The sequence below is a fragment of the Coturnix japonica genome, chromosome 11 (genome assembly GCF_001577835.2).
Source record: "Coturnix japonica isolate 7356 chromosome 11, Coturnix japonica 2.1, whole genome shotgun sequence".
Classification (NCBI taxonomy): Eukaryota; Metazoa; Chordata; class Aves; order Galliformes; family Phasianidae; genus Coturnix; species Coturnix japonica.
In genome coordinates this window covers 11,609,929-11,682,017 of record NC_029526.1, presented here as the reverse complement: position 1 = coordinate 11,682,017, position 72,089 = coordinate 11,609,929, and the positions used below count along the sequence as shown (strand labels likewise).

The following is a 72,089-nucleotide window of genomic DNA, read 5'->3' as shown; positions in this document are numbered from 1 at the left end:
TTGAAAAATACAAACCATAATACAAATACACATGCTAAAATGTGCTCTACAAAAATTATAGCTGACTAATAGTCATCTGTAGAGCAGTGCAAGTAACTAACTATGTTATTTGCAGTCTGAAATAAAAAATGAAATTGGGTAAAACATTACAGCTTACTCCATTCTGAATACTCAACAATAAGAACTGAAGTACATTTTTAAACAAAACATTGTAAAGCTTATCATAAAGCATTTAAATAGTGAACAGTTCTTGAATATGAGAAATGTGTTGCAAGAACGAAGGTATGTTTTCTTGAATATGTTTTATACATTGACTATTTAACATGTGTAAAAGGTTTTAGTCTGTTTCAACTTGTGTTTGATTGAGTGGGCTGACTTTGGGTGGGTGGAAGAAAGATTGCATGCATTTGTTGCAGTAGGTCAACAAGATCTAAAGCTATCAAATATTATCAGAAGTCACAGCAATTACTTTAAACTAGGTGTACCAAACAGTAAGAACTGAGGAATGTACTACGTTTGGGAAACAGGTTTTCCCAGCAACTCAAATACTGTGTTCCGTTTTGGGCCCCTAGCTACAAGAAGGGCATCAAGGCCCTGGAGCGTGTTCAGATGAGGGGGTCTGGAGTACAAGTCTTATGAAGAACAGCTGAGGGAACTGAGATTGTTCAGTTTGGAGAAGAATAGGCTCAGGGGAGACCTTGTGGCTTTCTACAACTACCTGAAAGGCGGCTGTGACAAGAGTTGGGGTCAGCCTCTTTTCCCAAGTAACTAGCAGTAGGACTTGAGGGAATGGTCTCGTGTTGGGCCAGAGGAGATTCAGGTAGTACTTTAGGAAAAACTCTGAAAAAGTGGTCAGGCACTGGGACGAGCTGCCCAGGGAGTTGGTGGAGTCACCATCCCTGGAGGTGTTTGTGAAACATTTAGATACTGTACTGAGGGAAGTGGTTTAGTGGGGAAGTACTGGTGGTAGGTAGATGGTTCTACTAGAGTATCTTGGAGGTCTTTTCCTACCTTGGTGATTCTGTGATTCTTATGTCTTCTTTTATTTATATTTTCTAATACACACACATCATTAATGTCCATCTGTGCTATAGAATTTATTACATTAAGTAGTCTATAATAGTTGTAAGATCTAGGAATGATGTTGCATTACTCATTGCAGTCAGTTTGAGTTAACTGTTATGGCATTTTGAGTTATTCCTGCTTTTCCTCTCTCTCTCTCTTTTTTATTTTTTTTTAAATTCTGTCTCCTAGAAGTCCAGAAAGTGAAAACAAACAAGGAAAGCTCAATACCATTTTAACGAGGCCTTTGTTTTTCTTCACAGCATCACCATTTCCATATCTTGTACATGGTCATCCCTTAGAGAAGCCTGCATACAGACTGCATGCATTCTAAGTGTCAAACCGTGGCTTGTTACAAAAGTGCAGAATTTTCATTTACAGAAGCACGGCACTTTTTTCCTTTAGAAATGCCATACTGAAATAAAAAATATTCCTTAGAGAATTAGAAAATAATGAATGATTGGCATTTGGTGTACAATTTCTTATTCTTGTGAGGTTTTGGCACGCCATTCACTCAGAAATTCAGAATATTGAATGACATCCACATTTACCAGATGGACTGTCAAGGCACACTATGTTTCAACACCTTTGCAGAATATCACTTGAAGTCTAATTCAACTTATTTATAGGCATTTGATTTGGTGGTTCTGAATAAGGTATTGTATGCATTTTTCCTACTAAAAAACTGTTCAGGTTATGAAAGCCAAGGCTTGGTATTTTTACCCACGAAGTACATCTCTGTGGGAGAGCAGGAATTAGGGGAAACATATAGGCATACGTATGTACTGAGTAAGTGGCAGGGTATGTGTAATTCTATGAGGTTCTCTTTACGGTGAAGTAGTATGGATCTTATGACAACCAGTGACTAATGCAAGCTAGTCCAGAGTCCAGCTGGTGGCCAGTTACAAGTCTTGTTCTTCAGGCACTGATACTAATAAGAGACTACTGTTGTTTCATTGAGGACCTGTACAATGGAATGAAATCCTCAGCAGGCTGATGGATGGCAGCAAGTTGGGTAAAACAGTTGATGTTACTTAGCGGAAGAGGGTTACCGTTCACAAAGATGTGACAGGATAAAGAATGGGCTGACTGACACTTCAGTAAGGTTCAGTAAAGATAAAAGCAAAGTTCTGCACCTGGGATGTAACTCACAATTCTAAGATGTGATACAGGATAGACCAGTGAGTACTAGTGACCACTGACAGGTGTGTATTTGAGATACATAAACAACAACTCGCCTTTAATTGTACCAATAATTTCTAGCATGTTGAACTTCTGAAAAGAACAACAGTCAAGTGCAAATATGTTATTCCAGGTATGAAATCTCTTCTCTGTTCGTTTTACCTGATAAATCTCAAATGAACCAGTTCCAGCCCTCTACTGTTACGCTGCCTGTAAGTTTTGTTTGCTGTCTAAGCAATACCGTATTTGTTGCTGTGCAGTCCCTCTGCTTGTTGCCCTTTTCACCACAACCTAGAGAGCAGACTGAATTCTCTATTCAGTGTTTGTTTGTTTTTCTTTTTTTCCCCCCTCATCTCTGCTTCTCAGTCTCTGATCCTTTATTTTTTCCACTTTTGGATTCTCTCAAATTGGTTCACATCTCTCAAAGTGTGTTGCCCACAAGTGGACTTAGATTAACAGGAGCTGTGAGTGCTGAGCTGAGCTGAGAGATTTCTTTCTGTATCCTGCAGGTAGTATTTTGCTTATATTCCCGGTATGGCGTTTCCCTTTGTGTAGTATCTAAGTGGTGATTCATGTTCAGCTTGCAATCCACTGAAACTCCCAAATCTCTTTTTATGAAACTGCTACCCAACCACTTCATTGTGTGATGATTTATCAAAATTTCTGAATAATGTAGTGGAGTGGTGATCACAGCTGCCTGGAACAGGTTTCATTCTTGGCCACTGACCATCTACATAAATGTTTATAGAAGGTTGTACCAGCTGCTTGTTAAAGCAAATAGCCATAAGCCAGGCAAGTTCTGAGATCAAATCCTAATTAAACTGCTGACTTGCTGCATGACCTTGAGTGGGTTACTCTTTGTGTAGCCGTGAGCCCTGGATCAAAACCTCTTGGCTGATCTTCTCTTTGAAGACAGATTAAACAAATCTGCAGAGCAGAACCTATGTACATCACTGGCAGTAACATTTTGTTTGTGCTGAACTTCTTACCTGACCTCTAACAATGCAAAATACACCCCTACCTCCTCTTTTTTTTCACGTTCCTATTTGTCTGTATGGGCTTGTAGCTGCATTATGATTAACATGGATGCATATGCAGAGATGATTAGCTAAAGCAGATTTTGCAGATCTGATTGCATATTTTATCATGCAGAAATGTGGATTTTTCTTGTGATGCTTGTGTAAGACGACCGAGTTTGTGAGAAAGTGCAGTGTTCACTGTGCTCAGTGTACAAGCTTCAGCATATATGTTTCCTTAAGTTTTCTGCTGAATACTACACTAATAAACACTTAAGTCATGAACCTAAGTTATGCTTGGCTTAGACTGTATGCAGAAGGGTAATGAGGTGAGGGACAGTGGGGAAGAAAATGAGGATAAATGACCAAGGTATTAAATGCCAGTGAAACCTGAGCTGTAATAGAAAAACAAGGGGGAGGGCACAAAGTTAGAAATGTGAGAAAAATCAAAGTATGCATCTTTGTATATAGTGTGCCAGGCATCTTGTCTGGAATGTGTTTTAAATGCTAACAATTCATTCAAACAAAACTGTAGTATGTCAGTTTGCACAAGCACCAGTTGATGTACTCGGCAGCTGAACAGATAGCAAATCTCTGTGAAGTTTGCAGGATTCCCAGTCACAAGGGAGTACCAATTGGAGGCACATCTGCTTTCCTTTAACCTCATCCAAAAGAAGCCCTACAGTGTTACCCCGCTGATGACTGGCATGGTAGCACTGAACTCGACATGCCTGAAGGAGACATTTATTTGCTGTCATGTGGTTGGAGAGCTCAAAGAGGTGCCTCAAATGATAGTGAGCCAGTGTTTTATTGAAGGTCAGTTTTAGAAGTGAGACCATTTTCAAGAGCCAGATATTTAAAGATGTGGCAATATCTAATTGTGGATGCTTAGGAGCTACACATTTCCTCTGCAGAATATCCCCTTCCTTTTTTGTCCACTGATATCTTAAACACCTTTATTTGAATCAGTCACAATCATGACCTAAACCTGATCTATCATATTGTTTCTCTACAGTTAGAAGTTCTGCATGTGGGAGAGAGATGCTCAACCACACTTCTGTACATGAGGTACTACTGAAAAATGAAATGTCTCTCTGAAGAATAAGGCATATAATAACACTATATTACTTTCTATACTGGTTGTATAACATTCGTAGGGCTAGAAAAGTAGTAATTGCCTCTGTTTCGAATAGTGTCTGCCTTTGCTAGAGTTTCGTGACTGTTTTTTGAAGGAATGACTCCAAAAGTGATAGCTAAAGACAGCAGATAGTAGTAACTATTACTTATCCAATTCAATAATCTAATGCTGAATTTTCCATGAAATCCACCTGTGGTCAAAAAGTCACTGACACTGAATTTAATACTGAATTCAGTTTATGGTAGTAAAATCTGAGACAGTTGGTAACACTTTTGCTACTCCTGGAAAATTCTATCCTTCAAAAATATTACAACAAATCTGAAGAGTATCTAGAGGTATGACTTACAGCTATCATCCTTTTCAGTATAGTTTTCACTATGTAAGTTCCTTTATCAAGACAGGATTGAGGCCTCTTTGAAAACCCTAACTTCTAAAAATAAATGTAATATGAATCAAGATAAGAGCAAGTGATTATATATCTCTTAGGGACAGGTATCAACCAAAATACCTGAATGACACCTTAGAAGTATAGGGGTACCACGCAAATAATGCTGTGGCTCTAGGTAGCTAGGAGTTAAGCTTGCATTTGTACGAAATTTTCCATGCTAAACCCTCAAAGACAACCTATGTGCAAATGGAGCAAAATAAGAACAAGGCAGTTCTGATCAGTAAAGCTGACTCTTCCAGAAATTTGCTGATGAACACTCTTGTGGAATCCACTCTTTTCACTTTGCTTGCTTCCATTGTCAAGCCATACACATAGCTAAGAAATTACACCAAATCCATCAAAATAAAAGCATAGTTTGCAGAGCCAGTTTGCGTAGATGAGAACATCTAAACCGTCTGAGGGATAATAAAATGTTAAGAAAGTTGGAATTTGCCATTTTATTCTTCCTGAATCTCATCTTTTGTATATACCTAACAGTATGTTTTAGAACCTCATATTTATTCCAAACCCAGCGATAACTGTCGGCCTGGGCTTTTGGCCCTACCTTCTATTTTATTTAGTTAATTTTTTAGTACAAAGTTTCTTGGTTTTCAAACATCCAGGACTCTGTTTTTTGTCCTAGATGTACAAGACTTATAGGTAAAAATACATTGAATTTGCAGTCAAATTCTTTTTAGGTTTAAAGAAAGAAAAATGCTTTCCTGCTTATGTACACAGTAGGAACTATGTTATTCAAGGCAATTGCTTTCCCCTTGTTTAAAAAAAACTGGCAGTGAGGTTGATGTAAACAGTGTGTAGAGAGAACCGAATCTTAAATTGAGGCAGGTTTTGTAAAATGCCTGTTTAAGCCAGCGTGCATAGCAGTCACTCATCATCGCTTAGGATTTGACCCCTTATATGAACTGTAAAACTACAAAATGTACAATGCATGCACAAAAAAGGAGAAAACAGCAGGCCTTATATAAGGTGGAAAATGAACTGCGGTCTGCTAATAGGAATGAGGAGAAGAATGTGATTTCACTCTGGCTTATCTGTCTGAAATAGCTGTACACCCAATATTTTCACTGATTCATCTGAATAATATTAAATTCTGAACTCCAATGAATGCTTATTGCTCATTGTTTTCCCAAATAGCCACATATCGTTCTGTTTCATCCAGCCCAGATGATCACAGATGTATTTTGCTTCAGGTTTTCAAAACTGTTTATGTTGGCAGCAGTTGATAATGCTGAGTAAAATATGTCAAGTTGTTTTCAGGACCAACCACTTCACTCAAAACACAAAGGTGAATGTTTGAGTCTATTTACAGCTTGAAATTTTTCCCCCAAGTGCACAGCTGTTTTAAGTGTAATTAATTATATGTAGATTTACTGGCTCTGAGGAGTATCCTTCTTTCCCTACACTCTAAAGACTTGAAAGCTGACAACCAAACCTTCTACTTTGTATGCAGGTATTTTATGTACATCTGATGAAAGTCTGCACCATTAAAATAAACAGGGCATTGCCCTTTATAATGGAGTCAGGACTGTTTGAAAATTCTGTTGAAACAGTTTAGAGTAGCAGTTAGTAAACATCTCTCAGCTTTTGATTGAATAAGTACAAGAATATCACATGGGTCTATTTAGAGAATAAGTGGAGACTAAAGCCATATTTAAAATGCTATTTTATCTCTAGTCAGGGATACATAAATAGGGCTTATGTTGCCTAATTCAGAATTCCTTCTTAAAGATCTTTTTAGAAGTTGGTTTCATTCTGCCTTGAGAGTTTAGTCCGGTGAGATTAAATTGGGAGTTGAGCTAAGAAGGGAATTTTAAACAAGGTCAACAGTATAGATGGGCATTTTCTTTCATTCTCTTGAAGTGAGTAACTCAGCTCCAAAAACTTAGTAAATACTTGGAGGTAGGCACATGTATAAGGAGTAGTATTGTATCTTCAAGATTCTGTCCCTAAGAAAGAGCACTTTTTGACTCCTTATCGTCTTTTTCTCTTCTCCTGTTTTGATGGGCACTGAGTATTTCCAGTGAGACGTTGAGTACATTCAAATCAAAGTGAACTGAAGGATTCAATTATTTTGGTTTCTTATGAGTTTCAGTCTGAGTCTGGAGTGACTTGGTATTTCCTGAATGGCATTTTTGAGTGTGTTTGCCTTTTTAAGATAAATAATATCCATCTTACACATCTTAAATATGTATTTGCACAACAGACCGAAACCACTCCAGGAAGAACCATTACACTTTGGTGGTCTATAATATGGATTTTAAGAGATTTATAAATACGTGTTTAGCTATCAGACTAGAACGGTTCCTTCAGAGGCAATCAACACATAATGCACATTTGTAGAACTCTTATTTTAATGCATTATTTACCACTGGGAGACAGGAAATTGCTTCTTCATATAAATTCGTCTCTCAGGCAGATATTGTACATTCTGAGAAATGTACAAATATATCTTTTACTTTTAAAAGGACTGGTGAAGAGTTATGCATTTCTTCCTGAATTCCTCCATTTTTCCTCCTCCAGTTAAACTTCATCATGGTGATCTCCTCTGTTTAAATGTAAATGCAACATCAACATTATCTGCATGTTTCCTTTCAAAGAGAATAAGCTAATACGAAATATAGAAGAAAAAAAGTTATTAAAATGCCCACACATGACCAATTGTCAGTTACTGTTAGACTGATTCTCCTAGATGAATTTTTTTAGCCAAATGTAAGAGTAAAATCTTCTATTACATCTATGCACTTCAACATTTCACAGTTGACACTGCAAAATGATTTTCATGTTTCTGTGTGACTGCTGGTGTACCTGACACTGTCTCCTAACAAATGACTGAGTAACAAACAGAACTGATGAATATTTCTGATTTTTTTTAATCCTTTCTGATGCACAGTCCCCATCAAACAACTGCATTCTAGTACATTTCCCCAACTAAGCTAATACATAGGTTCATCAGTGAGGCCAGCCCTTCTGTAACAAGTATGAAGTTTGGTCCTTTTCATACAGGCAGTATAATCTGTCTTAAAACCACTGAAAACTTTCAGGAGTTGGACTGTGTTGATGTAATTGCTATAATGCTATTTACACTCATTGTCCATGAGTTACTTTTTGTTAATGTGTCATTATGCAGAGAGAGTCTATTTCAGAATTTGTTGAGAAACTGTTTTACATCAGGAAATATTGGCTTGTCAAAAACAGAGCTCTGCTGGAATGCACAAGGTTTGACAGAAACCTTTTTTGAATTGGAAAGGCATTTTCCAGATTTGAATTGCTGTGTGAAGATCAGAGCAGGAATTTGAGCTCTTTCAGGTTCCAGAGCAGTGCTGTGATAAGCAGAGTACAAGTGGACAGTTTTCATGAGGTTTTCTGGTCTTGTTCCTTTTTAATGGTTTCCTGCTCTTGATTTCCTAAGATTTCTGTTTCAGCGTAGCACGAGGATTTTGAAATCTCAGCGCTCTGTGGGACACTAAAATACATTTTCCATTTAAATCTGTTTCTAGTAATATTTCTTCCCTGAATCATCCCCTGAAATGCCTCAGATGTAAAACATTACAGCTCAGTTGAACTAAAAACGTGGCTCAGATCTTCTGGTCTTTTGAAAACGCCCACCATAGAGAGTGAGGGGTAAAAGCCTTGAATAAGGACTACAGAAAAGAAAGCTCTTTGACATAGAGCCATCCCCATCTTCTAGTAAAAGCCTAGCATGTTGCTTTCAGCCAATTTGTACTAATTAATGCTTAAGTATTTCCCTATGTGCAGCATCTCTTGTTTCAGTTGCCATATCTTTAGTTTTCATTTATTTTTGTTCTGCAGTCATAGTAAAGCTTAAGAGCCCAATGTGTGCATCACTAATCTTGAACAGATTTTGACATAACTAACAGCTGAATTTTCATTCTCCTTTGTTGGGTGGCACTATTGCAACCGAGTTCCTAAATTGGTCAATATATTCATTACAAATAACCTTTTTAAAAAATGAAGTTACTGCATAAGGTACTCACTTTTCATTTCAGTATGTTCCATCATCTGGAATGGTTATTGCAACTCTGAGGCATCTCTTCAGCAGCAGGAGCTTGTATGTCCTTTGGATACTTTCTAGTCATGGTATATTTTAAACACCCCACTTTGCCCTTTTTCTAGATTATGTTTTGTTTAATGAACTACAGCCAACCATACTCTGACTCCTTGCTTAATGGGCCTCAACCTGCTTTCAACTTTGTTTGGTCTTCCTATCATCTGCCTCTGCCTTACTTTGTTCCTTACTGACCTGCTCCATTTCTCTCTTATTCCTATCCACATCTTTGTCTCTTTTTTCATTTCATCTACTTCAGTTTTTCTGTTCTACAACCAGTTTGTCTCCTCTACATTTGGATGCAATACAGTGGCTTACAGAAAGGTGAAACACTGTCTCACTGTAGTTGCTATCTAGGAAGGTGGTGGATCTAATTTGTGGTGGACAGTTTGGTTTGATGGCAGTAACAATCTGTTTATTAATGTATAGTAACAATTTGATCAGCTCATAGTGGTTCAGACATGACTGTCATTTAGAAGTATATTAAAAACCTTTATTCCTTCAGGTAACTGAACTGAGAGTGTTTCGGCAGGGAGTTATAGAATATGGACAATAGCTCTGTATATTAACCTATTTGCTACTGTAGAAAATACCTCAGTGAGACAGCAGCAGTGTCACTAACACACAGGAATGCTTGAGAGCATATGAAGCAAGAGATTATCTTTAGATAATAGATAGGATTCATGCAGCTGACATAGATTTCAGTGTTTTTGTTAACTTTAGTCTTTGCTCAAATCTGCTTTCTTTGCAATCCAAATGTGGCATCTTATGATCAGAAAGATTTATGTTTCATGAGCATCTGAAGTAGTGTTAGCAATGTAAAAAAAGAATTTCTTACATAAATAAAGGGTTGTTTTACAACTGGTTTCTACAAGTTGAGCATTACATGTAGTGCAAATGCACAATCAAGAAACTTTTTAATGTGTTTCTATTAATATGGCTTTTTTCACCTAACAATCTATCAAAAGGAGAAAATCCTATCGGCATCGCTAAATCCTTCTTTAATGTTTCATCGATCTTAGCCTTAGAACAAGATTATAAGAACAGTGCTACACAGAGATAATGTCTGGAGGATTTCGGATAATCTCAGCACTTCATTTTAGATTAGATCTAGTCATTTTCAGACACAGAGCTATTCCTGTAGATAGCATACACCTAGTGGTGTTTACTTTTAATTAATATGCAATAATTATTTTGGGTTTCTTTGGTCATAAAGTGAGTAATGCTAAATATATTCAGAGACATTCAAGAAAAAATGTCTTGCAGTCACTGAATGTATGGCATACCAGGCTCACAGTCAGTTCTTCTCAGTAAAAACTTCTGCAGTGAATAACATAATCTTCATGCATCCAAATGTCTCAGACTGCGCTTAAGAATTCAGCTCACTTCTTTATTCTTTGGTTTCCATTCTGCAGAAACTTGTATATATAAAGATTATTCAAATAGCTTTTTGTCAGTGATTGGATTATTTTGGGAAGGACAGCACAGTAGAAAAATGTGGAAATTAGCTTAAAGGTGAAAAAGAAATCATTTTCACTGTATCAGTTCTCAAATGTGTCAGGCTGTAAATAGACTAAGTTAGTAATGCAAAGAGACTAGAATTTAGACTTCACCATTAAAATAATAATATAAGTAATATTCTATATTTCAGATATGTCATTCGAATGCTTAACTCTTTGTGGATTTTTAAGTTCATCAAATCTTCAGATTTCAGAGTCATATACGTATGAGCATTTATCAGAACATCTAAATCTTCCTTCTAAATGAAGTGGTATGCGGTGATATTTTGGGTATCTTTTTCTGATAAACATATAACATTACCCAATGCATTGCTCTCCAAGGGAAAACATAAGCCTTAGAAGATGTAACATTTGTTTACAGCTGGCTCTTTTTCTCTGTCAGAATCACAGATTCACAGATTTTATTTATTTATTTATTTTTACTTTATTAGTTAATAGCAAAAGAAAATAGAGAGCAAAATTGCTGCTGCATAAACAAACCTGTTACACAGCTGCATCCAGTATCCAACTGCCGATGCTGGAGATTGCATGATTTACTTTTTTAGCAGGATCATTTTTGAATAACATGGTAGTTGAGCTTACATGGTTTACTAACCTCACTAATGGCAGAATTATTTAGGGCTCTGTTCTTAAAGACATTACAGTTGATGATTAAGATCCCCTTGGTATAAGCATTTGCAGGCTAAGTCCTAGACTGTCAAAGAGATTTGTAGTGTAGAGGTAAAAAGCGGCTTTTTCAGCAACAAAAAAAGTGCTCTATTCCAGTAACAATTTCTGGCAGGAGACTAACAAAACATCTTCCTGAAAATGCTCTGAAGTACATCTTCCTAGTATGTCCCAACTTACAACAGGGCTTGAGACCAGTATGTACATTTTTCTTACGTGAATAAGATGGTATACGTATAACAAACATGGTATATTTTTAGTTGCTGTTTTTATGCTGTGTAATAATGACTTTTTTTTCTAAAACTTTATTAGTCCCTTATTTTAAGGCAATTGTTCTAACTAATGGTGTGTGGATGTTAGAAGGCAAAGACTGGATGGATTTTAGTCACTTCGCGTTAAACAATTAATTCACTTGAAGTTGCTCTGAGCCTTATAAATGTGCTGTACTTAAATCTCAAATCACTGTGATTTTCTTGCCTTTGCTTTAATGCCTTATGTCTTCTATTCCCTTTTATCCAGTGCAGCATGCCAATATCTTTACCTTTTTGGATCTGCTTCAGATCCAACACCCAAAGCTACGTATGGGCCCAAGGCCTATAAAAAATTCCTATTTTGCATAAATATGGCTGTTCATCATTCCTTTTGTTGCTTTTTATTTTTGTTTGCTTCTTTTGTTTTCTTAGATTTGGGACTGTACTTGATATTGTCTGTTACCTGTTTTTTTTCCAACAATACATTGTTCGTCTTCAGACTGAGTTGAGATAGCAGCCTTTCCTCCATTCCTGTAGCACTCATAAGCACCTCTGTACCCATTTTTTTCCATTTCACATTCCTATCCACTTATCTGAGATATTTAGGTATTTGAGTAACTTAATCACATTAATCCTTTTGTGGGAATGGCTTCATTCAGTTCACCTGAGGAACATAAAGATACCAATATTAAATAATCGGCTACTTTTAACAGATCATAAATTTTATAGTCAACTTATTGCTTAATTAGCCATGAAATATCCAATGTGTATTCTCCTAATCAAGCTTGTTATAGTCACTGGATTGTAGGGCAAGTTTGCAGTGTACTTAAGGCAATAGTGGTTATTGGTTTTGAAAAGTCTGAGCCTGAAGACCTTTCTGGTTTTTACACCTTGCTATTCCATGTATTTACTATGTGAGTTTGCCTAAATACTAAGTGCCTAAGTAGCTAGTGCCATAATAGCACTGCAGAAACTTGCAGAAGTGGCCCATATTCTGCAGATGCCAATAGCTACACTGTTGAGTGTTTCATCTGCTCCCCATCAGCTCCGTTTGACAGTCAGCGCCAAGCCTGAATATGTCAGCAAAAATCAGCATCCAGAAGTCAAGTCAGTACATGGTTAATTTCTACCTTTTTGTTGTTGTTGTTTTTTCTGTTGGAGTTTTCTGCAAATGTTCTTTTTTAATTTATTTGGGAAATACAATGTATTTACATGGCACTGCTGGTGTTTTCCAGCTCTGAAAGATGTACTGTATGTTACGCATACAGTGAGACTGAAGCTTTTGAGAAGTGTGTGACTTGGTGTCTGTGTTGTACAGCTGCTTGCTGCCCATGCAACCTGCTGCTTTTGGGACACAGTGCACTCATTATGCACTGCATGAGGTATAGCTCTTATGTCTGTACAGCTCTTTTTGCTTCTTGGAATTACTGGCTTAACTGTCCCTATACAAGCCAGCTATATCCAAGCCAGTTCTTAGACAAGCCAGAAGCACTGACTTACTTCACAGGCTTATATCAGCTGCATAATGCAAAGTTTCTTCCTGAAAGTAAAGAGGATCAGAGACTGAAATTCTTTATATTTAGAAATTTATTTGCTTTGTTGATATGCAGTAGCTCTGGACATAGCACTGCAAGTTGACATTTATCTTTAAGGTTAAAAAAAAAAATTGGAAATTAATATTAAAGTTTTCAAGAAGTAACCAGTCCTCTTCAAAGGGCAAGCTTATCATGTGCCTTGTTGTTTCTGTTGTAGCACATAAAATATATGATGAAATTGGACATAGAAGTTGTTATAAAATAGTGTTGCAGTTGTGAAGGAAACTAAAAATCAAGGCTTTTCAGCACTCCTAATTTACTGAAGTCATGATCAGGCACAGAAAGCTTTCAGTTTGTTGGAAAGCACCAAATGCTGGACCAGCTTCTAAATTTCCTTTTTCATCCAAAGATTTATATGCTTTCTCATTTGTACATGATTTATGGATATACAAGCAGCTGAAGACACAGGTAGCACAATATTCACACAGAGCTCCTCCTCTCTACTGGCTCTGCATTTGACACTGCTCTCTGTGTAGCTGTCAGCTGGTATCATCATGCCAGCCACCACGCAAAGGGGATGAAAATCAGGACACAAGTACTAGCCTTGTTTCTAGCAATACAGCTATGCTACTGAAATAACCACCAGAAGTGGCTCTTCAGGAGAAGGTGTCTAGGGCCTATCAGCGCTCATTGTGTTTGGAAAGGTTCAGAGGCTTGAATAGCGTAATGTGTATTGATGTTTGTTACACTCTGAACATTTATATATATATATTTTTTTGCACAGACTTAATTTCTTGTTGACAGTAACAGTCTCTGTTTATTTCATTGTGTAACCTTTGATTTCAAGTATGTCTGTAAAAACGCTGTTTTGGCAAACAAGTCATTAGCTCCTTCACAGGTAAAGACATCAGAGCTCTTTGAAAGGTTAAGTCTTTTGGAGAGCAAAGTGCCTCTTGAAAATGGAGGCCACTTTTTTCTTTCCTGTGAATAAAAATGTGGAGGGTCATAAACAAAATGATCAGGGTGGCATAACTAAGGCTTATTGAATTTGTGCTGAGGATCCCAAAAATAGCAGTTCCATTTGTTTCACACAGTTTTATCCCCTATTTCCTAATCACAATGCTGTCTTATTGTGCACAATGAAAAGACTAATTTGACTAAATCCATTCATAAATGACAAAATCAATAGCTCTTTTGAAAGTCACTCAGCATATAGAATATAAGAATTTATGGTTAGTTTTCTGCTGTCATGGATGGGTCTCCTCTCTGGTAGTAACTGCTAAAGCAGCTTTTGAAGTCAGACTGTCTCAATAAAGTACTTAAATCCTTCTTAACGTACCCCAGGGAAGCAAGTCTGAATTAACCTAGTACCTTAGTTTTGCAACAATAATAAGGTGAAAGGGAGTATGCAGCAGAAACTGATTATAATAAGTGATACAAAAGGAGACAGCAACAATGAGGCAGAAGTAGAATGGGAGCTGGGATTAAGGGATCTCTCACCCAGCCATGTGCAAAAATGTTGAAAATTAATGTTGTATTGTTTAGCTAACAGCTGTCAAGTCATTCAAGTCATTGTAATGTGGTGTGCTTGCTTTCCTTTTCTGTCTCGCAAAGAGCATATTAGAAATCATATTCTCTTTCTTCCGAAGAATGACAGAGTTAATCCTTCCTTGCATTGCTTTTAAGACAAACTCAAGGTTGTCTCTTAAATTTGTCAGTGAGAGTATTAACATAGTCTGAAACTTTGATGTTAAAGTGGCTTTTGATGAGTGGGGTTAAAAATCACTTAGGGCCAAATTTTTTTTTATCTGTTGCAGATGAGCATAGTAAAAACTGCAAAAGATGCAAATACACCCTTATATACTTGTAGTGTTGCTGGGATCAGAGGGAACCCCCTTATTCCTTACATTACCTAAAGGTGACACCTGAAGGAGGAAGGCAAGGAGGAACTTTAGGTTCTTTGTTTCATTAAAATAATACATTCCTCATTATGGTAATATGATATAAATGAAAAACTATGTATTTATTAAAAGCAGACTAGAAAAAACAGCATTACCAGGCATTCTTAAGATCAGGATATCCCTGCGTCTCTCTGTGCTGCAATTATTATCCTTTTGTGATGCCTTTCATCCAGTTTAGAGTGTTCTTCTTTTCATACACAAGTCATAGAATTAATGAATTACACTTGGAATTGAAAGAATTTGGTAAACTTAGTAAAATTTACCAAAAAGTGTGTTTTGAAGTAAATGTTAAAAAATTAAAGTTCATTTTTTAGCGGAGTTTTACCAAAAAACTTTGCCAATGTTAGAAGGGAATGGCAAATTCAGAAATGCTGGTTGGGATGTTTTTGTCTTGGGTAGAATCAAGCTTTGTTCAAAGAAGAGATAAGCTACAGATGATTCCTTTTAGCCCACGGGGTTCCAAGGGAGGTAGTGATAAAGACAGATGTTTTGGTTGTTTGCTTAACAGCAGAAAGCAATCATTTTCATTCTTACATGTCCTTTTTGCTCTTGGTGATATCCTTCAGTCTGTGAGATGAGCAAACTGACCCAAACATCATGGGAACTGTAGTCACTTTTTAAGGACATGGAACAAAGCTTTTCATGCATTTCTTTGATGCTTATCATCTCTTAGATGGTGCTTTTCCCTTTACTTTCATAGGCATCAACTGATTCTTCTGAAAAAGGAAATTGAGAATGTTGTGTTGTTCTGATGCTGAGTGGCCAAGAAGACCAAATGTTGAAATGTTGCAGTGACTCAGTGTCAATCACATACTGTTGGGGGGGGGGAGGAACAACCAAAACCAAAATACATCACTAACAGACTGTGGTAGTTTAAAGGTAGATGGAAAAACTATACTAATTTCATTCAAATCAGAATAATGCTAGCGCTAGTGACTGGTGCTAGAAATAGGACGTCCATGGAGCTTGCAACAACCAAGGATGGTTGTTCATGAACAAGACAATTGTTAGCAAATACATTTCTGAATCACTGCAAATAGATGCACGAGAAGTATTTAAGTGCTTTGAAATCAGCGTCTTCAAAACTTGCACCTTGTAATCTCTTAGTATTCTCACCACTACCACTCTTCTCTGTACTGTCATTTCAGATCCTCTGCACTCTGCACAATATTCTCAAAGTATCTTTTTATGATTCACTCTGGAAATTAGCACTACATTGTTACACATCACTTAGTTACATTCTCCCTGTACTCATTATGTCATCTCTTGTGGATAGTGTTGCAAAATATCCAAGATGCTTTAAACAAGACACAGGGGAACATAAAAATTCAATGAAGAAGGTAAAATGAAGTGAAAGAAAATGTTTCCATATCCAAGTATGATTGGCTCTTTACTGATCTATTTCCATCAAGAAAAATTATTTCTACAGCTCCTTGTGTTCTGTCATTTATTAGATGAGTTAAAATACTACTGTGCTGGGTTACAATGCATAAAGAGCTAGTGCTGTGGGTGCACTGCCTCTGAGCTGCAGGAACCTTTCCATCACTTCACACTGTGCCCCTGTAACACGGCTCTTGGAGGCCAGCTGTGAGCTGTGCCCCTGCTTTTCTTGGAGCTTTGCTGCTGCATAACATACTTATGGGGGATTGCTTCACAATTAGAGTGGAAAGAACACAGAACTGTTTGGTTACACCTTCAGTTTTCATGCTTTTCTAAATTAAGGATGTTCCTGGACCTTCGTGGTGGCAAAACAAAACACTTGGTGCATGATGAGGATGAACAAGCAATGGTCTCGAAGCCATATGTATTTACCTGCACTGGCACTGGTCACAGACTTCATGTCAGCTGCTAATCATGTCAGAGGCTAATCCACTGCAGTCTAGCTTTGATCCATTAGAGTGTTCTTTCTCCAGCCAAACTGTCTAGCACTAGAACAGCTTATGCTAGGCTGGTTGCATTTGTTTATAAACTGAAATCAATCCAGGCTTCCAACTCATTTCACAGCTCTCCTGTTTTACACTTTAGATCTGTTAAAAATGTTTCTCTAATAATTGCAAAGGAAGAATCAGTTCCATGCAGACAGCAGAAGTACATGAGATGCAGATTTTGTAATCAAATGATATTTTCTCTACTAAGCCATTATCTCATCAATCTTTATTTTGTCGTTCTGTCTTTTGGCTGAACTGGGGTTGTTCCTGTTGTATTGCTAGCTGTAAACTTTTAAGGTGGTCATCATCACATAGCAGTAATATGTGAAGCATTGTTTTCATCAGGGCACCTTCACCATTGTCAGACAATTTTATTTCCTTATCATCTTCTCCCATATACTGTGCTCACAGCTGGTAGTTGAAGGGCCAAATACCGAAGTCCGCATCTTCTATTCAGTTTTATGGGAGCAAATGTACAGGAGCACAGTTTTGTGGATACAAATTGTGACCGCCCTTTTTTTGTGTGGATACAAATTGAAATCCCTTTCTTTTTTTTTTTTTCTGTTTCCCAAAGCTTTCTTGGCTGATCTCTTCAGCTGGCAGTTTAGGTTGACAGATTTGTTAGCAGACGGCAGAACAGGAGAAAGCCAGGCTGATGATGGGCCTGGAAGGTGTGCACAAACAGCCTACAAAGCTGGTATAGCCAGTGAATGAAAAATGAACACTAGTGATACTAAGATAAGTGTGGGTGCCAAAAAGACTTTTTATTTTTCATTTTAAAGCAACTGCTCATTTCAAAGACTGAAAGAGGTTGCTATCAGCCACTAGGCATGGGAAAGCAATCATGACACAGCAAAAGTCCATGTTGATTGTTTTAGTGTTCACGACAGAAGTGCAGAAAGGAGCTATTTGGATAAGGACCCAGATACAGAAAAATAACAACAATAATCTGAGAATAAATAGCACAGAGAATGCAAATGCAAGCACTGCAAGTATGCCAGATTTTCCAGTGATAACAAACAGAAGAAAGCTTTTGCCACTGTAGTTCCCAGAGCTCTGTTTTCATTGACCAATATTTCAAAAAATAAATAAAGGTTTTCACACACTTCAGGCTGTGGTCCACAGGATGCAAGATGGATAGATGTGAGAGTTGCATGTACATTGATTTCTCAACTAGCTTTTTAATTTGAAACCTCATTAAAAAATGCTTTTCAAAATGTACACAGCCTTTCTAAGACATCACGCAAATGCTGTAAATTTTTTCAATAGTGCCTGTTGGACACTCAAAATTGAGGCTTACTGAAAAGGTTTGTTTATAAATGCAGAGAAACAATGCTACTTACTATGGAAAAGCATGGAGAGAGTATGAGAGCATGAATGCTGACTGTGCTACCTTAGGTAAGGTAACTAGAAGGAGGGGGATTATGGTCTCAGAATTGAAAATAATAAATATTTGCAAATAATTCATGCTTTTCAGTGATCTCATGTACACATATGAGCCAAATCTGACCTCCCTCATCATTCAGAGCTTCATGTAGCAGGGTCTCAGTCTGCACCCATAGCAATTATGAACAAGTGTTTTATTTCTGAGGCCAAATTCATCCAACTTACGAATGACCGAGATTATTTTTTGAAAGGTGTGCTGTTTTAGTTTATCAGTGTAAATGTGCTGACAGCAAGCACATTTTAAAACCTTACGGCACAATACATCAGGTTACCTAATATTAATTTACTTTTTATAGTTTATTTAATACAGTATTGATTGCATTAGCATTTGAATTAATGACCTTTTAAATGTTCAGAGACTAAAGCAGTTGTCTGGTGAGATGAGAAGACAGTCATGAGGCTGAAATAGTTGGCCAATCGGCTTTTAAAAATAAATTAAAGATTGTGTAAACCAAAGCAATGTTGAGAATTAGGGCTTTCTAATGAGATCATCAGTTCTAAATCAATACCAACAGGGTACAGACTTTTGTTTGATGTTCCCTCTGTACTTGGGAGAATTTCAGTAATCAATCACTGGTGTTCTGAATTGCCAATGCAAAGAAGTCCACCTCGGTGAAACTCTTAAGACTGTAAAGTAAAACCAAATACAGAGAGTATGAATTGAACTGTTTCCAAAATGGAATAACTAAACTTTCATAATCATATGTGAAACGAATACAGCAGATTAAATTTGAAGCTGATCCTTTGTAAAAATAAGAGGATACATAATTTGCCTAATCTAAGCCTACACAGGAGAATGATCTCAGCTGCCATTTTCTCTGCTGAGCTTGGTATAATTTACAGGGATAAAAATAAAAGGAGTCATGATAATGACAGAGAACTCAGGACAAAACAAACCATAAAGCTGCTCCCACTCTAAGAATGAAATCTGATTCTACTCGTACCATCTTAAATGGCATTTGTTATATCTGTATCTCCATTGCTTTTCATGGTTACTTCTCTATTTCTTCCTTTCCAATTCCTCTCTACCATTCTCTTCTGTTTTCCATTTCACTCTCCCTGTCGTTGTTCAGAGTTCTAAGTACTGATTTACAAAAACCTGTGAGCAATCAGGAATATTAAGTATACTATAGGATAACCACTGCCCTTTATTATTCCGCATTTATTTTCCAGTATGCTGAATAACAGTTGCACATGTCTTTATTAAACACGTTATGTTTTTATATCATACAAGGATTAAAATGCATTCTGAATTCCTGGAAAAATGTGTAACTTCATCAGTGAGAAGGTCCAATTGTGACTGCTGGATTGTCTGATTGTAAGAAAGTAATGGGTTTCCATCTCCCCTAGAAAAGTGAGGGAACAGTCTATTATGGCTCTGTAATGCAATGTAAATCCAATCAGTGCAATCTTTGAGGTTTCCCTTTAGCTTTCTTCAAACAAGATTCATATTCCTCTATTCTCTGTTGGACATCCTGAGCAGCATTTCTAGTGGAGTTACTATCAACTGACAAAACCACAACTGTAATTTGTCCAAAGCACAAGAATTTGCAGAAAGTTATTTCTCCATTCTCCTAAGCATTGTAAGTGGAAGGGAGTTGTGTGCTGTGCCTGCACCTGATAGAACACTGCATAGAGGACAAGGGAGCTTTGAGGTTGACCTTTATGCTGTTAATTTCTGAGTGTGTGCTCCTATAAAGCTTGAGCAACTACAGAGATTATTTTCTTAAACCAAATGCAATAAGGGCATAGATAAATGCTGTCTTCAGCTGATTAACTGTTCCCTTATGAAGTTTCTGCTGTGTTGGGGAAATTATGGGAAACAGCCTTTTGCTAAAACACCATTAATTTTTAAGTATTGTTTCCAATATGAAATATTTTTATTTTGGCTATTCATTTTTAATGACTGCATAATGCAACTCAGCAAAACTATACAAAGCAAATGAAGGAAAAAAGCTAGTAACATCACATATTTGCATATGAGCCATAAAATATCAAAGAGAAGACTTTATAGGTAGCTGGCAGTTCATGCACTGAAGATAAAATACACAGAAGCTACCATTAAAACATTAATTTGTCAGAACAAACTTAAGATGCTACATTTACTCTGTCCCCTTCTGGCAGAAAATGTATTCTTACTTTTAGTTTGGGCATACAATAATTGAGGTTATTACTAATTTACTGTCTTGGAGCCATGTGAATCAGTGTTCCTGTTTTGAATTCTGTAGATAATCATACCTGATATCCTATAGCATTCTTCTGCCAGGAGCTATGGATGACAGCATTCAGAATGAGCTGGCTGTCCTACAAAACCCATCAGCTTTAAGCTGCTGAAAGCAAATCTATGCTTTTATCTTAGCCAGAAAATTCTCTACCTTCAGAGACTTTTACTTTTGCCTACCCATAAAACTTAGAAATGACCAATTTTACTTTATAACTCACAGGCTGTCAGCTAGTAAACAGCAGGAAAACTTAAAATAACGTGTTTATCTGTACTGTATGTACATCAAGGTGAATGCTTGATTTACTGCAACATCTCTGGGAGGTGGATTGTTGAGTCAAAGATACACAGATAGAGTCCAAAAAGTCATGAAAGGGCCGAATGTCTTCAGTTGAAGTCTGAAAAGAAGTTCTTTATCAAGGTTGATGTTGTGCTGTATTGTTTTGGGATACAGTTTTTAAGGAGTTTCCAGCATTTGGTGGGGATGAAGCATTTTAAACTATTTTTTAAAAACATTTGAGATGTCAACAGTTTCCTCAGGCACCAGGAGTCAGTAAGGAGAGGAAAACATCACACAGTGTTGTTAGGAAGGAGTCATAATTATTAACCCAGCTAATCCAGGACAGTAGGAAAGTTATGTGTGTGTGAATCATATACATATGCACATAAGTGGCATTTGAAGTTGTTTTTAATAGAAAATTGCATTTAACTATATGAAAGTGCAAATGTGCCAACAGTTATTCTCTTCTTAGGCATGCTGTTTGACAATTGTTCTGGATGCACTGAAGAGTCTTATAACCTAAGCAAAGGCAGTGCTGCAAAGTAAAGTCTGCTCCTAAGCTGCAGAATGAGTAATGTACTCCTAAATGAGCTTCAGCTGTCTCAGACCTCTGAATGAACTCTTAAAGTTTCACGTTATTTGATGACACTGCTCAAAATCAACTCAACATTTCACATGGAATATACCATTAGAGAATATATTCATTATGCCAGGGCCAGAGTTGATTATGTTCATATTCTTCTGATCGTTATAGTTAACTAATGCAGAAAATAAGTACAGCATAAGGATTTTTTACATATATATAATACTGTAGTTGTTTTATTTAAAGAGTCAGACTTGGAGGAAGAAGGTGTATGTGCACTGATTCACAAGCAAAAATTGTGTGTGTGTGTGTGCGTGTGGTGTATGTGGATAGTGGCTGGTTGTTAGCTATTTAAGGGTCTGTGCATAATGGTCAAACTTGAGTACTTATCCTTGATCTCATTTTCCCCTCATTGACACCGAGTGCAAAGCTCTCATTGCCTTCAGTGGGGCTTACGATAGGCTAATCTTAAAGGTTTGTGAAATACAGACTTCCTAATGATTCAAATGGGACTCTGTGCACTAATTAACATTTTACCTTATGGCAGCCCTTTCTTCTGTCCTGTCTGTTTGCTCCCTTAGTGGAGTGAACAGATGCAGTCACACATCTCTTATGCTTGGCAGAAGATGGATATCACTCTTTAGAATAAATGCACTTAGTCAACACCAGCATCTGTCTCTATGGCTGCATTCCATGGATGGGGTAGTATGATGTTGTCCTGAGAGAATTCTGAATTAGTTGCAGGACTTCACTTCTGTGTTGTCCAGGCAACGACTTTTTTTCTACCTTTTCTTTGATCTTCATATTCTACATTGAAATTTGAAATGTGTAAAATGGTTCAGCTTCCAGCTGCAAAGAAAACCTCACTATACTGTAGGATCACTCTATGAGGCAATACTACCAGAAGCTAAAATTTGCCTTATTACAATAATTGAATTTTCCGATTTGTAAAACTTGGTTACTTGAAAAAAGACTCAATATTTTGCCTTCAACATCTTAACCTTTGATGGTGTTATCTTCCTTAATTAGAGAAGGCCAGAGTTGCTACATTCACTTCTAAGTGACATGAGAAGGCACTGTGCGCTTCTCATGATAACTGAGTTTTATCACTAGAGATACATATTCAGGAATATAACATGGGTTCTGTGACTCAAGTACCTAACTCTCTTTCTTCTCAGAAGCTTCAGATGTATTTGCTGAAGCTTTCACATTATTACTTCAGAACATTATGCATTAGTATTGAGTCTCAGTCATTACCTGGCTTTCTTTTTTTCCTAACATTTTCAGAGAGGAAACCCTTTTCATAGCCCTACAACCTGGGATACACATATTTTTCTCTTGTATATTTAACTTTTTTCAGCAGTTTTCTACAAACTCTCCTATGTAATCCATGCTGTCTCTGTCAGAGTTCTCATTTTTTAAGCGTCATATCTGTATCCACGTGCATGCCAACACATCTCTCTAATTTCTGATTCTCATCTTAACCTCTGCAGTGAACTGAGGTGACTTTTTTACAAGAATTGAGACTAAGATCGTTTGGTTTCTCCATAGAACAAGTTTAATAGGTGTTATTGCAAATTAAAACTCACACAGTAGTGTTTCCCTGATGTGCCTCAGGGAGCAGTCCCTGTAGGGCCACGAGTTGCATTCAGTTTCTGTGCCTGTTAAATCTTTATTACTTGATATATCTGTCAGCATGTATGTGAAAAATGACAGCTCTGCCAGCATCTGGCACCTAAACACTGGGAAATAAAGTGGGACCATCAACATATTTAAAGTAGTCCACAAAGTAACTTCCAGAATAGTAGAATTTTAACTAGCAGTCATGCAAAAGAAAGACAGTAATGAGATTTCACATGAGATCAGGGCCTGTACCTGCCTATTTAGATTGTTAAATTGCCTTTTCCACCTGCTTTTTGGAAAGAAACTAATTAATACTCTTTTCTTGCATGTCTTCAGACTGGTATGAAGAAGCTGAACAATTTCCATTGATGACTAAAATTGAATAATCAGTCTCTCGTAAAAAAAGAGTATGATTAATTAATAAACTTTAAAGAAAATAATTCATTTTTGCTTTCAGAAAGCATTTTAATGGTAGATATTTTGAAGGCAAAGGATTTGATAGTCTGTGTTATAAAATACTGTTAAATTCCACTTCCTCATTTATCTTTTCCCCTCTCTTTTGTTCTCTTTGTAGTGAATTCCTTTAAATTTATTTAATTTAAAGTTGGGAAAAGCTGCTAATTCAGTTCAGTGGGCTAGAGGGGCCTTCTTGTCTACTGTGAAATAAGAGTCAAAAGCTGGTGTAAGTTCTCACCACATAATTCAAGAAACAATTCAAAATGGCTTCTATCTGGAAGATGCACAACATGCATTTACACTTGGTTATACACACATGAGGATTTTATACATCATTTATACAATATACAGGGGTCTTTTCTCATATTTAAAATAGAGTCATGTTGTTAGACATGTATTGTTTTGCTTGTTAGCAAACCTAGCAGAAGAATTTGGCTTGACTTAGGAACAAGAAATACCATTTCCTTCCACACTAAAAATGTTCCTCTTGACTTTCAAATGCAGTAAGTAATGCTGCAGTGTTTTGAACCTATTCTGTCACTCAGTAACATTTAGGCCTGTCAGATGAGAACTAAATACAAATGCTAAATATGATGGATTTGTTTTTAAAAGTAAGGAAAAGGTAGAGTGTGCACTTAATGGATGCTTTCCTGTGAATTTTAACACACTCTGATGTAAACATATTACGCTCTCTGCCATTAATAGACTCAAGTTCTCAGTGTAGATTTTTTGCATTAAGTAATTAAATTTGAATTTTCACTAAAACTATAAAAGTAGATAAACGTTAAGGATGTCTGTTTTTAATACATTTTAATATTCAACTTTTGCCTTGTTAATCACTAGAGGACTTATTTTCAGGACTTCCACATTCCATCAACAGGTCAATATTCAATTCCATCTCGATCATGTATTTCTTGCAGCATCTCTAACACTTGAAATAATGTTTTTTTTAAAATCTAGATTATTACCTCAAATCATTGAACTGCTTCCACTGTTGTTTTAAAGACAGAAGAGCACTAAGCAAGTTGCAGAAAGGGTGTTGACACATTTGTATTGCTGCTTATAGTGTTTGAGCAACTTCTGGAGTTGCTCTGATGTTCAGTGTGCATGCAATTACTTTTGACACTTGAGGAAGAAACTGCCCCTATGAATTTTAATCCAGTAGCCTTTTGGATTCTCAGCCGCAGCTTTTTCCTGTCTGCTATTGTTAAAACAATGCAGACTTATTTGAGAAGTAGTTTTAACAATACATGAACGTACTGATGGAAAAGTTTACTGACAAAGTTAATTTCCATTTTGAAAGATAAAGAAAGAACAGTTAAATAACCACAGAAAGTAGTATGTGACAGAAGAAATGTCTCACTTCCTATGATAAGACTTACTGATCCACCACCGATTGAAGTGAAACTATTGTAATAATGATATTCAATATCACTATTCACTGAATAACTGTAAAACAGATTTTCAACATGTTTTATGTCATAGCTGAAGCCTTTGGCAGTAAAAAAGAGCCAATCATTGTGGGTAAAGTACAGCAGCTTATATGACTCTTCTTGTAGCCAAGCAATAAATACTTCATTATGTTATTATTAAATGTAGTAAGAAACACCTGTCCCTACCATTAATTCTATCATCTGATAGTAGCAGCTTCTACAATTCTTTAACTCTCTGTTCAGATCAGAAAGGGTTACTGAGAAATGCTCTAATCACCTGTGAAGGGAAATAGCCTGCTGTGAGGAAAGCACTAAGGTCGGTATACTGTGCATAAAATATGTGTTCAGATAGCCAGCACAATGGAAAATACTTTTATTTCAGGAAGCAGGGAAGAAAACTTTCAGAAAAGTACTTTGAAGTGTTCAGCAGTCCAGAGGACATCTTTTATTTATTGATATGTATGTTTGTTGCTGCATCACAATGAAGCTCACGATGTAAAATAAAAGCCTTTGATACAGTTGTTAATGTAAAGGTAGTTTGGTGAGCTTGCTATTCTTTTTCTTACCATTTCACCAGAAAACATTTTCCTGGGAGTTAGCGGTGTGTTTTATTTTCTGCAAAGCCTATCATAGCACTATTTCCTGTCTCTACAGGCAAGTGTACAAAGGTCTTGACTGCTCTTACAACTACTCCCTCACTTCTTCCTTCCAGAGAGGTATACATCTCATTGCTGGAAATTCATATTGATCCCATTGAGGTCTGACTGACTGTAATTCCAGTCTTTCTCCTTGCTTAGCATTGGAAGAGAATGCAATCACATAGCTTTCACCCCATGTTTAAGAGGCTTGTTAGCACATTTTGGAGGAGTCTCTGTTACATCTTGCTAGCCTACAGCTGAAATTCATCATCTGTTTCTTCAGTGAAAACACAGATACTGTGAGGCTGACATGTCATATGTGAGTTTATATAAATGCTGTAAAACACCTGGCTAACACCATCTTGACATTCCTGAAAGAAGCCCCAGGTTTTTCATGTGAATCTGGAAGTCTTTAATGTACGGCTTATAGTTAAAAGAAAGAACATCATGTTCAGTAAAGTTGTCGTGGGCAGTCTCATGAAAGTGCAGGATTTATCAAGAAGGCTCTTATTCCTTTCATTTCCTACTTTTTTCCCTTTGGTAATAGTTGCCAATCAAGTAGATTAGTATTATTCCAACTTATAAATAGACTGTTATGGTCAGCTAATGCCTGGCGCATCATTTGAAGATATGCTCTAAAAGTCTCTGCACATTTGGGTCCTAGTTCGATGCCTGATGTAATAAAGTTGAAAGCTAAACCCCATAAAGTTCATTAAACTTGTCCATAACAAGTTTAGCAGACATAATCCTCTTTTTGCATGTTTTAACAAGCTTGTTTTTCCTGCCCAAATTCAGGAACAAGCACCTGACTCCCACTGGTTTCAAAGCCATGGGAATTAAGCAGGTGCTTAAAGTTAATGAGGTACTTAATTGCTTTGTAGAACCAAGATGGACTGTGGCATTCCAGGTACAGTGAGAAATTGTCTTTTATTCTCTTTCTGAGAGAAGAACTTTTTAGGGATGGAGATCTTCATTGCAGTCCATCTTTTTTAGCATTTATGCATAATTTGGTGGTTGAAAATTGTAGCGTTCTGTTGCAATCTGTGTGAATTCAGTTGCAGTGTCATTAAAAACATTTTGGGCTACATCAAAAGATTTTATAAATGTTCTAAATAGTTTAGCTGAAACCCTATAGGACTGAATAATGTCTAACCACATGATACCACCTCTGCTTTAGCAAAAGACACTCAGTGCCCAGTGATGCAAACAAAAAAGCTGTAGCAGTGAGGGGCATGGGAACAGGCTTTTACCCTGACTTTTACCTCCTGGGGGAGGCAGGAGGCTATTAACATGTTGTGAGTATATTCTTATTTGAAGGAGTTGTTTTTATTACAGAAAATAACTACATTTGGAATGTTACACTAGATTTGAGGATATTTCTTGGTACTCAGCCTTGTGAGATTTGTGTTGGCCTGCCATCACCACTCATGAGGAGATTCGAGTGGTCCCAAGAGCTCTCTGGTAGAGCAGGGCAGTCAGGCACTATGCAGGGGGAGAACTGCTGCTTGTCAGAAAACAAAGTGGTTATAGTTGTGCTTGATCATTGTATAAACAGCACAGCACTGAGAAGCAGCACTAAATTCACCTTGAATCATTAATATTAAATTTATGCACTAAGTCTTACCCTAATGGAGCTCATTTACTATACACATATGCTCTTTAATTAGCATGGACAACATCTGTTACATTTTCCCCATCTTGAAAGCACCAAGTAATATTTGACTCTTGCATGCTAATGTTTGTTATGGCAACAAAGACTCCACTTCAAGAGGAAAGGCAATTTTTACATTTGTGCCTCAGAGTAACTTTAAATCGTTTATGGTATTTCTATTTAGAATAATTCCAGAGGTGTGTCTATTTATCTCTTGCATTAAAATTCAAGAAAAAGGTTTAGCTTTTGGCTTGCCTTGGGGGCTAAGCTGTGCAGCAGACATGCTTCTCTGAGATAATTTGTTTTCTAATTGCCATTCGTTTGCTGAAATACAATTAAAGTTATTGCTCTAATATTAACATCAACATCTTGATTGCCTTATCAGAATATGAATATGTATTTTTCTTACTCTGCTTAGAGACATCTTTCACTAACTTTCTCTGAACATGTAGCTCTTAATTAAAGAGAATTTTTAATTCATCTGTAGCAGCATTTTCCCATCAACTGTTACCAGTTTGCTGCAGGTTTGTACCTTACAGTTGTGTCCTGCATGGGTTCACATACCATCCTTACATCTGGGCATGTGTTAGTCTTGAATATTCTTGTATAACTCATTTGAGTTTTGTGTAATTGCTAAAATTAAGTTGGAAAGCAAGGAAATTAAGATTAAAGACAGATTTTGTTAAGAAGTGGAATACGGCAAATGGTTGTATGAAAGCTCTGCCCAGCCAGATTATCTAAAGTACACCAAGTGGAAAGAGGCACTAAACCCTCAAGATGAGGAAGGCATTAATTACTCAGTGTACTTAAAATAATGAGGACGAGGCATTACTAAGCAGTACAGCTTATTTTGTCTGTTTTTTAGAGAACCATTTATTTACTGCAGACAAATCAAATTAAAAAGAAAAAGAGTCTTATTTTTAGAAGTCTTTATAAACTTATTTACTTCATTTTTCTTTTTAACATTGCTTAACATAGATTTGTAATGAACAGTTTTCCTTCAGTCAGTAGAAGCAGAATGTTCTGAAATAGTTACAGAATTGAACAGGCCACTTGAGATGGCAAAAAACAGAGATACAGTGAAGAAGCAGTTCTACTCAGTGATGAAATTGTTCTTTTTACTGAAAAGGTCCTTTCAAAATCTCTTTTTTCTTTTTCTCATTTAGTGATTTTCCTTTTATGATAGTGTATCTATTTCCCATACCTCATTAGTTTTTGAGCACATATGAATATCCCACTGAGTTACATAGAAAATTATTTTGAGTAAGATAGAAATGCAAAATTGAATCTTAGTTTTGAAAAATAATAATGAAATTGACGTTTATCCACCAGTGAGGTGTTCTCCAAAATGAATTCAGTGTATAATAATCAGCAAAAATTAATCTGCAATTTATATAATTTGGGGGTGATTGTTATAAGTTATAGGGTTTCATATCTTCAAATTGAAACAGCAGCTCCTCAACTTGTGGGGAATCAAGTGTTCGTTTTCTCTGAAGGAAAACCTTTTATATCATAAAGTAGGATTTTGAAACATATTGAGATCTTTCAGTCCTTATGCGAGCACTAGTATATCAAGGGGTGTTCCACATTGCCTCCATTATACGATGATTAAGGGGAACCTGATCTTGTAGCTATGATCATTTCAATTTCCTTTGGGTATATTTCTATGAACTATCCATTAGCTATTATTGGGACAGACATTGATGTCAGAGATGAAGGTAGCTGTATGGTCATCGTTGGACAACACTTAGTAACCATAGATGGGAGAAGACTGCCATAGGCTGGCTGTGCTACCTGCAAATGGAAAAGTAGGAAGACAAAAGAGATTATTGAATTTCATTATATTAACTGTATGTCTGCAAAGAAGGATGAGTAACTGGCTAGGACCAGATTTTTTTTTCTACAGGTTGGAGTTTGCATGTTGATTTCAAACCTCTTTGCAGTTTTCACAGTGAATTTTATACATCATATAGCATTAATTCAAATCAGACCAGATCATGGTGCAGGTAAGAGTGTCTGGAAGTTCTTTATCTGTTTGTGAAATATACTACAACACTTTTTTAATGGTGCTTTACTTCGTGAATAGATAATCAACAGAATTATTAGAGGTGAGCTGTATCAGCAAAGTGGCTTCAAGTAACAGAACAATCAGCCTACAGAAGGTAATATGCTATTTGAAAAACCTGCTTCCAGACCATGCATTACCAGTTCTTACATTTCCAGTCTTTAAATTTTGAGACTTAAGATGAATAATACTGGCTTTACAACAGGCTTTGATTATGCTTCTATAAAAGCAGATCCACTCTGATGTAATTGTTGGCTTAGGAAAAAAAAAAATAAATGTTTTCACTGATAGTCCTTGGAGAAATTTTTCAATTTAAAAAATACCAAAACTGCCAGACATATTCTGCTGTGATGAAACTCTAAGGATCACTCCTTATTAGTGCAGCTATTGTGGAAGTTTTTCATATGAGTCCTGCTGGGATATAATACTTATTTAGAAGTTTACACAGAAGTAACTACGAGCCTCGTGGAGCTCACAAGCTCTTTCATGTTTCAAGAAACCAGTGTTTCCTATTGCTATGCTGTCTCATGTTTGGAATTGCCTAAAGTGCCTTTTTAGTATATAGATGATGCATAAAAATCAGCTTGCCTGATTGATTTCAGTGAGCAGTTCCAAGGTCAAATGTTATTCAGCTGTAAAATTACCTATTAATTTTTTTTACTAAAGGAAACCATCTGAGCATTGAAGGACAAGATAATAGTCCATTTACAGAATACATAAGAATGCATTTTGATTGTTCAGCATATCATAACAGTAGGGATGTACTTTGCTTCTCAACTTTTATATATAGCATTACAAATCTTAAGATGATCACCAGTTGTGAAAAACATATAGTTAGAAGGGCTATAGAAATGTAGATCTAGATATCTCACAAGTGAATATAGAATAATTAGACTTGAGAAAAGGGATAAGAGTGCAAGTGTTCTACAGATTTCCCTAAAACAAGAAGTGAAACCATTAAAAAAAAAAATAATAATAATGTGTGACAAAAAAGAAATCTTGGAAGTTGTTTTTAGAGCACAGTGTATGTGGATGGGAGAGAGCAAACTAAACTCCTGTGGTTCAAGCAAGAGATAACCAACATTTTCCAACAGTTTCACTTTTTCATGGAGATGAGCTGTTGTGTTCTTATTTTTGGAGATAGTTTTGAGCTTCTGTATTTTGCCTGGGAGTATAAAGAACAGACTTTTTTGTTTGTTTTTCAAAGTGTTTTAGCAAAAACCCAGTTTTGTTTGAGTTGGTAGTTTTAGTTTTATCTTGGAACTCTTTTACTATGAAATTTCAGTCAGTCTTGCAAACAAAACTATAGTAAAGCTCCCTTTTCAGACAGTAAAACCATAGGCAGTGCAAGGCTTTTTAAGCCATGTGCTAAGAGACTGTAAGCTGTTATGTTAATGTTCAGGAAAAGAGTAAATAATGTCCCTCTGCTCCTTCCTAGGCACCCCAGTAAGGCCACTTGGTTCAGAGAGTACAACTGTGAGAGCTGAACCTTCCCAAGCAGAGCAACGTGGAGCAGAGGAAGCATTACAAACTCTGTCAGGTATTTGGCTGTTCTGTACTACCTGCTTTTCCTGAAGCAAGGACTGCTACCTTGATTTTCACAAAAACAGCTCCTCTCTGGGTTTCTGCTTGCATTCCCTCATTCAGGGACACCTGGATTCCCTCAGTGCCTCTCATTACATCCCAGTCTTCATCAGAAGATTATGTTAATTTAGATTATGACTTTGAAAAACCTTACTGAATTTGAGGAGTCCTGGTTCTGCAATTAGTGTAATTGGGATCTAGAAGAGCACAGCCAACACAAGGATAATCGTGAACTGCTCCTACCTCCCTTTGTGCATACAGCAATGGTCAACATCAGCAATTTACCTAAATATCTAAGAATTTTCCTAGTGAAAACTTACAGTTTTACCTCAGACATGAACACATCTCCATTACTTCTTTCATTTAGCCAGTCAACAGATGATCTGCCAAAGAAATCTGATTGCAGTTACTAATATTCTGTGCACACACCATAATCTCTAACTCTGTGATAATGCTCTGAGATAACCATTTTCATGTGAGCAATTACTTTCTCACCTGGTGATTGTAAAAACATTTCCAAACAAATTGTAACATATTCCTTACTGTTACATGGATATTTCCCCTGAGACTGTGCAGATAACACAGATGTGTCAGGATAACTGGCATTCTTTTATAATGTAGTAAAACAAATTGTGTTTTTATAGGATGGCCTTAATGTACAGTAACACAGAACTCTTTAGAGAGGCATCAACAGTAAACTGAAGTCAGAAGGAAAATTTTACCGACAAGTTGCAAAGAGGTTGTTGAGATTTCGGTAACGATGAGGTGTGTGACTGAACTAACAATATGAGTTCAGGCAAATGAAAAGCTAACTATGAAGCATCTTAACAAAACTGAATGGTTTTCATGCCCTTATTTCTGTGATTAAGATTTTACATATTAACATAAAATTTGTCAGCCTAGACAAACATAACAGAATAATAGTTACAGCTCTGTATGTTCAGAATGATGGGAGAACGGATTATATCATTTATCTAGTACTTTCTTGACAATAGCTGAATATTTATTATAATGGTGTGCACTGGACTATTTCTACCTGACGTTAAAATTATGACTCGCAATTTTATTATAATTGTTCTTAACTATTTCTCTGAGAAGTAATCAGCTACTCAACTGCTGCAGAAGTGGGGTAGGGAGAGATACCTTCTAGCAGCTTATCTGATTTCTGGCAATAATAAACTTGTATGTTTTTTTCCTATATGTCTTTCAAGCAGTGTGGCCATAACTAACTGCAATTAGTAGTACAGCAATCTCTTGGACAGATAACCAGGCAGCTCCTGCACTGCTGTCCTCAGCATTTTCCTATTAGGTAGTCATAGTCAGTCGTGTGCTTTTTGTCAGAACACTGAGTGTCATTACAATCCTGTCTGAAAATTGGAATTTTAAAGGAACATGATCTAATATCTGTGTTCCCCGTTGCGGAGTGTTCTCTCTCTGTCTCTATATAATTTGAGTGCTTTTATGCATAGAAAATCTTAGGTAATTAAAAAGCAGAGTTATTTACAGAATTCTAGTGTAATAAAGATCTTAAGTAGGATTTTAATTTAGCTCTGTTATCTACTTTATTACATGCAATGTGTCACCTTAACCAGAGGAATACATTCTCAAATAGTCTGTGTACTGAAAAGCCAATTGGTAATTTTGCTCAGACTGCTAATTCAGAAGTATATTGAATTACAGTTTAACAAAGAGTGCATATCACCGGCTTCATTGAAAACCGGGATTCTGATTATGTTTATTTACAGATTTTTCTTACCTTCCTTCACAGTGTCTCTTTGGTGCTGCCCTCCTCTTGTCGTGGCATTTGCTGCTCACAGGTTTTCTATAGCTTTTGGACCAGCCAGGCAACCTGAGTGGATTGTAAGGTAGGGAGCAAGGCTCAAGGAAAATGTTCTGGTCATTTCTTTGCAGCATACCAGTTTCATAGGCTTACTGGGGAACAGTTAAGTATGTTTTAGTAACAAGTCTGTAAAATTCATGTTTGGATTACTCCCCTTTCTCATAGACCTTCTGTGTGTTTTTTGTTTGATTGATGCTTTTCTCCCTTTTGAAACCTTTGCAAGTAGTTTAGGCCTTTAGACAAAGAGCTGTCTTTCATAACTTTGAGTTAATGTATTTACTGTTCTCATTTGAAGAGATGAATGTTTTTACAGTTAAATCAATACGCCAGTAAGATCAGAGCATAGTGAGGACTCCAAATGGCTGCAAAGATTTGGAAGTGGTTTTAATGAACACTCAGCAGGCAAGAAAATATGCTTTTATGTTCACTCAAAACAAAAGTATACAAGCTGAGGAGAAAAAAGGCAGGCTATAGCCAACCTTATTAAATGAGAAGTGGCTATGAAATTATTTATTTCATCTAAACTAGATAAGGGCACTTATTGGCTTTCCATATGAAGCACAAGAGAAGTTTTCAGTGTGTTTATGAAACAATGACCTGGCTTTCTAAATAATTGCGTAAAGCCAAGTTTCAATTAAGTAAATCTTTAAAAAAAATATGTTTTTCCTCCTCAAGGGTAGACTGATTGCAAGCCATACCCATATCCTAGGGGGTCTGAGTTCCCACTTTATTTATATTGAGGTATATTTATTTCTAATGTGCTATACAAGGTTCTGTATCTTCTATTTATAATAGAATTCAATATTATACAAACTGTACTGTACTGCATTTATTGATAATACTTTGTTAACTCAGCTTTGTGAAGAGTCCAAAAAGGACAAGAAAACTGTCTCTGTAGCACTTCTGCTGAAATCCATTTATAGGAACCCAGTCTTTTTGCTAGAGTTCTTTCTGTGCACCCTTTAGGAGGCTGTTTGGCAGAGATGTGTGCATGGTGTGCTCTCCTGCATGTAGTGTTCCATGACATCCGGGGGCATTTAAATGATTCGGTTGGCCTCATGCCCAGAAGGAAATGAGTTGAGATATGTGATGGAGTCTGTGCAGATGGACAGATGGATGTGGAAAGGGGATACAGGGCTGGCTGGGTAAGGCAAGGACTGTGCAGTACATCAGACAGAGTTCAAGCCCTGTAATTTGAAAGGTGATTTCAAGTCCCTGCTCTGCTATACGCTGTGTGTGAACTTCGACAAATCACTTAGTCCCTGCGTGCTTCAGTTCTCTAACTGTACAATGGATATAATAGCATTTACCTACCCATGGGGTTATTGTGAGGACAGCTTCATTAAAGGTGTGAGCAACTTAGAAACCTTTCCACTAGATGCACATAAGAATAGCACAAAGCTGGGGTCACCTCTCAACTCAGCAAAACAACCACACAAGCATTTCATGTTAATTTTTATTTCCCCTAGCAAAGATCTGAAGATTTAGAACAGAAATGAACACAGAAACATAGAAAATAAGCTCTCAGAAAGATAATTTCCTGACCAGTTTGCAAATCCTGAGCAAGGACTGTCATGTGTTTCATCAGCTGTTAGGGGAGTTTGTCACTGGGCTCATGACTGTCTTTCACCGTCTTCCCAACCTCCCTTGGTGGTTTCAGAAGTCAGAACAAAACCAGGTAATCACCATTCTGGAAAAAGTGTATCTTTTACAATGAGGCTTTTCTGTAACTTAACTACAGGGCAAATAAAAAGGAAGTCACATTAGACTGTTTGAATGCTGGTTTCTGTCTCTGCTTAGTTAAAGGACAGTGGGGAAAGGATTAATTGCTACTTTTTCCTCTAAAAACAGTGCGAGTTTTTAGACTTGCTTTAACTACTGGTCAGTTATGATTAAAAAGAAAGAATGTTTGGTGGTAAAATCAAGCTGGTAGTTGGGAAATAAGCCAGAGCTATAAGGGGGATGAGTTCAAGCTAGTCTTCATGAAAGGAAGGTGCAAATCTTTTCTACCAGCATAGGTCTCTGGCAAAATGTATCAGGAGTAAAACCAAAAGGCTTTCTTTTCTTCTCTCTAGTACAACAAGGGTTAGAGAATTCAACTGACGTACTAAAAGTAATCACTCCTCTGCTTTAGAGGAAGGCACAAAAATGATCCAAGGGATGGAGTGCCTCCTCTGTGAGGTCATGCTGAGATCTGGGGCTGGTCAGGCTGGAGAAGAGAAGGCTCCAGGGAGACCAATGATCAGCCTTTTAGGGGGGCTGTAAAGGAAGAGGACAGACTCCTTAGCAGTATCTGTTGTGTTCGAACAAGAGAAATGGTTTCAAACTAAAAGAGCAGAATTTTAGATTGGACATAATGAAGTTTTTTACAGTGAGAGTGGTGAGTCACAGGCAAAGGTTGCCCAGAGTGATGGAAGCCCCCTCCTTGGAGACATTCAGTGTCAGGCAGGACCAGGCTCTGAGCAGCTTGATGGAGCTGTTGGTGTCCCTGTTCACTGCAAAGGAGTTGGAACAGATGACCTTTAACAGTCCCTTCCAACTCCAACAATTCTGTGAGTCTGTGATTTAGTAGCTTGGACTTTTCAATCTTTCATTGTTTTTGCTAATCTTAAGAGAAGTTGTTCTCTCATTGCAGAGGCTGTTCTATTCGAGATCCTTAATGAAATACAAATGCACCAGTAAGGAGGAGAGTGTATTCTAGGGTTCACTGCTCAATCAATGCCCATAACTGAACCCTTTGAAATGTGTTAAGTTTTCAGACCTTAGCAACCACAATTAATTAACAACCTGGACGCAGTTTCAAAAGGCTGGACCAAAGTACTGAAAAAGCTGTGATACATTGCTTTTCACCCCACAATAAAATATGTTAGTGTTTCCTTGTGTATTTCAGTCTCACTATATCGAATACTACTAATGTGAATTGTAAACTGCTTAATACCTTCTGAGCTTGGTGACAGGATAAAAAGAATTTCCTATAATGGTAAAAGAGAATCACAATCATTTGGAAGCTGCAGATTGTTCCTTTAGCAAAAGACAGGATGCCCAGTTTAATTGGTTGTGCTTCTCTAGGAAAAATAGCACACTCTTTAAAACATCAAAACTCTAAGTTCCAAGATATCTGTTTTTTTGAGTTACAGCATGGGTAGAATACGAGAGTTGATAATATTTCACCCTGATTATACTTTTGTAACCACCATATATAATTTCTAGGCAATCTGTGGGGGACAGGAAAGCTCTGCATATTATTGATTTACATTGTTGAGATCAATGTTATAAGCATATTCACATTTGTTAAATAGATGGAATGGCTTTATTCTTCTCCCTGAAGTCCTAAATCAATGTGGAGCTTGTTTTCTTCTTTGTTTTGTTCTTGCTTTTTATTACAAAAATTGAAAAACTCAAAATAAAATATTAAAATATGCATATAGCCTGGTCTGCCATTGCCTGAGCTGTACTGTGAGTAAGGAACACTATACAGGTATTTCATTTCAGCAATGTATTTGTAATTGTGTCCTCTGTAGGAAAATATCCCAGAGTGTTTTATGACAAATCATAAAATATTACAAAGACAATAACTGCAGTGGGGGAGGGAATGTTACTTAGGGAAGCAAAGACTTCACTTTGTTTTGCAGCGAATTAAATATCAGATGCAAGGGTTTCGTATGGCAGCTGCAATACCCCCAAGTGCTCTTGTGCACATGGCGACAAGTGCTTATATAGCATGGACACGAGCCAGACAGCCATGACTGTAATAAGCACGGAGAGCTTTTTTTACGCATTAATTTTTCCCTTTCTGAGTACAATCATTTTAATAATTGTGGACACCTTTGGTTTGTTCTCCCATCTTAAATTTTATTAGCAGCAACAAGAGCACATTCTTTGTGCACAGTACCATGTTGCACTTCAACTAGGAGATTTGTTTTGTCTTCAGAAGGTCCCACTCAGGCAGCTATGAGGGTGCAGATGTTCAAACCCTAGCTGGGTTTGGATAATCATGTTTTCTATGCATTGCACCATTGAACATTGTTCTCACATTAGATGGGTTGGCTTCCAAGTACTCGGCATTTTAGCAGGATTTTAAGATTTAATTGGAAGGTCTTCTGTGTAATTACAGATCTGGTTTCAAGGGATAGGACTCGAGAAGTTTTCTTGACTTTCTGTGTCCTCACTGCATTTTATGCTTCTAATGATAGGGTTTGTCATATTTGAGGAACTCCTAAGGCTATTCTGAATGTTTTGAAAATGGAGAGTAAGAAACTAGTGAGATGGCTTATCTGCACAGTTGTTTTATTTATTTTTCTCTTTTTTCCTCTCACCTCCTATGTTTTAGCATGCAACTGGATAGAAAACTGGTCTGAATATATGATATTAGTCTCATTACAACATGTTTGTAGGACAGGCAGTTATCAGACACATAGAGGGAGGGAGAGATTTATATATCTTTGGTCTTTCTTCATTTGCAACATTTTGAAAAGACTGTGGAGTTGTTCTCTCTCCTTTTCACTGAGGTTCCTCTGAAGAGTCCAGAGATTCAGAAGATTCTTTCTCCCTTTGACTGTAAGTTTACTTAGAACTCAGCAATAAATATCAGATGCTTAATTTATTCTTTCCAGTACTGAGTCACTGACTTTATCATCTTGTGTGGTGTGCCTTATACTTTGAGTAATAATCCTCCTCCCTGGAACTGTCTTCAAGGACAAAATTGTTGCACAACCTGAGATGTTCTGTTCTTATCTCCTCTCTTTCATCTTCTATACCAGTTGTTCTGAGTTTTATCATGACACTTTAGGAATTCTAATTGTTAAACTTGAATTCTTACATACTGCAAAGATTCTCCACACAGGAGGGAATTTCACTGGACTCCTTCGAATACAGGTGTTGTGTTTCCAAAGCAGTTTCATCTGTGCATCTTTCTGAGAGGCTTACCTGGTTGACTGTCATTTTATTTGGAATTCTGGGACAGCTCTCAGCTCACTTTAAAGCTGTGTCAATCTTCAGGTAGTGTTATTTCTTGATCCTCTTTTATATGAAACTGATTCCCTTTGATAACTATCTGGCATTTTTTTTTTAGATAGTTTTATTTTCTTTTGGTGTTGTTCTCTGGTAGGAAAAAAAAAAAAAGTGTAATGTTCTGTGTGTCTTTTTTTCTCACTGTAGCACTCCTTTCAGCTATTACAAACATTATTTTTCTTTTATTATGCATATTACAGAAACAATGTCATATACAGCTCCAGCCTGCTCTTTCTTTTGCTCATCACTGTTACTCTTTTTAACTTCATTTACTCCTATGTACCATTATGTGTGTGTTTGCTCCTTAACCCTTGAATGCTCTTTATAGTTGGAAATATTTACCGTAGTATTTTCTGCCAGATGTCATGGTGAGCAATACCCAGAAACAAATTTCATTTTTCTTTTGTGTTTTATTTGTTCATTTCTTCATTCCATTTCCTTTTTACTCTCCTCTTCTGTGACTTTTCTAAAGCTCCAGTTTAATGTCCTCACTTAGAAATCTTACTCATTTAGGATAAACAAAAAAATGGAGCTGGTTTTGATCTAGCAACTTGATCATGATCTTATTGATTCCTTTTTAGTTTTTCTTTCCTTACTATATTGTGTGCAAATTCTTCTTATAAGCCTTTATCATACTTGAGTTGTTTCTTCCTCTTCACAATTAATTCCAAATGAACTGAAAACTGTGATAACTAAGTACTTTTGCATCTATGTTCTTTGGTTTTGATTGACATTTGGTTTAACCTCTCTCAAATCATAGTTTTTTCTGCCAATTTCCTTCATTATCTTTACAGTTGATTCTTTGTAATGCATGCGGTTATGGATGTCATCTAGCATACATCTCAGATATAAACCATTTTCCCACACAACTTACAATATTCTCTTTAAAAATCTTAAGGTTTCTACAACAGTCTGATATCTTCAGAACATAACACTTGTGTCTTCATTCCAGGTATGAAGGCAACTACATCAGGTACATTTTGGGCTGAATCATCGTAAGATTTCTCATGTCTGTTAAAAAAAATAATAATAATAATGAAAGCTGCAAAAATGTATCTTAGGATCTTGAAAACTGCATAGAATCACAGAATCATGAGGTTGGAAAGGACCTACAAGGTTGGCTAGTCCAGCCGTCCTCCTATCACCGTTACTACCCATATCTGTTAGTATCATATGGTTACTAACCATATCTCGTAGCTCCTCATCCACCTCATCAGCTTACCACTGTAAGTATTATACATTCAGTGCATGTTTAAATGTCCAGTCATATAAGGTTGAGGATGTTTATTTAACTCCTAATGTTTTTGTCCCGGTAACTGAAATCTTTCACGTGCTGATGTCCAGATGAAACTGGATTTCCTATACCTTTTGTAAGGAATATGCTATTGAATATGACTTCTAAATTCAGCTCTAAGATCTCTATCAACATGGATACACATTATGGGAAGAATACTCTTGAAAATGCTGGTTAACAAATGGTAAATTTGTATGTGTTAACAAAGAGTCTTCGATGGCAATTTAGCAATCTGGCAGGTAAGGTTTTCTAGCAATAATTTCTAAACAAGTAGCATATTTTGCATTTATTAAGAGACTGTATGACATCTTTTCTAGGTTGCAGTTGTTCTTCTAGTATGTTTCTGTCGCAACTTTACCAAACGTGCCAAGAGGAAGAGCAGCATTTGCAGAGTTTTAAGAGATTATAGAAAATTCAGGTATATATCTGCATCCTCTGCACATTGACCCCCAGGGAACTGGAGATTTACTTAACCTCCCGCCTTACATGAAACTTTCCAAACACAGTTGAGAATAACAGCAGGTTACTGTGTAAAAAAACCTTGTATTTCATCATTATGAAGTCTGTTCAAGAGATTACAGATTCTGAAACAAAAACCCTTCGCTTCAAAAAATCTCTGTGGGAGACTAATAGAGAATAAAGAACACTGTGAGGAGGAGAATGAAAGCAAATTTAAATTTGTCTGTCATCCTAATTAAAAGCAGGTTGTAAAATAATCGAGAAAAGAATTATCTTTAAAATTTGGTGTTAATAGGCTGCTGATGAATCAAAAAGGAAAATACTGTATACATATACCTCCTGTATTTTCTTTTTAGGTGAAATTATATCCTACTAAGACCAACAGGGAAGCATGCATTCATTTCAAAGTCTCAAGTTGAATAAGCATTTCAACCATCTGATATTTGTATTGCCACATTTCAATTTCATACATTAACAACACATGATTTCACCGATGAATTGATGTAAGTTTTCAGTAGGTAGCAGTTACAGGAATTATGAATCCACACGATCTCTTGGAAGGTGTCCCTGCCCATGTTAGGGGGATGGGAACTATATGGTCTTTAAGGTCCTTTCCCATCCAAACCATTCTATGACTGTGAAATAAGCAATACTGCCAAGGAATGTCAGCCAGTTAGCAGTTAAATCTTAGTTGAAAGGTATCACAGTATTAAAATACTGGGAAAAAAATTATCTTAGATGCTTTGGCGGAATTGCTGTTGGAAGCTTTACATGCTACCTTCAGTCTGAATGTATTGAAAAGCAACACATGCTTAGTTTTTTTTTGAGATATGACTGACTGCTTATGGCAGTGTGCCAGTCCATGGAGATAACTCAAACAGCTTTCCACTTCATTCTCTTATGGCACTGGACTCTAGCCCCATCCTACCCATTTTGTGTATTATATATACCAGGGTAGGAGGGTATGGTTAATCTAAGTAACCACTCAGGCTGCTGCCAATCCTGAGTCATCACTTGTCTTCATTAGCAATAGTGTGAATAGAATCATAGAATCATTAAGTTTGGAAAGAACCACTAAGATCCTCTAGTCTGACCATCACCCCATCCCCATCATGCCCACTAAGCCATGTCCCTAAGTGCTACATTACCCTTTTCTAGAATGCCTCCCGGGATGGTGACTCCACCCCTTCCCTGGGCAGCCTATATCAATGCCTTACCACTCTTTTTGAGAATAATTTTTTTCCTAAGTCACAGCTTGCCATGCTCATGGTCTCATTTAATTCAAAACAACAACTATCAGGGTATAAATAGGATGAAGAGAAAAAGAACAGATATTAACAGTGGTTGAGGAGTTTGAGGAACTAAGGGTGACAGATCCTAAAGAGGCTCGCATTTATGACAGAGGTGGGGAAGAGGTGGGGAATAAGAGGTTCATCTACCATGCAGGTAAGGTGGTAAAAAGTTGGAGCATTCTTTTGGGTTGGTATTAGAAACAGAAGAAAAACAGCAAGCCCAGTAATTCAAGTGTTGTTGCTATAGTAATGTGCTTGAGGAAGCAACCTGAAAGGCATTATTGAAATTTGCTCTAGGATACACTCTATCTATACTGACCCATAGAAAACTAGCTGAAAAATCCAGCCATACCCACGTCAGGGATTTCACAATAATTGTTTCTTGCATGATTTGGTTATAGCATGCCATTTATCCATCCACGTGTAAGGGAGGTAAGAAAGTAGTGCAGACATGCATACAGGCCTCAGGGAACTCACTCCTTGTACGTTTGTAGTGCCAATAGGAAGCATTGCTGTCTCCTTCCCCTCATCCTCTTGTTTATGCATTCTTACTGCTGGGTAGATGCTACCCACTAGCCTGCCTTCTAACCCTCCTGATTCATTCAGAGATATGTACCCATTGATAGTGATTTCCCTCTTTTCTGTAGAGTCACGTTTTTTGCACCCTTTATCCTAATAAACTCCTCCTTTTTTTTTACACTCTTTCTCATATATTCTCAATTTCATTTCTTTCCTACTGATTGACTTCCTCTTTTCCCTCCTACTAATCTTATTTCAATTTTTTTCCTTTAATGTGGAAAAGACATTGCCAAAATGTCACCTGTAATCTTGTTTCCCATTTCTAGTATGTAATTTATTAATCCTCTCTCTCTCTTCTTTCCCTTTTACTGAGCAGCCTACATGCTAATACAGCTCAAGTTTTATTTTCAGATTGCCAAATAAATAATTTCACAAGTCTTAAGTGTAGGAGAAAAATAAAAATGAGCTTTGAAATAATGATCACCCCTGTCTTTCCACCAAGGCACCTGAGTTTAGATCTATACAAATCACATTATTCAGGGATGGTATAGCTGTCCCATATAAGTTAAATTACTGGAAAGGGTATTTAAGGAACTAAGGCAAAAAGCTAGTCATTACCTGCTTGGTAAGAAGCACTTAAATAAAACCTTCATATTACTATAGTTCTGCTCTCTTCAAAAACAGTCTTAAATCTGTAATGATACTGGGTGGTTTTTTTTTGGAGGGCTGCTGATTTATTTTATTTTTTTTAATGTCACATTGGTTTTAGTAGTTTTTTTTTTTAGTTTTGAGTTGCATTGGTGATTTCTCAGCCTTTTTCTAGTATTTGTGAACACTTTCGCTAGCTCCATAAGTCAAAAGGGAAGAGGAAACCATCAGTTCTTTTGGAGGGGAGATGAAAGAACATGAAATGTAAGCAGTGTTTTTCTTCTTTGTGCCAGGCTTTCTTTAATGTAAAATATTATTTTTACTGATAAATGTTTTACCACTGCTATGTTTAATGGAAAAGAGTCATTACTCCCCAGTTTAACAACTACATTGTCTCTGCAGACCCTCAGATACTGCTTCTGCCCCTTTCATTTTTTGACATCTGTTATTTCCTTTTTCTTTTATCAGACATGCTAACTTTGCTATGGAGCAAGAAGTATGTGAAGTACATGCACTGTGACATTTTTCAGATTAGTAGTCCAGTGTATGCTTCTGTTTCTGCAGAGTGATTTCTCACAGTATTGCACCAATCTGGTTGCATAAATGCAAGCAGAACCAATACTTAACATCATTTTCAGTAGCAAATTTATGTCTCTAAGAGCACATTCTAACATCTAAGCAGCAGCCACCCTAGCTCGTTTCCATGTCTGAGAGTCCTTCATATGGACTCACAGTGGACTCACTGCTCAGGGTACTGTCTGCACTGTGTGTATTACCCCAGAGTGTAATAAAGAGACAGGCAGGCAGGACAGCAGCATTGTGGCCAGAGATCGATGTCACCCCGTGCTCTTGGATTATCTCTGCTAAAGCTTTTCATGGAGTTCAGCAGTCAGTCAAGATTAGCTGTTTTGTAAACCCAGGTTGTGTTAGTTTCCTTGAAATCCATGGGTATAGAAAGCAAATGTTGTAAATATGACTGTATCGCTAAGGCAATTAAGCAGCTGAAGACATTTAGTACTTGTTCCTGTCCGGCTTTTGCAGAAGTGCTGGTATCTTTGATGGGCAGCACAGCAGCTGCAATAGCCATGGACACTGAAGAATACTAAGCCAGGCTTCAACTCCAGTATTTTAAGTACCATTAAGAATGTAAAAGAGATTTCTTTGTAGCTGATTAGCTCTTGAAATGTGTGTACATGGTTTGCATGCATGTGAGCTTCCTATGCCTTTGCTTAGGACAGTAAGTGTAGTGTCAGGTGAGCTTCTAAGCTTGAGAAAGTGTTTACTGGATCAGGTGTGATACTGCACTGATATGCCTGTGTTAATGTCTTTCCAGTATGGACAAAGCAAACTCCTGTCTGCAAAGAAGTAACTGTACAGATGCAGTCTCTCTCCACCAGTTACACTCTCTGGGACCCCGAGTGCCCTGCTCAGCACTGTGGTTTGCACTAAACAGCCAGTCACTCAGGAAGTACGTACTACATTTAAATAAGTCTTTCTGCCTTTATAAAATAATTTGTTTTGTTTTTCATCCCACATGTCCCACATGCAGATGCAGTGTGATGTTTTTCAGACTGAACAGATTCTGAAGTATGTGTAGCAGAAATGCTAAGTCACAGCTTGAAGCAGTGATGGAGCACTTGGTGGAAAGGCAGGGCCAACCCAGGGGAGCTCAGCTGTATGCAGTGCAACTGAGTGACTGGAAGGGGTGGAGCAAGGATCCACCCCTTCCCAGACCTCATTTAAGGGTTAAGAGTATCTTGCTTGCTGGACATTCCTGCCTGCTAGAAGCCTTCCAAAGGTAATCAGTTGTTTTTTTTTCTCCTTTTTTTTTTTTTGTTTGTTTTTTTTCTTTTCTTTTTTTTTTTTTCCTTCCCCTATGTCCACAGCTGCTGCATTTGGGCTTATTCTCATTTGTCACAGTCAAGGATTGTGTCACCCCTCTACTATCACTGTACTTTGTATTGCGTTATAGCACTACTATGTTATGTTGTGGCGGCGCTAGGAAATGACAGCAGATCATAGACATTTGAAATGTTTAAGTACAAGCAGTCAGAAATTTGTGGGTGCTATGGATGTTTGTGCTATGGATGTTTGTGCAGATGTGACAGTTTTCCCTGCTGCTGTTTGTCAATCTACCATGAGTTTCATTCATATTCCATACGGATACATATTTTTTTTTTCTTTGTTTTCCTTTGACATTAATGCACTGGCAGAGATTTCTAAGTAGCAAAGCAAGGAAATTAACTTACATTTGCTGGCTTGCTAAAGTAAATTAGCTACACTTTTGACTTTCTGTGGTTTTACTCTGAATGGGAGAAGCAATAAAAATGAAATAAGGCTAATCACGGTTGTTCCATGGTTTTCTCTGTGGTGTGTTAAGAGGAGAAGAACCCATAACAAAAAACCCATGAGTTCATATCTGCTTAAAACAGGTCTCTAATTAGCTTCTATAATCGATCTGCCTGCTCTAGCAGGTGAACCAGGTAATTATCTTGTTTATACTCTAGGTGAGTCACAAAATGCTAGATAGCTTTCTCCATATCTTTAAAAGATAATGCATTGTAACAAGTGTTCCCAATATGAATGAACTGCTGCCATAACCCATACCATCTGTTTCACACACAGCAATGTGAGATCTCATTTTATTCTTTGTTACAAAAAGCTGCAGACATCAAAGAGCTGTCCCTTTGACCACTGTCTCAATCAAAGGATTTTGCCTAGACAAATCCTTACTTCCCACTATGATTTCAGTGTTGTAGCATTATCAAGTGTTTCCTGGCTTCAAGAGGAGGAATCCAGTCATAAGTTCTTTTCTAAGGGCCAAATATTGTCACTGTTCACTTCCCACTGGTCTTTTGAGTAGCACAGACTCCTAACTCACTGGTTAATTAGGGGTAAGTTACTTAGGGTGTGAGGCTTTGCAGATGGGCTGTGGTGCACTATACAGTGCACATCTTTTACTCAGTATGATGTCAATATCTGTCACCTTCTAGAAGGCAGAGTTGGTTAAACACATGGTTAGAAATAACTGAGATAGTACTATCCCTAATTGTTCATAGAAACTCCCAGCATCTCATATGTGGTGTCTTCTCTGTTCTCGTGTTATTCAGTCTGTGCTTTATTTTCATAATGCAGGTACTTCTCTTACCTGAAGGTTGTTTTATATTAAGCTCTATGAAGTAAACAAAGGAATAATTCTTTTTGATAATCTTTTAAGGGTCACTGTTGTATTTCAAGCCTATGACCAGTAGCGTTAATGATGTTATATTTGCAAAGAAAGGATGTTCAGAACAGTTCTTTCCAGCACAACATAGAATTGTTTCATCCTTTCAGTAGTAGAGAAGAGGCTTCTTGTTTGTGTTGAATGGTGAAGATGTAATGCTACATGTTTTCTGTAATCATTAAAACAATGGCATTCCAGTTTCTCCCCAAGCTAAACATAATCCTGTCGTGGGCATGCCCCTATTCCAATTCTCCTTGATAGCTGAGCTTAAAAATTTCCATTAAATAACGTCTTTTTTTTTTTTTTTTTTTTTTTTTCATAGACTTGTCCCTAGCAAATTTAGTTTCAAGGTCTTTTATTTCTGTTTCTAAAGTAATTATCCTCTGGGCCTCTTCCTTTCTTCCTGGTATGATGCTAGACTAATTATTCTTCTTCTAATGAATGCCTGAAATGGATCCCATATGGTGGCATATGTGCCTTCAGATGGAAGCTTCATTTGAATAAAATAAGGAAATTCTTCTCTTGGGGCTTTCTTAAATTTTTCATTCTGTAACAATGATGAGTGAAATCTGTCTCTTGGGTATAGAAGCAGCCAGCTTGCTTTCTATTACACTCTGAACTGGAGATTTTCTTGACTATCTCTTGTGTAGTATGTCCAGCTGTGGCTGTGAACTCTTGCATCACATTGTCATGAAGAATTTTTGAATGAGCTGAAGCATCATTACATATGTTATGAGAGCCATTCTTTTTCCTTGGAAAAAATAAAATGCTATATACACAATCATTTCCCTTGCTGAAGTTCTTTATCACCTTTCTCCAGATGTGTTCCCTGGCATGCAATGAGTGTTTTTATTGCCTTGGGGCTCAATTCACATCCTCGTTCTTTCCTTTCTTTTTGCTTCTTCTTGGTGTGTTCTGCAAACCAATTGCCTGAATCATCTGAAACAGGGCTGTGGATTGGTACTGCTGCATAAAAGATGTACTATAACACGTATTCATAGAAAACAGTAAGTGAAGTGTTATTTAGAAAAAAACACACAACACCACACTAGTTCCGCATAAATTTATTTTAGGGGTGTAGCACTTGAATCATACTAATTGCTTGTGTAAACATAATCATTTTACCTTGTGTGTGTTTTTGTTTTTGCCATCAGAGACAAAATGGGGAAGCACTGTATTGATTTTCTTTAGAGTATTTGATCCCAAGTTGATAAAGAAAAGGACAGTAACTAATTGTGCTGCTATTAATATTGAGCGCTGCTTGGATTCCAAAAAGACCTCCAGCAATGTATGAACCTGCAATCAGGAGAATATTAGAATGGGAAACAATGTCTGAGAACTACAAGGTCTTCGCTTCTGTTTAAATGGAGAGCAATTGCCCCTGGGTGGTCTTAGCCTGAGAATATCAAGTCAGCAGCTTTGCAGCACACATACTGTAGGTCTTCGAACAATCTTATTTATGACTTGCTGGCATTTTCTTGTTTTGTCTTCCATGAAATGAGTAATTGTTAGCATTCCAGTAACTGAGCTCAGGCTTTATGAACCAACAAACAGATTTTAGTTTCTCTAACCATCTCTAAGATTATACTTTCTTGTAAGGCCTAATACTTGATATGGACTTGTTCTATTTCGCACCATTTTTTTCTATTCTGTGAAGAATTTTCTGATATAGTTGCGAAGATTTCTAACTGACTAAACATAGAGGAGTCCCCAGTGATCTGTTCAATAGCTTGTGTCCTTTACAAGCAAGTGACTTACAATCACTTGCTACAAATAACCAAGGGAACATAAACCATTTCAGGGGGTAATAATTTATCTTTCACAGAACAGTTGGTTTCTTTTCTTTCACTGACTCATTGCAGTGACCATACTGAATGCTTAATCCATGGTTCAGACAGCAGTATCTTGTTCAACTTTCTTATTCAAGTCACACTGTCAATTTCTTTTGGGGTAGTGTTTGCATATAAAAGCCTTGATGAAAGGCCAGTAACAACAGGATTAGGGGAAAAGGTGATTTCTTATGCATATCATAATCCTGGCTGTCTTTCCTGCTGGAAGTTGTTTCAGAATGCCATCTTTAACAAGAAATGCTGCTAAAGCTAATGAATAACTGGGAATCTGGAAGGCAGCATCTTTTCTTAGAAAATCAAAGCAAAATTTTTCAGTCTTGGCTTCAAAGTTATATCCCTAAATTCTTGTTAAGTATCCAGAATAAATTGGTATGATGAAAAATTCCACTGACCACAAGTCTAATTTTGGCAATATGAGTTATGACTACTTTGAGCTTTGCAGAGGCAGAGTGCTTTGAGCTACATAATCAGGCATGGCATTTTATCTTTACTGAAATCTATCTAGAAGCTGTGTTTCAGGAATATCAGTCTGGCAACATCAAATGCAGGGCACTGTCATTTTCTTGACGAGGTTAGAAACTTTCTGTTCGCTTACCAAGACAGTTTACTCACTGAGCCCAACTGAGGAATTTTAGTAGTATGCTATATCAAGAAGACAATTGTAAACTCAATTATGCGCACATGCTTCATGGTACCAGGTCTGACCCAGCCTTTTGGGGCCAGAATTAGGGAGCTATTAAGGCACTCAAAATCTGAAGTGATTTGTGAAATTCTTACCCAGAATGTAAACTGCAGAGCCATTGCCTTTCAAGAAGCTAATTGTCTAGTCTGCTCTATCTGTTTGGAAAATGCTGTTGGGCAAGAAAGAGACATTTGAATATTCATATTGGTTTTATATCTGGTAGTGCAAGAGAAAATTTTAAAAGCTAGCCGGTCAAGATAGATTGAAAACTTGATATTAGTTTCTTTTTCTTGAATGTAATCATATGCATCTCATAACGTTCCAGCGTGATGTGAGAAAGATGAGAAGAAAACTTCTACAAATTGGATGGTTTTACATTCTAATATCTGAGGTGCTGTAAGTCCAGGGAGAGAATGAAAAAATGATTGTCGTACTGTTTACCAATTCCACTTGATTAGTAACAATCTAATGTAGTGACGTTATGACTTTCTTAATAATAATAATAGTAATAAAGGTATTACTGTTAATATTTGCTATTATAATAATCATAATAGTTAAAATAATTATTACTGTACTAATATTTCTGTACTCACAGCTCTGTAGCTAATATATATATATATAATATATATATATATATGTCTTTTTAATTTTGCTGATTCTTTCTCTTGCCTATTATCAGGTATGTATTGTTACCTGGTAGGAAGCGTAAGAAAACAGTACATACAAAGAAGAATAGAACTTTGGAAAGATCCAAGCAGCACTGTAAAGAACCCTTGCAGATTTTCTTTGTCTGACACATTATATTTAAAAATTAATCCAAAACACCCCCACAAAGATCTGTTGTACTTGCTGAACAAAATGGAGTATTGATTTGCCAAAGCCTACACAAAGCAGCCTACATGATTCATTGATCAGGAATTTGGGCTCGGTCCATGTGATCCTTAACTTCTTCATCAGATGCATTCATTTATTCATAAGCTTTGTTTATGGCAAACCCCTTTTACAGTCTTGTTTCAAAATGATAAAAACCAAATGCCTTGTCTAACTTCCATATCACTGAAGACATAAGACAAAACAGAAGGTGCTATGAGCTTCAAAGATTTTATGAACCTTTTGAAGAATGGAGGAACTCTGGTGGCTTTCATATTAATCCAGACTTCAGTATGATTTTTGGAACTGTACAAAATTATCCAAAAAAAAACCCACCCTCCTTCTGCTGCCATGTGGGAATCCCATCCAAATTTCAGGAAGGCAGTGACTGAACTACCAGGAGCTCCATATACCTTTGCAGAGTTGTTCAGGAAATGCTGGGTGTGTGACCTAAAGTCATATTTTGATGGACAATTGTTGCAATAAAATATGCTTGATGGAAACTTCAGATACACAGCTTAAAGGATTACAAAACAGGATCTGGTAAAAAGCCGTGGCTTAGTCACAAGTCAAGAGATTTCTGCTTTTCTCCAGTATATCCCCTCTGGTTTAATGCAAGGAAGGCAACAACAGGCAGAATTGAATTTGTTGTTCTTTTCTTTTATATAATGTTAAGAAGGCAGTGTTTTGGGTTTCAGATTTTGCTGTGCTGTTTAGTAGAAGAAAGGAGGTACTAATGATGAAATATGAGTTCTTATGATCAGTATCTGAGTACTTGCTGTACTTCATTAATCCTGTATCAAAGAGTAACAAGATGGTCATGAAAATGTTATTACAGGGCAATGTAGGGTATGTGCTTACATTGAGATAAAAATACTCTGTGGTAACAGACAGGGTTCAGCATCTTCCCTGCAACGCAGACAAGCTGGGTGACCCCACAGTAGAAGATGGCCTCTGCCACAAGGTGCCATGGGTTAAAAGCATGCTTTGAGACAGTTACCTCTAAAGAGCTGGCATGTTCTCTCACTTAGCTTGTTGTAATTTCACTGTGAGCCTGTCTCTGTGGCAAGCTGCCTTCTAATATCAAAAATGAGAACAGTGGGAAAAGATTAAACAGTTTGTGGATTTTTTTGTTTGTCTGTTTGTTTTTTGTCTTGTTTAAAGAAAGAATAAAGTAACTTCCCTATCAGTAGTTTGTACAACTGAAGTCTAATTTACAGGTTGGATGGGCTGTAATGTGAACAGGAGCATGTTCTGACTTTGGAAGCTTAGGTGTTTCTGTGGATGTGGAGTTAAGTCTTTCCAGTGTATCTTCTGGTTCTTGGAAAGGTGGGAGTGGAAACCCCATGATCTGAATCAGAACATTGCAGAACAAGTAAGTAAAAGAAATTGTACTGCAGAAGGAAATAGAACTCTTTTTTTTCCATAGATTTTAGGCACTGGATTTTGGATTAGAGTACTTACATGTAACTGGTGCATGGCTGTGGTGATATGGACAGAGAATTTACTAGCTCAGTTTTTAAATATCTGGGTGGGAAAAATGAACTTTATCTTAACCAAAGTTATTTAGAGTAAATTGATCAAAACTCCTGATTAATAAGTGAGAATTTGAGTGTCCTTCCATGCTGGGCATCCATCTGAAACTTCAATGACACATTCTCTCAGAAATTGTTGGGTCCTGCTCTTTATAAATGATGAACTTGTAGCTATCTATCTCCTGCTAACTGCAAGCTCACACAGACTGATTACAGCATATTCTTTATCAGATATATGCTGATTTTTAGACATGAACCTGGCATAAGCGCTGATTTTATGGCAACAATGGAACAGAAAACAGACTTGCAATTTGCCTAAAGCAAAGTTCCTGCACAGTCTGTGTTATTATCAATATAAGTCACACACCTTCTCTGAAATGAGAGCACATTACAGAATTTTTATGCTCTGGAACATTCATTTGATTTTTTTCCTTAGATTCAGGTTCTATTTATATTTGGACAGAGACGGTCACTTATTCTATGCAAAACAGGATATCATGAATATGTACAATATATTCTCTGCATATAAAAAGTGTATATACACATATATCTGCTACAACAGGCTCAGAGAAAAAAAAAAAAGGAATTAAAACATCTGTTTAACATTGATTTTGTATATGTATATAAGCATTTTTTCTGTTAGCAAAATATTTGCTTTGTTTTTTTTCCATTATGAACTGAGTATGTGCCACAAGAGGTGGGCTTTAAATGAACGCACAATAACTGGCTACAGTGGATAATTTCATTTAGGCACAGAATTACGAAGTAGCCATTTTTAACTTCAACTAGATTACACATTTACTAAACCTTCCATAAATTCATCATTTGGCTGAGTCATATTGAGAATTGTTTTAAATAAATCTATGTGAAAATTAAATTTAAGTCAAAAAGCAGCAGGAAAAAGATGTATAGTAAGTACTTCATCTGTTGTAATAGGACTATTTGGAAGGAATACAAATGCACTTCAAATTGTAAAGAGCATAATTATTTTTCTCCAGAAGCTGAATGAAATAGAGTAGCTTCTGCCCATATAATATTTGATATGAATTATCCTCATAAAGTTCAAGTTGTATTTTTTAAATTCTGTTTTTTTCCTGGTGTAAAGTAAGTTTCCCAATGATTTCTCAAATTCTTTGCTTTATTGCAATGGCCGAGAAGGACATAGGCGTTGTCTTAGCTGGGCAGAGCTGCAGTTCAGCTTCCCGTCATCCTGCCTTAGGCAGCAGACAGGTGCTTCACAGCGATTTCATAAACCTGAGGGGTGTCAGAAAAAGGGCATGGGTAAAACTTCTAAACGTGAAAGGATCTTAAAGAGGTCACCTAATCCATTACGATGCCCTGGATTTTTGATCCACCGAGGGAAAAGTTCATTCTAACCTCTGACACAAAATCCTACTCTCAGGGTCTCTTTCCTTTTCTATCTTATCTAACAAAACTGCAGATATACATAGTATCCATATAATGTTTAATCCTTTAAAAAGCCTGTACAGGATTAGTGTATTATAGATGACTGCAAAAGATCTGGAGTGCCATGTAATTATTTATTGCTATTAGATGACTGCCGGGATTCTGAGATGTTTTGCAGTGCTTGGGTTTGGTTGGGAATATCAGCAGGAAGGAGGATATGGCTCCAGACAGCCATCCATCAAGTGATGCTTAAGAGCTGTTAAGAAACCAGGTCAGAATTGTTAACTGTGATGACTCTACATTCTTTTCCAGACAGCCTATGAAATTTGTTTTGACAAGAAATGATTAAGGACTCCCTCCCCCCGGAAGTATCACCCAATAAACAAAAGCACAGTGTGATTTGAATAGAGAGGTTTTTTTTAAAAGAAAGAGAGCTTGGGGGGCAGTCTGAACACTGAACAACTGTGCAGAAGCTGGTTCCAGAACGTAAAGCAGTATGTTTACATCAACATGGTGCTGGGCTGCCTAATGTGTGCTGCTGAGAGGCAGATGGTCTTAGCTCAGAGCTAGCTTTGTTCAACTGCAGCCATACACCATTCTGAATTTGAGCTAGCATCCTCCACAGTGACACTCAGTGCTCAGGATGGTAACAGCTCAGGTGAACCTTTTTCTACTTGCCTATTGCTGCTCTTTGAAAAGTCTGCTGCAGGGGGATCGGAAAAATGGGTTTAGACTATAAAAGAAAAAGCTACTCATACTTGGTCTACCCGCTTCCTTCCTAAGCATTTAGAAATCTCTCCTCCCACTTTTTTTTTTTTTTTTTTTTTTTGGGGGGGGGGGGGGGGTGTCTTTAAAGATTTATGCCCACAGCCAAACTCCAAATAATGTTTTTCTAGCACTGACCATGCACAGACTTCTGTATGGAGTTTAACCTTTAGGGTAGGAGTGATTGATATCCTGCGTATTGTAGCCAAGGGTGTGATCTAAAAATGAAGTTGTATATTCCTTCTTGAGGAATCCTAAGAGCCAGGGGCCTGTGCTGAACAAGGGGGACACAGATGAAGCTTATTTGTGTAAACATGATGCTTTTCTGAATGACAATGGACAGTTGGACTTTATGGTAACCATCTATTTACTTTTGTGGTTTTGAAGGGTTGTGCCTGTCCAATTCACTGAACATCCTTTTGTCGTTATAGTAAAACTTAACCAAGAGTTATAATTTTACTGTGTGTGTCGTTCATAACTTTGTATAATTCCATCTTCACCTTCCTTTATCACAGTTTTGCTATGTGCTCTTTTTGAGACAGTTCTGATCTCAGTGTCTATGGATAAAAACATTTCTGTGGTTGGATGCAGTGCTAATTTAATTAAATACTATTTGAGTTCTTAAGAGAAACAACTCTAAATTCTTTAGAGACTTTGGTTTAAAAATAAAATTGTTCCAAACGTGCATGAATTAACTGCCTACTTTATAAAATACGTTACTGCCTTTGGAAAAGAAACAAATGCAAATGCTAGTTACCGTGCTTGAAAGAGGTGACAAGAAGTGCCAGCATCTTGGCTTGTGTTGCAGCTTTATTGTCACAAATTGTTAGTTACATTTGAAAATTATGGAACTCTCTCATTGTGCAAGTTGTGCCTGCCAGTTGGTGCCTGCACACTAGAGTGGCTTTACCCAATTAACAGGATTTTCCATGCAGGACCCAGAATAAGTGTGCATGCTTCCTAAATGTTACCACAGCTGAGGTTCAACCTTGGACTCTGGTGGTCTGGAACAACTGCCTTACCAGGTGAGTTAAATGTAGGAAAGCTGTATGAAGCATGCCTCAATGGAAGTCAGCCTTGGCACATCTAATCTAGCTGTATTTGCCTATAGTTCTCTATGACAGATGTAGTCTGACTCAATCACAAGCAAACTGTGCAGCAGACAGAACAGTATTTTTAACCCCAGAGTGCTCATCAGATTAAACAGGCCATGGAAACAATGACATTTAAGTGCTACTTGGAATCTTCATCATTGGCTATCTCAAGCTATTTGCATTCTCTTCTGGCAACTGACCGAGTGTAACTTTCCTGGGAAGAGCTGTGTACCATTCAAGCCGCATCTAAAGCTGAGGATAAAATGACAGGAGTGCCATCAAGTAACTGCTTTATGGAAATAAATGTTTGAGGGACTCAGAGACTGATTTCATGTAAGAGTTCAAGAAGAATCATGAGTAGAGAAAAATCATTCCTGAGAAAAGACAAGCATAACTGCTGTTCCCTGTGTGCCACCGAATTCAATTGCACATTCTCTATTTTGGGCTTCATTAAACAGCAGTAACCTCACATTTGCTAAGTACCCCACTGATAATGCAGGGCCACGGACCTTCCTCTATCTTTTTTCCTTGTTGCTGTATATGGATTTCAGCACTTTTCTAGCGCTGTAAGTGACATAGCACATTTTAATTAAGTTGCAATTGAGAGATTAGACCAAACTTCAGCTAAAAGCTATTACGGCAGACTCCATTATAGAATAGCATATAGGAATGAATTACAACACAGTCATGAAACATCTATCACCTTTTTAAGTAGATGGACAGAATGTAATCATTAAAAAAAATAAAATCCCTTCCAATAAGTAGCAGTTACTTATATTTTTGTAGGCAAGTCCGTGTTTCTCTAGTGGGCAGTAGAAATGATCACTTTCTTTATGCAGAGAAACAAATGGCTGTAGCCCCCCTAATCAGTATTTTGATGATCTACAGATCATGGCAGGCACTGCTTTATTAATTAATCCCAAGTTAATACAAACAGCTTTGTTCACAGAACCATTCCAATAGTAAGAAAGTGCTGGGAAAAATGATAAGCTTAATAGCTGTCACTTACTTATTTTAAAGCATCCAAGTACGTTTAGGTTACTTTGAAATTACGTAGTTTTATTTTAATTAATTGACTGTAACCTCTGTTAAGGTGGTCACATTCCAAATATTCACAGACTTACTTTCATATTTTATCTTAAAATAAAATTTAGTTTTATCACTGTGTGCAGTAGAAAGTAAGTCCTACCTTGTAATATGAGGTCTGCTCCAAAAGTACTGCCTCCTGTTTTATTATGCTGCCAACAGCAGAGGCAGATGGTGGTGGTATGATGATGAACCTTTCCTCCAATATTCCTTTACATTTTGGTGCTGCACTACAGATGGCAGCAGAGGGGCAGTCTGACAAAATGGCACCTGACATGGGTGTATGAAGCAAAGATGTGGAATTGAATTCTTCCATGCAGAAAAATGGCATCTACTGACATTCATTGATGATGTGGATGTGAGCACAGAGAGGCAGTGGGTGTTGCGCTTCAGCAGTAGCAACAGTGGTCACCTCCACTGGTGCAGATGTTTATGAGCTCGGCATGCAGGCACTTGTTCATCACTGTCACAAATGCACAGCTAACAGAGGTGACCGGTTTGAGAAATAGCAATTTGTATCTGAGAACTTGGTCTATCAAATGGTGTTACTGTGCTCTTTGTGTGAGTTGTAGTTTCCATGGAAATAAATAGGAGGTTTGACTTTTGGAGCAATGTATGTATTAGCATAAAATTGTATGCAGCTGACCTAGAAATAGTGTATTCTACAAGCCACTTCTTTTTCTTTAAAAATATATTTTGCTTATTCTGAGATAGTCTTAAAATAAATAAGCACTTATTTTTTTTCTCTTTTCAAAGAAACACAATGGAATTGTTTTTGAATGAAGATAATAATTTCATCATATGACATATTTTATGTTATTTATTAAGGTATCCTGGATGGAGGGGAACTTTCCCTGCTTGAAACACTACCCTCTTGTTCTTACCTAATTTTTCTCTTAAATGTTTTTGCAGAGAAGATACTAAATCAAGCCATTCATTATTCACTTACATCTAGATATGAATGCTCTGGATGCAAGTTTATTTAAGGGGATCTTGCTAGTTATATACTTTTCATTAGTGAACACTTGCATGTGTTCTGTTTTGAGGAGTCACTGTTAACTTTTTCACATCTCATTTTATCTAGTTAACTGTCGGATCTAAATGAGCGCTTCCATTTGTGGCATCTGTTATGTTTCCCACTCCAGCCACCCTGTATGTCCCTCCTGCTGGGAGAACCTGAGCTGACACAGTTGCTGCTGGCAGTGTCACTGTCTGCTTTTCATCCAGAAAAATGAGTTCTGTGTCTTAAACACCCTAAAGGAGGCTGAATTGGATGTTTTGTGTCATTCTGCATTTTACTCAACCAGCAAAGGTTTCTCCTTCTCTATTCCCTTCATACTAGCATGTTACTCAATAGCAATATTTCAGAAAGGCTCTTGAGGGAAACAGGGCAAATGAGATCAATGCAAAATTGCAAAACTATGGGATCCAGCATTCTAGAAGCAATGATTTTACTTGGAAAATGATAAGCTGAGTTACATGTCATTTTCAGTATCTATCTTGCTGTAAAACCTCCATATTTTCTGGATGCACTGAATATATAAGAAAATGAAGCGTTAGGAAAATAGATTGAACATTTGGAGACCAAACAGCGAGAGAGATTTACTCCTGCGTAGAAAGTAACCAAACTCCCTCTCTCTGACTCCCTTATATTCTATAAACAGCACCTGCTAGTAAGTCAGCAGAAGCAAGAACTAAATTTAAATGTTAGTATAATTAAGTATCAGTCTGGAAACAATGATTACCTGCAGTTCTTGGAGATATGCAAACCTTTACTGTTGTCAGACACTACTGACAGAAAACAGAATATCAAAGATTCTGTGTTGTGTTCCTTCAGCGTGAGTTGGGGGACCTGTTAATTTTAAAGTGTCTTTGCTTTCTGAAAGAACTCAGTGAGCTGTCTGACCATCATTTGCTCTACAATAGGTGCTCTAGTTGAATACACTTCCCACCTTCTTGGAGCCTGTGAAAGGTTAGGAGTGATCAGTGTGTTAACCACTTGGCAATGGAAACTGAGGTTCTTCCCAGCAAGAAACAGTGCATGAACATACTCAAGCCTGCCATCTCCTTAAGGAGCCTGTTACTCTGATGTTTCCCTTCATTGCATTTGTTCAAAAACACACACATGAGCTGAGTTGTTACTACCAGCTACAAGATTCAGCAGGTGCGTGGTAACTTCATAGGCCAATGCAGCTGAGTTGAATGAACTACTGTTAAATATCTGAGCCGCATGTTTGGTTCTGGAAGTCTTTGCATACCTGTTCTCCCAGCAGCAAAAACAAAAAACCACCTTAACAAACCAAAAGAGATTAAAGGAACTTCCAGTTTCTCAAAACTATTAAATGCTGTTGTTCTCAGTTCATTCAAATTAATTTGAGGCAGCTTGGCACATTTAAAGGGAATAAAATGAGATTGGAGGTTTGAGCTCTGATACACTTGACATATTTTGCTGTGATAGGGAGGTTTGGCTTAACAGAAGTTTAATTGCCCCTTGCACAACACTGAGGATAGACTTTCTAGGTCAAGGTCAGGATTCATAGGTGGTGAATAAAAGAGCCTTTCTCTGAATTAGTTCTTGCCCTAAAGACAATCAAATATCTTCCTGGAGCCCACATGGGAATGCTACTTGCAAAGACCAGATTCTATTTTGACTGTTAGTACTAAAGAGGGAAAAAAAACACTGTTTCAGCACAAAAGGCTCGTTTTTAATTTCATGAGAACTTTAAAGTGTGGCATTAGAAGAATACAAGAGCCATAATCAGTAATAACTCCTTCTATCCAGAATTCAGAACACAGCAGAGTGCAGGAGGTCTGTTTTGAATTAATTTGCACATTTAGGGAATCTGAACCTACATTTTTTCTCTCTCACCAGGATAGAGTCCCAGCCACTAGTTTAGGTTCTAAAAGGGGCACACTTGCTCCCTAATTGGCATGTCATACAAAATAAATTATTTCCCTAAAAAGACAGAAAAACCTCTCTCTTACATATTTACAAATGTATACATCATACAACATGTAGTGGCGATGAAGCACTCTTTAGAAAGACAGATAAAGATTTATATTTGAATTTTAATTCCCTAGGTAGAAGAAGCCGTGAAGTAAAGTACCCTGCCTCTCCAGTGAGTGGTTTAGCTACTGAAATCATGGAATGGCCCAGGTTGGAAGGGACCTCAAGGATCACGAGCCACCAACCACCCCCGCTATGGGGAGGGCCACCAACGTCCACATTTAATACAGGCTGCCCAGGGCCCCAGTCAACCTGACCTTGAATACCTCTAGGGACTGGGCATCCACAACTTCTCCAGAAGCCTGTTCCAGCACCTCACTACTCTCATAGCAAAGAATTTCCCCTTGACAGAGTAGGAGAGGAAACAGCTACTTTTTAACCATGTTTAAAAGAAGGAAATTTTACATTTACTTTTGTCAAAACAAAGCCAGAAAGAAGGTTAGCATTTCCCCTTACCTTAGGTCCACAGAAAGATGTGTTATTTAAGACATGCTGATCATCAGGTTTAAAATGGTTATCTTAAAAGGCCCTCTGTGTATGCTCACTTTCAGACACCAGTCCTTTGTGCTCTCTGCAAAAGCTAGGCTAAAAAGGAAAATGGTAACATTCCTTATTCAGAATTCTTCATGAATAACATCTGGTTTTCACTAATACTGATATGGTAAGTAGTTAAGTGTGTTCTGGAAGAAGGGAAATAAAAGTCTCTTGAATATTATTAGATAGATAGTTCTGAAAGTTATGTCTCCTATTTATTTCCAGCCATGAACAGGATGTCTATGTACCACACTTGTAAAAATCTGTACCAGCAGAGGTGACCATGAGGTTTGACAGCTGCTATGACAGTGCTGTTGCTAGAAAAACACTGTCCACGCAATCCATTCTTCAGCAGCCAAAATATATGTGAGTCAGAAGGTCCTAAATTGGCACTATGCAGTGGGTGTGGTAGGACATTCCAGTCAAGACTGGCAGTGTGCTCCATGGTCTCAGTAGCATGAAGCTTGGTGTTACCATGTTAGAATAGAGAAGTTGTCTTCTCTGTCCTGTATCTGAAATCTCAAGCATTCACCTTAGTATCACAAAGTAGCAGTCAGAATTGCCATACCACCAACATCATCCATCTCTGACATTGATGACTAATATAACAAAATAGGAGGGGCTGCATTCAGAGCAGTCTTTATACTAATGTTCATGGTATTTCTTTCACAGCAAATTTTAAAGATACTTTAAGAATAATAAGATGTCTTTTCTTCTATCATTGCAATTCCTTAAGTATCGGAAAACAGAATGTTTGCTCAGAACATATTCTACATAAATATGGAACAAAAATATAAACTAATCATATAGCCTTTGAATAAACACAGGGTTTGCTATTTTCTCATATCACTTAGTATAATTGTTCATCTTTCTTAGCTAGCAGCAGAACATAAGTGCTTATGAAACTCTAATACTATCTTACTGAAAAAATGCCTTTGCCCATAGTTTGGTAATGGTGCAAGTCTTCCCTAAATAAATTACAAAAATATATAGAAAGCATTTGCTTATCTTCAGGCTAGATTGCCAAAGCGTCTTCCTAACAATCTAAGAGAATTATCCTTTCCATACAGCCTTAGAGCTCAAAAAAAAGAAAAGGTGCTGGGTCGGTGCTGAATTCATCTGCCATACCTGGAAGTTCAGTGTGTTCCAACTGGCTTCAGCCCTTTTGACTTGCAGTGCTAAGCTAAATCCAAGGGATGAAAGACAAACATATCCTAATAGATTGCATTATCTCTGAGTGAGAGGCTCGTGTTTGTTTTCTTATTAAGATTTAGACTGGGACCAGCTAGTAACTGTAGTAGTTCCTGGAAGGTAACATTTTGGACCAAATTAAAATCAATGATTCACAAATGAGAATTCTATACTCTGTAATAGAACAAAAGGTATTATTTTCTGGGAAACACTGTCTGTGCATTTATCTTTGGAGTGTGTTTACTTGAGTTATGTATTTAGATTAAAGAGGTATTTCAAATATATGGCATACCTGCAGCATAGTACGTTGAACTCTCAAAAATTAATCATGTACTAGGTGTGTTTCATGCCTGGTAAAAGAGGACAGGTTTTAATAGGTTAGAATTAAGGTACAAAGATTAGGTTAACATTGATGATTTCTTGGCATCATAACATCTCAACCTATTGAAGAAACACTTCTGATAGTCAGTGGAGTCTCAATAACTTGTCCTAATGGTTAAAAAACTCAGAAAATCAGAGTGTTAAATAGTATGAGAAGAAGCATTCAAAGATACAAATTGTGAGACTGTTACCTCTCTTTTCTTTCTGATTCCCACTGTCTTTCATAAACAGGTAATCTCAAATGCAAGTTTCATGAAGCAAACAGTGGATAAATGTAAGTAACTAAGTTCACACTTCCTGTGATAGTGTCTCAGTTACACTGATTATTACTTGACATACACCATGAAAGCAATGAAGTCTGTGCTAAGTTTTTTGTTTTGTTACTGAAAAGCAGAGAGGCACAGGTTTGCTGCATGGATTAGGGAGCTCACACAGATTATGCAGAAATAATATCAGCAGGATTCATTTCAGAGTTTTAGTGAATGCTACACAGCAGCTACTGGAGTACTCAAATTAGACCAGATGTCATAATGCCAAACTCTCATCCCAGCAGAGTACAATATTAAAAAAATGGTTACTTTTGCTTTTAATTTACTACTCTCTGGATGAGAGAAGTCCCATCTGCTTACTTTATTTTTAAATGAAAACATAAATGTTGTCCTATGGTGACATTAGGCTAGATATTATGTAGAGACAGAGACTCTAAGCAGTTAAGATTTACATTTAACAAATATGTTTTCTTACACGCAACCATCTGCATGATAAAACCAATGAGTAAGTTTGTGAAGCTGGCATAAATAGGATTCAAAGGGTGACCTATTCTTATGTCACTATGGGAATAAAAATTACAGAATTTTAGGAAATCTGGAAACATACTTTTTCCTATGGGATAAGTCTGGTCACACTGGATAAAGTGAGAAACAGCTGCTGGAAAGATAAGATCTGAAGACAGCAGAAATTCAGCAGGGCTAAAAGCATATAGCTTTTGTGAGATTTCCTGAGACTTCAGAACCACAAACAAAATCTTAAGCATGTTTCTGATTCTGGGAGTTTTATTTCACAGACCAGTACTGTGAAAAACATGCTGAATGCAACAGAGAAATGAAGAGATGCGCTACTGCTGTCTTGAAAGGTAAGGGGAAAAATATAAGCAAATTCTGCCTGATTAGAGGCTTCCAGAATTGAACCGCTCTCTCCCCTACAGAAGCACAGAGATTGTTTCAGTGTTCCACGTGCCAGCGATACTCGATAAACTTGGTGGGATGAGCTGTGGCTTTTTAAACAGTCTAAGATCCTTAGATTTTGATGTTTTCTTTAATTTAGGGTAGCTGCCAGAGTCAGCTGAAGATGTTCAATGTTACTCTCTCTTTCCTATGTAATTAAATTAAAACCAACTCTTGCTGAGAGGCAGAACCCTATGTTTCAGAGGCTCCTGTTTGCATCCACATGCAAACTTCATCACACACCTGCATCAAGAGCCTCCTTTCCTCCTTTGTATTATTTCTAGAGCTCCCATTCAAGCTGCCCAAAGCTTTCTGCATTCCAGTTTCCACTCTCCAGCCTGAGGTACAGGACTTGCAGCAGCTCCCTGAACTCAGCTCTGGTACAAGTTCTCCTGCCCGTCAGCCCACTGTGCTGCTGCCCATCCAGGAAGACTTACCAGAAGGTGAATGTTCATCTTCTGCTAAACTGACATTTATCTATCACAAAAGAAAAGATCATAGTAAAAAAACTATTAGATTAAACATGGCATGTGCAAAGTTATAATATGACGGAATGCACAGCAGTAACAATAGAATGCCAAAGTCTTTGGCTGCAGCAAATGAGGATAAGCCCAAACATACCAGCTGTGGGTGCAGAAACAAAATAACAAATCTGCTTTACCTTTTATGACTGTGAAGAGGAAAGGGTCCTGGGGATGTTGGTCAATGCTCAGCTGAACATGAGCTGACAGTGTGTTTAGACTTCGGCATAAGAAGGAACTTTTTCTCTCAAAGAGTCATCAGGCACTGGAATGGCTGCCCAGGGAGGTGGTGGAGTCGCTGTCCATGGCAGTGTTCAAGAGGCATCTGAATGAAAAGCCACAAGATCTGGTTTGCTCTAGCTTTGGGAATGGGAGCACGGTTAGACTAGATGATCTTGTAGGTCCTTTCCAACCTTGCAATTCTATGAAAGTCCTCAGGTAGGCACAGATCCCCAGTGAGATACTCTTACCTCTGCTGCCAACCCTTAAATGAGGGCTGCATCCTGGCTCCACCCCTTCTAGTCACTCAGGTTTTTTGCATGCATCTGAGCTCCTCTGTGTTGCCTGCCCCTGCCTTCCCACCAGGTGCTCAATCACTGGTTTAGGTCATGATTTAGCATTTACACTACAGCATGGCAGTCCATTTAAATCCCATGAACTGTGGATTCTGATGCACTTCATTCAGGAGTGCAGGTAGAAATTTAAGTATAAATCCCCTTTTGAGTATCAAATGAATGACTTAAGAAAGGTCTGATTGCTGCTATATATGAAGATATCACACATTTGGGCTAAAATCTGTTATCTGGTAAACTGAATTATTTTGCAATATCTTGAATTTAATATGTAAAATAGAAAACAGTGGTGAGATCATCAGGTCCCAGTACAAGGAAGCTCTCTATTTATATTCTGCTCCTTGGCCACTGTGGTCAGACTGCAACATGCCATACAGAAAGACTTGGGAATTCAGGAGAGCTTGGGCAATTCCAAAGCATTCAAATGATATTTCACTAAGGAATAAATGATTGTGCAACCACCCCTTTCTGTGCTTCTACAACCCCCCCCCCCACCTTCTGCAATGTATGAAACAGCAGTTTCAAAGAAGCATAGAAAACAAACAAAAAATAAAATAGCTAATGAACCTAGTAGGTCCACAGGTTGAACAGAAGAAAAATTACTGCCTTTCTTCACATAGATAAATAAACGGAATGTGGTGATACCTTCACAAGATGAAGATAAATGTCATTTAAAATAGAAAGCCCTTGACAGCTCCTAGGTTTCAGCTCTTTGTGAGTTACTTAACTTCTTAATGTGCTTCTGAGACCCGGGTTTCACAGCAGAAAAGCATCTTCAAGGTGCCTATTGTGGAGAAAAATAAGATATTTATTTACTTCTACACAAAACTATTTTAAAGTGTTCTGACTCATCAGAAGGTGAGAGCACAATTGCCAGTCACTCTGTTTTCATCAAGCCAGATTTGAATAGAAACCTTCTCATCTTCAGATAGCTTTTAGTGGATGCTCAGAGATACTCTGACACAAAATTAGGAATCAAGAACTTGAAATATATAATCTTTCTGAGACTAGCTCAGACCATCCTCTCAACTTTTTGTTTCAGTACAAGTGATACTGATTCTGCTATTTATCTTCCAGACATATTACAAAAATTAATTCTTTGATGTCATTTGTAGGATAAAACTGTAACGCGGCTTATTAATATCCTTAGATTCAGCAAAGTTTCAAAGACTTTCTTTCATGGAAATACAGATTTCAAGGCCAGGAGGTCCTTGATTTTGTCTGTGATTAGCTCATTCTGCTTCCTCTTATATCATTTTCAGACCTTATAATTGCAGTTGTAAATTGTTTCAAAATTCAAGTCATGCTAACTGAAAAATTAAAAAAATAAGGTACACTTGCATAGATGCATATTTTTTTCATATATATTTATATGCTCTGAGTAAACTAGTAAAATCGATAGCTTAAAGATTAAGCAATAAGTGAGTGAAATCACCAGTTAAGTATTTTTTGTGGTTGGTAGTGTGCATTACAAAACAAAGATTAAAAGACTTGGCAGAAGTCTTGCTCTTTGATACCCTTTCACTTTCCATTTCCTTTGTCCTTGGAGATTGTCATAATGCAGCTCTGCTTTTTCAGCTAGGCTTTGCCAGATGTCTACTTCTTGCATATATTTGGAGTTAAGCTTAATTTAATTGTGCCCCAATTCAAGAGTATCCCTATGCTGGCAAGTTGATTAAGCATGGTGGTAATTTTAATTATCTTCTTATCTCTCACTGGAGTGCAGTTAGTGGAGCTGATGAAGTTAACCCCATAGATATGTATATTTTTTTTAAATGGGGTCTCAGACAAGGATAAAGCTTTCTTTTCAAAAGGAAGGACTGGTCTTCACCCATCTAAAGATGTTACTTCTCTACTCCTCTGTCCGTCAGCAGATGACTTTCTACTGAGGGCCATGTCATTACAGTTGGTCCACCTTTATCACTGGCTTTTTTCCCTTGATAGTTTTTCACTTGTCTGTGATTCACTGCTGTCTTTTACATATGGCAATGCAAGTCAGACTGTTTATGCTTCATTTATTTATTTATTTATTTAGCCAGATGTTTCCCTCTCTACATGGCTGATTCTATTGTGTCGGTACAACAGAAATGGCACAAAGCCAGCACTGAAAATATACCAGTTAGTGCAATAAAGACGTGAAGAAGTACACCATCAGATTTGCAAGCCACATTCGTGGTAAAATCATATGGATACACGGGGCTAACATTTCATTTAATAACCACATTAAGATACCATTTTCAAGCATTATACTTAAGTGCCTTGTAACTCGTTTGATTTTCTTTCTGAAAATATGTCGTCAGAAGCCAGTAGGAGTAACAGAGGCATAATTTAAATGTCACTCTGCTTCCCAATAATGACTTTCATATTCAGGCATTCTACTCCAGTGACAAAGCTCACATCGCTGCTAGAGTGTTCATACAGCTCTGTTTTCAGCTGGGCATGCACAGAAGCTTGAGTGTGCTTTTATATACTTAATCTGGGTTTTAATTAACACACAGAAAAACAATAGCTTTGAGTGAATGGAGAGGAACTGTATAAATGGGAAGGTCATTCACAAAACAAAGGGACAAGGTCCTTACTGTAAAGAAATCCCAATATGCAGCATCTGAACTTTTCTTGCATTTTATGAAATTCAAGCCAATTGCAGACTTTCTGCACATCTCAGATCGTTAATGTATACAAAAGGATCCCTGCTTGCCTTACAGATACACATGCTCAGCATTTGTCTGCAGAGGTTTTCAACTTGCCCTGAAACTCCATCCTGGCAAAACGTCTGACACACATCCCAGAGCACTTCAGTTTAAGGTAACAGAAGAGATAGCCCCTCAAATATATAAATAATATATTCCCTTGTGCCCTCAGAGGCAAAAGGTGTTTGAATGGACAAAAGAAAGCTCAGCTTGTTCACATCCAAGGACACCATGGGAGAGAGCAAAATACTCTGCATAATTTGTAGGACTTAAAACTGCTCATTTCACCATACAACACTGTATAAAAATGATGCACTTTAACCCAAACAGACATACCAAGAGTGACACAGAGCATCTTCTTGAAGAGCAAAAGGAAGCAACGCATATCAGCTAAGAGGGATAAGTAAAGGAGAGTACTTTCCACAGTGAAAATTTAGGCAGGAAGAATATCATTACTGACAGCACAATCTCACCTCTGGGATCAAACTTGCAGTCCTGCGCAGCGCTGAAACTGCCACATGAATTTCCTGAATTCCTCCATTTTGCATCTCATTTACAGAAAGCCAGCTCCAGTTCTGCAAAGATGCAAGCATACTCAAAGAGGTTCCTTCAGGCCTAAGAGAGATTTGTTCAAGTTATTGATTCCTCATTACAATTTCTGCTGCCCCCAAGATATCCATAGAGATCTAACATTAGAGTACTGGCCAGTACTCTTGCTTCACTTCTAAGAGCTGATGTGTTTACATCTTAAGGGAATATTGATCTACAGCAAATCATTTTTTTTTTTTTTTTTTTTTTTTTATTTCAAGCAAGCTGAAACTCCAGTAGAAAGAGACAGGACAGTAAAAAACTTTGCTAGTGCTAATGACAAACACCAGAATGTAATAACAGAGCTTTAAAGACTTATAAAGTAAACCCAAAAATTGTTTGCAAATATAATGAGAGGGAAGTTCATAAATGAAAAATAGAATTTAGTTACAGTACCTCTTCTTAAGAGATCTTGAGTAACATCTGGCACAACTCACCCTTTAAAATATCATTACTGTTAATTTGTTTACAAAAGACTTAGGAGGTTAGAAGAAAAAGGGGGAGAGCTGAAAAATAAAACCACTGAAAAGCATCTTTCCCTCTTGCTGGTAAAAAGATTTTAAAACAGGTGTTTTTGGCCTGTTACTGTTGCCATCAGCCAATATCAAAAGCAGTTGGCAATGCTCTCATCATGCAAAAATTCCAATCAGATGACTCAGTATATTCTAATTACTGTAGTAACACCTGTTGTAGTCCTAAATGACTAACATCACAGCAGACAGGCCTGCCTTCTCTTTAGGTTTCACTGACTCTTAAATTTCTGCTTTCTCTAATTGCATGTCTAGCTTACCAAAGAAATTTTGTAGTCCACATTTATTCTTTGCCACCTCATGCTTTAATCCTCTGTATGTTAATGGTTTGCTGATATCTCTCACCTACATGTCCTTTATGTCTATCCCACTTCATTCCAAGGCAGCAAACTGTCTTTTCTATTCACATGAGCACTTGGCCAAGTGATTCATCCAAATGATGACTTCTTAGGCTGGCTATACCAGTGATATCCATACACAGGAACTTAGTGGGTGCTACAACAAAAAAGTCATTTTAAAGAATCTGTTTTTTTGCTGTTGAGCCCCATAGAAAATACAAGTTTGTTTCTTTGTTTTTTCCCACAGAAAACAGCTCTTCTGTCCTTTCATTTACACCTACCAAAAGCAGCTGCCAACCACTTTCCAAAGATGTTGACAGAGTATTAAGCCTGTAGTTGCAAATTCCAGTAACTTAAACATGAGTTTGACTATAAGAAAACATAAATTATTTAGTGTTTATTTTTAAATTATTTAGTGTTAATTGCTTAGTGATATTTTACAGTTAGAAAATTGTATTTTGTCTCATTATTTCTCCAAACAAACTTTTCTGTCATGTATATTTTAAATACTTTCTGCTTATGATATCCATCTACGTTTTGTATGAGTGCGTTTCTATCTGCTCAGCTACTCTTTCATCAAATGCTGCCTTAACACTTTGCACATTCTTTAAAACACAGAATGTTAAGTTGCAGCTGGGTCACTAAGTTTAAGATTGAGACTGCTTGATTAGTAATAATATCTGTGCTGATCATGACTCGAGTAGTTGTTTTAGTTTGGATTGTTACGATTTGTCACTCATATCAATTGCCAGGAGAGCCAAACAGTTTTACTTCTAGATGTGAAAAATGCCATGACTACACCTAAAGTGGGGGACTAAGACTGCCTTTCAGTCAGCCATGGCTCTACATTCTCCCTCATGAAATGACACCTAGGGCATGTTGCTATGGCCTGAAAGCCTTGGGCTGATCTCAGTGGGCAGACATTTGTTAGGACAAATGCTAAGTACCAAGTAGGACTTTGAATCAGTCCTCTGCCAATTAAGAATATTAAATTACATAAATAGAGTGAGATCAAACATACTACAATTTGGAAGAAAGGCTGTTCTCTGTAGTAGAAGACAACACTTCTATCTGTTAGCAGCTTTCTTTTTGGAGGTCCAGAATGAATTTAATAGAACATACCTAAGCTTTCAATTTAAGGAATTCAGAGGAGGATTTTTATAGATTCATGCACAGAAGTACAATTGCTCCCCTGGAGCAGATTTATTTATTTATTTATTAATCTTTAGGCTTACCTGCTCTTTAAATCAATCCAGGCTGGTTTCTCTTCACTTTCTCTTTCTTTCTCTTCCCTTGCTCGTTTTGACATTGCCTCTGAATTGAACACCGGACTTTGACGATGATCAGCATGGAGTGCTATTCTGATGCCACAGGTGGGCTTCCTGCTGAAAGAATGGCCATGGCAGTTACACACAGTGATCCAAAACATTTCACATGCATATACAACACACTGTAGCCCAGGATAAGAAAAAACCTCATTAGTCACATGAAGAAATTATGCTTATAAAATCATCATGTAACAAAATAGGCCAGCTGTTTAAATGACTGGATTCTACAGGGGGAAAACAAGGGTATCTCCTTTGCATGCAAGCACTTTTAATTCACAGTTCTAGCATTACATATTTTTTTCTTGTGGTTTACCTATTTATACAGCTGCTACCTTTTTTCTCCTATTTTAATTCTTTAGGTGACTGTATTTTACACATACTACAGCTTTTACATGATTGTATATATATTTTTTCCCTGATCTATTTTGTTATATGTGGATAAAATTAATAGAGAATGCTGACTTATTTAATAAACTTTATTAAGCCTTTGAGGAAACTTCAGTGTACTCATATAGAGAGGCAATACAGAATGTATTCACTCTATCATGACACAGAAATTACAATTCTAAGCTAGAAATAAATGACATTCTAGAAAAAGCAGAAGGAACAACATAGAAGGAGTTAATAATGTACAACTTGTCTTCATTTTCAGACCCTTTAATCCTGCTATTGTGCAGTTTTCACACAGTGCTAAATTGAATTACTGCATCATTTTTTACAATTTCTTCGTACAGTTGACCCAGTTTATAGCAGGTTTGAAAGCATTATCATTGCTTAAGGTTCAAAGATGCTGCCGTGTACTGCATTACAAGTCAATCTCCACAGAAGTATTTTGATGTGATTTTGCTTTCGGATACAGAAGAGGAGATATCCAAGTGAAGGATGGTATTTCATTTTATCATAACAATGTCACATAACACTTTTTTATTCAATATGTATAGTCTCATTTTCATTGCATTTTTTTCTCTAACTTTCTTGGTCTAATAAAGTGAATCCCAATGATTTTATGCAAAAAGAACACTGAAGAGAGTCCTAGCATAGCTTTTTAGTATTGTGTAGCAGATATATTTAGCTGACACTACTAAAACAACTAAAAGGGAGTGCATTGTTTATAGACATCACATCAGTTTCAAATTGCTCCAACTGGGAAATTCTTTATCTGAAGTTTTCTTGTTCTACCGTGCAGTGTTTTCTACAGCTTCTTTCTAGCACATAAACACAGTGCTCAATTTAACTGTGTTATAGGCAGTGTGTTTTAGGTAAAGCATTTCATTTTCTCAAGGTCACTCTTTATGCTTCAGGTGTTAATTTGTGTTGTTCTTGAAGTATTCTTATTATTGATAGTAGAGTCCTTGGTATCCGTTATATTGAAGTATTGCTAATGTATGAACTGTAACATTAAATTTTTAATCTAATCAATCAAATGCCATGCATATGCAGTAGATGCTTGGCTTTTACTAAGATTAATTACCATGTGCTGTGAAAACCAACTCTGTAAGGTGAACTATTGCATGCATACAGACACACACAATGAAATGAAAAGAAAGCAAATTGTGCAAAGGGATGAGCACTGTAATAAGTTAATGACTACTTCTGTCATTCAAAACATATGCATAGCCTTTAAGAAAACACAAAACAAAGATTAAACGCATGTTAAATCAACTATCTATTAAAGCATTTAGAGCTCTTTTCCAGATTCTACATGAAAATTATGCAATCTGTTGCAAAACTAAACACTTGTCTCCCAGATGGTGCTGAGAGTCTGTCTGAGCAAACACTCCTTCCATGCTCTGTGTAACAAATTGTGCATATTTTTTGTTCAGTGTGCTTCATTTTATTCATTTGAGGACTTTTACACTGCACATGCTATGTAGAGATTACTAAATTTGCATTGTAAAATCCAGTAATGTTGTGTTTATATACCTGATTGCAGTTCAGAAGTGGAAGATACTTCATCATGGAAAATAGCAGTATCTCCTTTATTGCAAGCTGGAAGATTCAAATTTACAGTGCTTATTGCATATATTGATCTTGGATGTAATTCTCACAGGTCACTGATAGTCATCAACTAAAAAATAAGTAGCTAATTGCTTTTTTTTTTTTTTTTTAACATTGCAAATTCAAGCTTCTGTGATGGTGTTTTGAGGGAGAGTTTTAGTATGCCAAATAATAGTTATGATTGCAATGGGAATAAGATTAAGACTGCACTTAATACTTTTATAATTTTATTAGTAGCTACATTTACCAATGGACTTCATGACCTTGAGGGTCTTTTCCAACCTAAATGATTCTGTGATTATTCATGCACTAGATTGTGTACAGTTCTGGCTGGGACTTCGGTCCAGCTAGAAACAGAAGAAAACTTAATAAAGTACATGAAGTCTCATCTGCAAGTGATTCAGTTTTTAATTCTTGACACCTAAAATTTTCTCGGACCGTTTTTCTGCCTGAAAAATGTGAGTTCCTTGTCGAGTGAAGACAGATGGAAAAACTGCTGTTACTGAATTACTTAAGTATGTAGAATTGGACTACAAACGCAGCTGAGATTAGGAGATATTCCTTTTGTGAAGAAGCCCATTCTGAGAACCATTTTGTAACTTACCTTCAAAATGACAAGGGAGACAGCTAGTGTGCCAGTCAGTAATACTTGTATGATGCGTTGGAGCAGAGTCACCTGAAACACAGATCAGAGCTTTGTCAAGTCAGATCTGAGTACTGTCAAGTATAATTATTCTACAACATCTCTTGACAATGTGGTCCAGCGTTTTAACCACCTGCATTATGGAAAAATGTTCCTTGTATCTATGGGCTTTCATTTGGTACAACTGGTGTCTGTTTATTCTTGCCCTTTCACTGTAAAATATTACAGGAATCTCGATCTAAATATCTGTAGCTCCCTTTTAGGTTTTTGAAGACTGTTATGAATCCTTCTTTTGTTTCTATATGTACCTGGAAGGAGTTCTTTCTAGAGACTGAATTGAGGCTTTACAGCCAGCAGTTCCTCATCTGTTATAAAATGGGCATGACATTTGCCTTTTCTAGTCCCTGACTGTCACGACTATTCAAAGATGACTGCATCCTTCCCATGGCATCAGGTAGTTCTCTCAGCATCTTTGGGTGCATCTCATTTAGCAACATGGACTTGGAGACATTTAAAACTAGTGGACGAGACCCTGAGCAGCCTGCTGTGGTTGACCTGACCTTGAGCAGGGGGAGGCCACACCAGATCTCCAGAGGCTCCCTTCAACCTCAGCTTGTCTCTGACTCTGTAGCTTATTTAAGTAGTCTCTAACTGTCTAGTACACAGAACTTGTACATTTTGCATTGCAAAGCAGGTTGTCCAGTTCTCTGAGTAGAGCAGTCTAACACTTTATAATCTGTGCAATATGATATGCCTGTTTTAAATTTACAAAGCTGTAAACCAATTTCCTGTACTAATAAACACCTCATTTTTTTTCCCATTCCCAGTTATCCTCTTAAAATCACTGCACTGCCTTATTCTTTTTCTCTTGTCCTTGTCTTGTAAGGAAGAAATAGGGTGCGAGGGAGACAAAAAATAAAGGACAAGAAACGGCAGCTCACAGAAATAAATGATACTTGGGGAGAATCCAAGATCAACAGACCAGTGAGCCCACTCATTGTTCTTTATCATTTTGGCTCTCTTCCAGCCCCTCTAGGTTTCTGTCTCTTCCAAACTGCTTTCTGCATTCTTACATATGTTATAGAAAGTGTTACAGTTTCAGAGAAGTGCTTTAATTTTTAACAGCTTGCTCTGCAAAGGAAGTGGTCCAGTTTTTGAGGGAGGAGAGGAGGGGAGCTTGTTGCTCTGTTTTTCCTTAACGTATGTGTGTAATCTTGATTGTTCTTAACAGAAGATCCATATGTGTATAGTATTACTGGAGGAGAAATTGATGTCTTTTGCATATAATTACTGGGCATAGTTGTCTGTAAAACTGTTTGGTCTTGGATTGATCTGGCAGTAAAATAAATATTCCGAATCCAGCACATCAAGCCTGCTGCCATTCTTGCCGTGAAAAACACAACAGTTTAGCTTTGCATTTTGTCACAAAAATGATCAGTTCTTCTAATCTAGCAAAAAGAAGGGAGGGTAGCGATATGAAAAGGCAATGATATGAATGATTTTATCTGTATTTTTAATAGATTCCTTCCAAATGTAATAAATTTTGAAAATTACTGATAGAATCTACGTAGTTAGTAGAACACCTCAGCCCTTATGATCTATCAGGCTACAGGCTAGAAACAAGTTCATAACTTAACAGCTTAGGCATAAAAGCTCAATTCATGTAATCATTACTGGAGTAGTTCTCCAGGTTTAAAACCCAAGGGCCCAATGTTACCTTTGACACTACAGCTGTCCAGACACCTGCCTAATGTACCCTTATGCACAGCACTGCTTGCTGCATATCCAGTAGAAACAAATAGCTCTGTGGCTTGGCAAGGTTTCCTTTTGTGCTACTGGATGTGGCCTGGATATACAAGGACTTTTTGAGGGGGAACTGACTGCATCTGTAGACTGACTGCAACTACTCATGTCAACTATTCAAGCTGGAGTGACAAAGACATCACTGGAACTAGATTTTCAAGACTATTTGTTTTTATCTTTCATAGTTAAACTAAAGCAAATTGACCACCCAAATGACAACTGCATAGTCCAAAAGGTGCTAAAGATGGATGGAAATGTGTATATTCAAAAACATTTGAAAAATTTAAGTTTCTAAACTTTTCTGCATACATTACTTCAAATTATTAAACATGCTTTAATTCTCATTGATACCACTGTTTAAACATGTACATGTCAGAGTTAAGCTGTGTCACAAGACATGCATCTCACACAATCA

The 72,089-nt window shown here is 37.2% G+C and overlaps 3 long non-coding RNA genes across 3 annotated transcripts in view; 1 reads left to right on the top strand and 2 right to left on the bottom strand.

The window, feature by feature from the left end:
- Window positions 1-36,823: 36,823 nt before the first annotated feature.
- Window positions 36,824-61,346, bottom strand: LOC107319358. Its single transcript, XR_001557759.2, has 3 exons — window positions 59,352-61,346; window positions 57,791-57,919; window positions 36,824-38,614 (listed from the first exon to the last, which is right to left on the bottom strand). It is a non-coding gene; the product is annotated as an uncharacterized LOC107319358 (long non-coding RNA).
- On the top strand, window positions 51,868-53,893 carry LOC107319355. The gene is made up of 3 exons (XR_001557758.2): window positions 51,868-52,040; window positions 53,083-53,172; window positions 53,259-53,893. It is a non-coding gene; the product is annotated as an uncharacterized LOC107319355 (long non-coding RNA).
- A 3,578-nt stretch (window positions 61,347-64,924) lies between the features above and the next one.
- LOC107319349 overlaps window positions 64,925-72,089 on the bottom strand; it is a 10,733-nt gene continuing 3,568 nt past the window's right edge. Inside the window, exons 4-6 of the long non-coding RNA XR_001557752.2 lie at window positions 69,833-69,904; window positions 67,138-67,287; window positions 64,925-65,061 (exon numbers count right to left, since the gene is read on the bottom strand). This is a non-coding gene — a long non-coding RNA (uncharacterized LOC107319349). The remainder of the gene's footprint in view (window positions 65,062-67,137; window positions 67,288-69,832; window positions 69,905-72,089) is intronic.